General features: G+C 51.8%; 4 protein-coding genes across 15 annotated transcripts; 2 read left to right on the top strand and 2 right to left on the bottom strand.

The window, feature by feature from the left end:
* Window positions 1-234: 234 nt before the first annotated feature.
* HSD17B8 (hydroxysteroid 17-beta dehydrogenase 8) lies at window positions 235-2,453 on the bottom strand. Of its 2 annotated transcripts, XM_019738698.2 has the most exons (9): window positions 2,334-2,453; window positions 1,932-2,149; window positions 1,714-1,830; window positions 1,513-1,605; window positions 1,339-1,424; window positions 1,142-1,226; window positions 890-932; window positions 615-689; window positions 235-419 (listed from the first exon to the last, which is right to left on the bottom strand). In XM_019738698.2, the coding sequence occupies exons 1-9, from the start codon at window positions 2,377-2,379 to the stop codon at window positions 403-405; spliced, it is 780 nt and encodes a 259-aa protein (XP_019594257.1). In that variant the 5' UTR covers window positions 2,380-2,453; the 3' UTR covers window positions 235-402. The 2 variants fall into 2 exon arrangements, with proteins under 2 accessions (XP_019594257.1, XP_088651968.1); XM_088795842.1 differs by lacking the exon at window positions 890-932.
* A 148-nt stretch (window positions 2,454-2,601) lies between these two features.
* SLC39A7 (solute carrier family 39 member 7) lies at window positions 2,602-6,150 on the bottom strand. 2 transcript variants are annotated; one of them, XM_019738694.3, is made up of 8 exons: window positions 6,010-6,150; window positions 5,303-5,699; window positions 5,048-5,216; window positions 4,844-4,897; window positions 4,551-4,706; window positions 4,264-4,404; window positions 3,857-4,053; window positions 2,602-3,483 (listed from the first exon to the last, which is right to left on the bottom strand). In XM_019738694.3, exons 2-8 carry the CDS (start codon window positions 5,693-5,695, stop codon window positions 3,211-3,213), a joined length of 1,383 nt encoding a protein of 460 aa, XP_019594253.2. In that variant the 5' UTR covers window positions 5,696-5,699; window positions 6,010-6,150; the 3' UTR covers window positions 2,602-3,210. The 2 variants fall into 2 exon arrangements, with proteins under 2 accessions (XP_019594253.2, XP_019594252.2); XM_019738693.3 differs by having other exon boundaries at window positions 3,068-3,483; window positions 4,829-4,897.
* A 119-nt stretch (window positions 6,151-6,269) lies between these two features.
* On the top strand, window positions 6,270-12,878 carry RXRB (retinoid X receptor beta). Of its 4 annotated transcripts, none has more exons than XM_019738688.3 (10): window positions 6,270-6,689; window positions 7,359-7,606; window positions 8,106-8,262; window positions 8,591-8,770; window positions 9,860-10,032; window positions 10,412-10,541; window positions 10,732-10,864; window positions 10,968-11,071; window positions 11,396-11,501; window positions 11,635-12,878. In XM_019738688.3, exons 1-10 carry the CDS (start codon window positions 6,458-6,460, stop codon window positions 11,780-11,782), a joined length of 1,611 nt encoding a protein of 536 aa, XP_019594247.1. In that variant the 5' UTR covers window positions 6,270-6,457; the 3' UTR covers window positions 11,783-12,878. The 4 variants fall into 4 exon arrangements, with proteins under 4 accessions (XP_019594247.1, XP_019594248.1, XP_019594250.2 ...); XM_019738689.3 differs by having other exon boundaries at window positions 6,292-6,689; window positions 10,980-11,071; XM_019738692.3 differs by lacking the exon at window positions 6,270-6,689 and adding an exon at window positions 6,856-6,988.
* A 1,151-nt stretch (window positions 12,879-14,029) lies between these two features.
* On the top strand, window positions 14,030-42,323 carry COL11A2 (collagen type XI alpha 2 chain). 7 transcript variants are annotated; one of them, XM_019738667.3, is made up of 66 exons: window positions 14,030-14,352; window positions 17,025-17,174; window positions 17,296-17,506; window positions 17,942-18,104; window positions 19,600-19,791; window positions 20,687-20,764; window positions 21,401-21,463; window positions 22,124-22,303; window positions 24,441-24,500; window positions 24,601-24,642; window positions 24,874-24,936; window positions 25,253-25,327; window positions 25,792-25,878; window positions 26,143-26,199; window positions 26,364-26,417; window positions 26,505-26,558; window positions 26,656-26,709; window positions 26,894-26,947; window positions 27,106-27,159; window positions 27,236-27,280; window positions 27,409-27,462; window positions 27,901-27,945; window positions 28,142-28,195; window positions 28,362-28,406; window positions 28,540-28,593; window positions 28,837-28,881; window positions 29,077-29,130; window positions 29,259-29,303; window positions 29,505-29,558; window positions 29,878-29,985; window positions 30,995-31,048; window positions 31,342-31,395; window positions 31,488-31,532; window positions 31,619-31,672; window positions 31,790-31,834; window positions 31,978-32,031; window positions 32,133-32,186; window positions 32,393-32,446; window positions 32,838-32,945; window positions 33,096-33,185; window positions 33,372-33,425; window positions 33,660-33,767; window positions 33,899-34,006; window positions 34,144-34,197; window positions 34,301-34,354; window positions 34,550-34,657; window positions 34,843-34,896; window positions 35,123-35,176; window positions 35,402-35,455; window positions 35,612-35,665; window positions 35,995-36,102; window positions 36,486-36,539; window positions 36,728-36,781; window positions 36,917-36,970; window positions 37,403-37,456; window positions 37,697-37,804; window positions 37,908-37,961; window positions 38,092-38,145; window positions 38,392-38,499; window positions 38,650-38,703; window positions 39,012-39,047; window positions 39,241-39,294; window positions 39,409-39,676; window positions 40,225-40,337; window positions 40,701-40,907; window positions 41,608-42,323. In XM_019738667.3, the coding sequence occupies exons 1-66, from the start codon at window positions 14,271-14,273 to the stop codon at window positions 41,746-41,748; spliced, it is 5,211 nt and encodes a 1,736-aa protein (XP_019594226.2). In that variant the 5' UTR covers window positions 14,030-14,270; the 3' UTR covers window positions 41,749-42,323. The 7 variants fall into 7 exon arrangements, with proteins under 7 accessions (XP_019594226.2, XP_074188870.1, XP_074188869.1 ...); XM_074332769.2 differs by lacking the exon at window positions 22,124-22,303; XM_074332768.2 differs by lacking the exon at window positions 20,687-20,764.
* Window positions 42,324-62,543: the final 20,220 nt, after the last annotated feature.

Below are 62,543 nucleotides of genomic sequence, written 5' to 3' on the forward strand. Positions count from 1 at the left end.
GGGAGGGGACTGGGGCTGCAGGACTAGTGGAAGGGGATGGGGCAGACCCCTCCCTCCAAAAAGACCCAGAGTGTCATGCATACACAGTGACACACACTCTCTCCTCTCACACCCGGCGGCGGGGGTTGCCCTGGGAGACTAGGCAGTGAAAGGGAACAATCCTTTGGTAAAGGGAAAGGAGGGGGAGGTGGGGAAGGGTCTGAGGGCTTGGACACAAGAACTGGAGGTGGCAGGGAAGAGGATTTGGAATTTATTGGGGTCACAAGCACCCCTGCCTCCCATATTCAGCATTCCTGAGCCATATACTGCCACCCCTTTTGTAGCCTGGGAATTCAGAGTCCTCATCAGCAGGAGGCCGGGCAGAGTGATGGGGAGTGAGCAGATCCAGGGTCCTTGAGGCAGTTACATGAAAAGACCTCCTAGGAGGGGCAGAAACATTTGGACAGATGCGTAGGTGGAAACAAATGGGCTGTGGGGGTATCGGGTCGTCTTCTGTCCCTGGCCTTCAGGAACTTCTGCCCTAACCTCAGTGGCTCCAGATTCCCCTCACTTGTTTTCTCAAATCATCTGGATTCCATTTCTCTGCCCTCTCCCTCCCCACGATGGCCTCATACCAGTGACTTCCACTGAGGCACCCGTGATGTATCCACTGTCATCAGATGCCAAGAATGCGACCACATCTGCCACATCTATGGGAACAGTGAGGAGAGGGCAGAATCCTACTCACTCCCATAGACCCAAAGGAGCCATCATCTTCCACCAGAAACAGCCCCTCCCCGCAAAACACACACACCAACCACCAATCCTGGTGAGACCCTTTCAGATACCAGACTTTGGGATCTGTTCATCCAAGACCCTCCCCAGGGCCCACTCCCCACTCAGTGCTCACCCTCAGGGTCTCCCAAATGTCCCATTGGGATCTTTCCAGTCACCTGCAAGGAAACACTCATATGTGACTGCAAGTTTCTTTTTGAATTTTTTTTGTAGACTGAGTCTGTGACCCTTTGCTCTTGTCTTCATTCCTTGTGCACTTATTTAATACCTACTATGTGTCAGGCACTGTGCCCTGTACTCTCTCAAGCCCAGAGAGGCTGGGTCTCTGAACGGTTTTGCTCTCTGCCCTCCACCCATGGCCTCCTACCTTGTCCAGCACTTTCTGTGGCACTTTCTGCGTCATGGGTGTTGTAATGAACCCCGGGAGGACAGAGTTACAGCGGATCCCATGTCTGTGAAAGGGAGAGTGGCTGCCGACTCTGGAGAGGACTGCACACCGACCCCTCACTCAGAGCTCCCACATACTCCAGCAAAGCCCCCTGAACCCCCAGGTGTCTGACCAACCGTCCAAGCTCCAGGGCTACAGTCTGGGTCAGCCCAATTACTCCAGCCTTGGATGCTGCATAGTTTATCTGTCCCATGTTCCCCACCTATAGGCGAGTCAGAGATCTGAGATGTATTAGGGGTTCCAAGGAGAGGCTCTCCACGCTATGCCTTCTCAACCCAACTCAACCTGACCTTGCCTACGATGCTACTGATGTTGATGATGGAGCCATGACAACCATTGGACACCAGGGCTTGGGCTGCAGCCTGAGTGACTAGAAAGATGCCCTAGTGAGGACAGAGTAACAAGACAGAAAGGATCAGCTGGGGTGACTGTCATCCTCCAACACCCTTCCCAGGCTAGAGGGGCCAGCAGTCACAGGTTGAGGTCACCACCTTGAGGTTGACGGCTATGACTTTGTCCCAGTCATCCTCAGACATGTGAAGCAAAAACCCATCCCTGGTAACGCCTGCACAGGACACAACGACAGATGGCGGGCGAGAAAAGCAGGCCTATGGAAGAGGGAGGTTACACACCAAAAAACCATGAAAAGAGCCAGGGGTGGTGGAGGCAGTGTGAACACTTTAAAGGGGGAGAGGTCGCTCGCGTTCACCTGCACTTGTTCCAACAGGCGTCTAGCGGCTACGGCCTCAGACACGTCAGCCTGGAAAGCAGCGTGGGCCCCGCGGGGCACCCCCTCCACATTCCCTGGCCCGCCCAGCAGCCCCAACGTCTCCCGTGCCGCTGCCCCGTCCAAGTCGCAAGCGGCCACAGCGGCCCCCTCTCGGGCCAGGCGCACGCAGACTGCTCGGCCGATGCCGCTACCCGCACCTGCGGTGGAAGAAAACACGAGGTGGGGCGAGAGGAGGAGTGGGCAGAGGTCAGAGGTTAACAGGGCGCAAAGTTAGTAAAATTCGGCCCGGGTGACAGAGGTCACAGCAGCTGCAGAGTCCGAGGGCGCGCCCCCGATATAATTCCCGCACCCCAAACCGCCTTGGGAGAGCACCCCCTCGACCTGTGACCAGGGCCAGCGCGGAGCGGAGCCGGAGCTGTGTCGCCATGGCTGGCTGCGAGTGGGCGGGCACCCAACACGGAGCCAATCCGAGCACAGACGGGGCGTGGCGAAAGCAGAGCCAGGCCAATCATAGCCCCACTAGCTTTAGGCCATCCGCGGCCACCAGCACAGGCGGACCTCCCACCGCGGGGGCGTGGCCAGAAACAACCGCTTGGGGGTTTAGGGAATTGGGAGACAAGCCCCATTCCTCCAAAAAACACAGACTGCCTTTGGGGCGGAAGATCCGACGACTTTATTTCTGGTCACCACCCCACCCCCTCGATTCAAACAGTGATATAAAAAAATAAAAACAAAAAATCAGGCCACAAGATTAGCAACTGACGCCCTCCCCCCCAATCACGATACACGATTGATGTTAAATTGATGTTTATCCCTTGACTCCGGCTGCCCCTTCTGTCCAGGGCTTTGGTCTTCCCTGAAGCCTCCACCAACAAGTGGGAGGGAGGGAGGAGGACCTTGGAGAAGCCTGTGTGTGGCAGCTTGGTCCTCTGAGAACAGGTGGGGTAAGGGACATGGGGTAGGCTGCCATCACTGGTCTCTTCCAGCCTTCTTCACAGCCCCATTTAGCCCAAACCCAATAACGTGGTCAGCACACACGCAACACTGTAGTTCCTCTGGTCTCTCATTCTCATCTCTACAGCCCCTATAGGACTGCTAAACCTTAGCCCTCATGCTAAAGTCAACACTTCCCTAGGATGCGAAAACTCCTTCCTTTGGCAGATATCCCTGGCCAGGGCCCCAACCTCCACAGACCACAAACTCCGAAGACTTAGAGGCCAGAAGTTTGGGGCTGGGTGGGGGTGGCTTATCCCACCTCTCACTCGAGGTGGGCAATCAACACCATCATGACAACCCCCCCCAGTAGTCCCAGCACCTCCAGAAGTGACTGGAGTGGTGACGCTTCCCTCAACAACTCAGGCAACACAGACACAGTTGCTACGTAGATAAAGCCACCTGCAGTGAACGGCAGAATCCAGCCAGGACCTGTCCCACCTGCAACTTCACTACCCACTGCCCCTCCTTCAGTTAGGAGGGCACAGGCTGTGCCTGCCAGTGCCCCTACCGCCGTCAGTAGTTGCAGACGCATTGCCTGGTGGACAGAAAAGAGACAGAGGCATTTATCAATCTCTAAAGATTATCAGTGGTTTAGATGTGGCTGGGGAGGTGCAGGTATACATGGGTAGGGTGCATGTCTTTGTATGGCAAAAAGAGGGGAGTCTAGAATAGACACTTTCTGAAAAATCTTAAGATACCAAAACCATTCAGATGGTTTATGGACCACAGTTCAAGAAATACTAAGCTACAGGACAGTGAAACAGAACCCCTCCCTGATTTCTAGAAGATTTATTATCAATAACAGTATGACTTGTTTGGAAGCAAGGAGAGGCAGCCTTGGGTTTGGGGTGGGTGAGCAGGGGGTAAAGGATTGGAGGCAACCATGTTTGGTGCGTATCATCACCAACCTGCTTTTTGCTGCAGCCCGACTGGACCAAGATAGCAAAGTCTCCGACTTCATGTGGCACTTCATGTAGCAGAACAGTCATTGTGGTCAGGATCCCTAATCCTCGACCCCCTCGAAATGAAGCACCAATGGCCAGACCATCTGTGAAGTTGTGTGCCAGGTCAGCTGCCAGATTCAGGTACCCTGATACACGCAGGTCTTGTATAGGAGAAAAGGAAGACAAAACAATTAGAGGCTCCATCACGTCCATCCTAGCCCTGGTCCAGCCATTACCACATCTCCCCGCAGAGACCACTTCAAAGCTAGCCTCTCAGGGTTTTCCAGATACCTGCTACCACCCACAGCACACATCCTATGGGGCTCATGATGATGCCCCTTGTCCACGCTTCTTACCATCCCTGGCCTCACCTGAACCCGTTTTTCCCTCTTCAGAATTTTGAGGTCTCAATGGCCCATCTTTGGGTCCCGTACTGCGTCCTCTCCGCTTCCTAGACCCCCCTGCTTCCTTTTCTTCTTCATCTGAGCTCTGTTTCTCCTTTGAAGAACGCTCTGAGGGAAGAAAGGAGTTGATAAGAGTGGGGAACAGAGACCTGATACGTCCTCAAAAGGGAAGTCCCCTCCTATCTGATAGCCATAAGATGAGGGGATTCGGAGGCAAACAAGGTGGCTTTCAGGAAAGTTGTTCCTTGGCTCACCCTGTTTTCCAAGTCCATGTATGGGACCGTGAGCATGTCCGTGTCCATGACTGTGTCCATGTCCTCCTTTCACATGTCTCACAAATTTCTCCACCACAAGAAAGGCGACAATTCCACTAAGGACCCACAGTCCCACAGACAGAATGGGGCCCTGGCCTGGAAATGGAGGCATTGAGATATTAAGGGAAATGTGGATTCCAGACTTATCCTCCTCAAGTGCAGGAGGAGAAGAATTGGCAGGGGTAGACCTTCCCCAGCACCCCAATCCCTGTCTCTACCTGCCCCTTCCTCACCACTGTGGGAGTGTCCATGTCCGGGCTGCTCCTGAGGGTGGTGGGAATGAGGTTCTGGAATAAGGAGGAGAAAAGGCCAGATAAGCGAACACCCCAACATTTGGAAGAATATTGGAAGGTCAAAAATCATAAAACGGAAAGACCCCTTTTGCCCAAAGAATAAAATAATACTGAGATTTGAGGTAGATGTCTGAGATTACTTACCCAGGGCATGAGGGATGAGATGCAGGAAGGCATCTCCCAGGAGCCCACCAGAAGCAAAACTGAGTAAGACCTGGAGTAGAGACCGGTGCCGGGGACAGTTTGACTCCACAGGGATAAGGAAGAGGACAAAAAATGGAGCTGCTGAGATCAGCACTGTGGCCCCCAGTGCCTGGTGAGGGAGAGTCAGGGGTCAAGTGGTGTAGGTTTCCCAACAATCCAGAACCAACCCCTTTCCCTCATCCCCTGGGGACTCACATAGGCCCAGAGAGTGACAGTGTCCAGGTCCTGCTTGATGCCTGTAGACCTAGACTCCCCGTAGCCTCCATGGCTGTGCTCGTGGTCATGTCCATGTCCTCTGTGGTAGAGGCTCTCATGGGGGTGGCCGTGGCTATGGTCATGGTGCAAATCCTCATGTGAATGTCCGTGGTCGTGACCGTGGGTATGCCCATGCCATATGCTTTCATGAGTGTGGCCATGGCCATGGGCATGGCTGTGTCCATGGTGGAAATCCTCATGTGAGTGGCTGTGGCCATGGAAGTCCTCGTGCATGTCGTCATGACCCTCGTGTCCGGCCACGAGCAGCCCCACGGCCGCCCAGGTCAGCAGTCCCAAGGCCACCCAGTGGGAGGCCCCCAGGTAGCTGGTCATCACGCTGACCAGAGGAACAGAGACAGTGACTCCACTTAACCCTCAACTCTATACCTGTGCGGGTCCGCTTTACTCCGCTCGCGCCCTCCGTCCACTTCTATGGGCCTCTCCCCCATTCCATTCTGCCCCCACTCGCAGTGTTCCCCAAACTCGTTATTTTTATCCCGAACCGCCTCCCGGATGTAGGGCCCCCGGCACACTGCTCTAGGCTTTGTTCATCCACTTTACGGACTCTCTAAGTCCCCGTCTCTATGACCCACTAAGTGGGGGAAAAGGCCTGGAAAGGACGGGAGGGAAAAGTAGGAAATTCTCACCGGCTCCGGGATCCTCTTCTTTCCCGGTTTGCACGGACGTGGCACTCCCGCCTCTAGCTCCCGCGAGAACAGGAAGTTCCGTTCTACCTCCGTCCCAGGATCTTTACCAATATGGCGGCACTCCGGTAGCGACGAAGCGGCCATGCCCTGGCGCGCATGCGCGGGTGTGGAGGTTATTTGAGGGGAGCCTGGGCGAGGCCCGCAACAGGGACCGAGGAGACCGCCTCCTCCGTTTCCAACTAGATGAGGGGGCGGGAACGAGCGCGGAGACTTCCTGTCTATACCAAGATGGCTGGCACATCGGCGCTGTCATTTTGGTACAGAGCAGAGCGAAGCGCTTAATTCGACCCGGTTCAGGCCAGAGTCTTTCTCTGGGGCTTCCTCGTGCTCAGCTAGCCCCTCAATAAATCCCTGGGACTCTCTGGTACCCTACACTCAGCCAGGAATCATGTCTTGGACTGCTCGCCCGCCCTTCCTCCCCCAGCGGCATGCCGCAGGGCAGTGTGGGCCGGTGGGGGTGCGAAAAGAAATGCATTGTGGGGTCGCGTCCCGGTGGCGGCGGCGACGGCCCTGGCTGGATCCCGCAGCGACGGCGGCGGCGGCGGCAGCCGGAGAACAACAAACTACGGAGCCGGAGCCGGGGGAGGCTGGACGGGACGGGATGGGCGACAGCGGGCGGGGTGAGTGCCCTAGCGGACGGACCCGCGAGCCAGTGACCGCGTTATCTGCAACCCCTCCCCCCTCCCTTGGCGATCTTTCCCTGGCGCTCCCGCCCCCTTGTTTGTAAACACGCGTCCCCTCCCTCCCAAGGGCCTTAGCGCCCTCCCCCCGGGGCGGGGCGGGGAGGGAAGGGGAAGCTTCCGCCTTCCTAGTCATGGCCGCTTGGGTCCCTGCACACCGGAGCGCCTGGGCGTGGGACACGAGTCCTCGAGTTTGAGGATCTGGACGTTTGAAGACAGATCTTGCGTCCTAGGAGAAGGTCTCTTCCGCCTATCTCTCTTCCCTGCACGCTCTGGCTACAAGCTGGGAAGGAGGGTCCATCCCACGTGTTGCCCCACCCACACGAGACTGGCTTGGGCAGCTGGCTTCGGGTGACCACATACAGTGCTTGGAATTTTGCCTCGCCGGAGCTATACTCCTTTCTTTTGTCACCACTGCCTCCTGTCACCACTATTAGAAGTTAAACTGTTGTGTGACAACAGGGTGTCTCTGGACTTGGGGATGGGGTGGGTACGATGGGGTGCAGGGGGGATTAGAGAAAGTCTTCAGTTGGGTGATCGAAGACTCATTTTTCTCTTTTTGTCTCTCCTGTCTGTGTGTCTCTGTGCCTCTGTGTACCCCTCCCTCAGATTCCCGAAGCCCAGACAGTTCCTCCCCAAATCCCCTTCCCCAGGGGCCCCCTCCCCATTCTCCTCCTGGACCACCCCTACCCTCTTCAGCAGCCCCATCCCTTGGAGGCTCTGGGGCACCACCCCCACCCCCCATGCCACCACCCCCACTGGGCTCCCCCTTCCCAGTCATCAGCTCTTCCATGGGGTCCCCTGGTCTGCCCCCTCCAGCTCCCCCAGGATTCTCCGGGCCTGTCAGCAGTCCCCAGGTGAGAGGTTGTGACCCACTTACTGCCTCTCCACTTTCATTTCCTTGTTTTCCTTGTGACCCCAGATCTTTGTGTGAACTTCCCCATGGCCCACTGACCTTCCAGACCTCTAATCCTGGCAGGCCTGTGGTCCTTGTGAGACCCCCTTGCCCTTCTTGAGGTGACTGATCTTTCAGTGCATGCTTCCTCCCCAACCCTGTAAAAGAATCCTGATATTCCTGATGTCCCTTTCCTCTGTCAGTGATTCTTTGCCCTTTTGGTCCCATCTGCCCTTCTGAGATAACATGCCTTTCAGGGCTACTGTGTTGCATAATTTCAGGGGAAACTGTATGTCGAATCTCTGGGTTGTGCTGGCCCTTCACACAGACTACAGTGCAATGATGCCCCTGGGATGTGCAATGCAGGGCCCTGCCTAGGTGTTAGGGCATGATTTCCACCACCTCAGAGATTCTCTTTCCCAGTGAGTCTCCCCATGACCTCCCTATTTCCCCTATCTCAGATTAACTCAACAGTGTCGCTCCCTGGGGGTGGGTCTGGCCCCCCTGAAGATGTGAAGCCACCAGTCTTAGGGGTCCGGGGCCTGCACTGTCCACCCCCTCCAGGTGGCCCTGGGGCTGGCAAACGGCTATGTGCAATCTGCGGGGACCGAAGCTCAGGTATGGGGCTCAGAGGACCAGCAGAGAGGAAGGAAGAGTGCCATGTCCCATCCCCTGTGGAATTCTCAGGAGCTCATGGGGTTTTGTTGGAGCACGTGAGCTAGGGAGGCCCAATGAGAGCTAAAGAACCTGAAGTGCCGATGTGGGCGGGGGGGGGGGGGGTGATCAGAGGGAAGAGTGGGATCGGACCATCTCTTGGGTCCTGGTTCCCCAGCTCTATTTGGCAAACTCAAAGTAGACCAACTGTTTGCTGGAGGGAGGTTAGCAAGAGACCTAATGGTGAGGGGTTTATATGCAGCAATGTTCTTGCTCTCCCCCCCCCCCTTAGGCAAACACTATGGGGTTTACAGTTGTGAGGGCTGCAAAGGCTTCTTCAAACGCACCATTCGCAAGGACCTGACCTACTCGTGCCGGGACAACAAGGACTGCACAGTGGACAAGCGCCAGCGGAACCGCTGTCAGTACTGCCGCTATCAGAAGTGCCTGGCCACGGGCATGAAGCGGGAAGGTAAGTGCCTGCCCACCCAGGCTCCCCAGTCTACGCCATGGCACAGGAGGGAGGAGGAAGAGGGAGGATTGCAGGACACCACACACAGACCTCTCAGGAAGGCTGGGCTGTTCTCTCCTCCAGAGGGCGATATTTGATTTCTCTCTCCCCTCCTCATCAGCTCTTCTTCCTGGTGCCCTGCCGCTACCCTGGCAGGTCCCTTGAGTTTCCTTCTTAATGTTTCTGCCCCTGTGGCCTGCACCTGTGACCCCTCCCTAGTGTGCTGTGAGGGGAGGATAAGTCCCCTTATGCGTGGTGGGCTTCGCTGTGTCGTTCTCTAACCTGAACAGCTCTCCTGTCTCAATGCTCCCTCTCTGGTCTCCCCTCCAAGCTCTGGGATTCTACTCTCTTAAGCTACAGGCTTTATGAAGACCTCAGGGCTGCCTTCCCTCTTCTTTATCTGATTGTTTTCAGTCTGATTCTGGAATTCTGAGGCACGCTTTAGAGAGTATCATGATCAAATCTCTCATTTTAGAGAAGATGAGTCTGAGGCCTAGCTTTCCCAAGGTCATGCAATAAAAGGATGGCAGGGTTGGGGGCAGAACTCACATTTCTGAAGACCCAGGCCAGTGCTCCTTATACTGCCTCTTTGTTGAGTTAGAAAAGCACAAGATTTGCAGTCAGGTACACTTGGATTCAGATGTATGACTTACCGTGTATTGTGTGAACGTGGGCAGGCTATTAACTTCTTCAAGTCCCATATTCTTCATCTTTAAAAATGACAACGAGAACTCTCAGGGTCGTTATAGTAGAGTGAATGTTAAAATGTGCTTGGCACATTTCCTAGTGTGTAGTAGGCCCTCAGTTTCAATGTTAGCTTTCTCCCTAATTCCTTTACTCTCTCCTTCCCTTCTTGGCTTATTTACGTGCCCTTTTATAACCCTCGTTTCCTGACTGCCCTCAGTCCACTGTTACTTCTAGTGACTTCCCCAATTCCTAAAAATGTTTCCTAAGGGCCATGAAACCCTGATAAGGCCCTAAGGACATTTCAGAACTTCCTCATGGCTGGCTGCTGACTTGCCACTTTTTCTCCTCCCCTCTTTCCCCCAGCGGTACAGGAGGAGCGTCAGCGGGGGAAGGACAAGGACGGGGATGGGGAGGGGGCTGGGGGAGCCCCCGAGGAGATGCCTGTGGACAGGATCCTGGAGGCAGAACTTGCTGTGGAGCAGAAGAGTGACCAGGGCGTTGAGGGTCCTGGGGGAACCGGGGGTAGCGGCAGCAGCGTGAGTGATGGGGTCAACCCACTGTCCTTCCTGATGGGGGGTGGTTGCCAGGAGCCTAGGTCTGTTCTGTCTTCCCCTCCCCTTCCTTCCCGTCACAACCCTCCTAACACTCTGGCACTGGAAGTGCTGCCAAACAAGGTCTCTCAAACATCTGAGGTGGGTGTGATAGTTTTTCTCTGTCCCCACCCCCAGAACAACCCCCTGGTTGTCCCAAATAAATGTCGGAATGCTGGAAGGAAAGTCTGCTTTATAGGGATTGGTTCAGATGGGGTTTGAAGAGCGACTACGTAGTAAGAGGGGGTGTCAGAAACCTCTTATGGGGGGGGGCTCCCAGTGTTCCTCCAAACCTCCCATAACTCTTACCCCCCATCCCCTGCAGCCAAATGACCCTGTGACTAACATCTGTCAGGCAGCTGACAAACAGCTATTCACGCTTGTTGAGTGGGCGAAGAGGATCCCACACTTTTCCTCCTTGCCTCTGGATGACCAGGTCATATTGCTACGGGCAGGTCAGTGACCTTGGATCCCTTTGACCTCTTGACATTTGATCCCTCTTTGACCTGACCTTCAGTGATCCCCAGTGCACAGTTGCATACTCAGGGAGCCAAGCTCACTGACCTTGCCACCTCTTCTCTTCCCCTGGTGCTTTGCATCCCATGGCCTGATCTCTGGCTCCTGACCCTTGCTGCCCCCACCCAGGCTGGAACGAGCTTCTCATTGCCTCTTTCTCCCACCGATCCATTGATGTGCGAGATGGCATCCTCCTCGCCACAGGTCTTCATGTGCACCGCAACTCAGCCCACTCTGCAGGCGTGGGAGCCATCTTTGATAGGTCAGTGGCCCTCCGCTGGGCTGACCTGTAGGTAGAGGGGGTGGGGCTATAGGCTGGTCCGTGTCCAAGGCTGGCTGAGCTGTGACCTTTGAGTGACCTGCAGGTCCCTCTCCAGGGTGCTGACAGAACTAGTGTCCAAAATGCGTGACATGAGGATGGACAAGACAGAGCTTGGCTGCCTGAGGGCAATCATTCTGTTCAATCCAGGTAAGAGGAGGGTACCCCATCTCTCAAGACCAGGGCCACCTTGAGCCTCCTCTTCTCTGGAGACTCCTAAGTTACCCAGCTATCCCCTCAGTAAGACCCTCAGCCCGGAAATCTCCCAGCTGACCGAGCACAACCCACCTCCACTGATACATTCCCCTTCTGACCCCACCCCCCAAACCCAAGTGCCCTGCTTCCCTTGCCAGGTATCTGGAGAAGGGCAAGTAGATGGGGTCCGAAAAGGACATCATGTGGGCCCCATCTCCATGTCTGTCCTGATTGTATTTCTCTGCCTCCTTCTTCCTCCTCTCTTCCCTGCCATTCCAGATGCCAAGGGCCTCTCCAACCCCAGCGAGGTGGAGGTCCTGCGGGAGAAAGTGTACGCGTCACTGGAGACCTATTGCAAGCAGAAATACCCTGAGCAGCAGGGACGGTGAGAGGAGCTGTGGGGGTGAGGGGTTGTGGGGACCGAGGCCCCCACAGATGTGGAGGTAGGGGGGTGGGGCGAGTGTGTTCAGGGCCTGTGTGGTTCTGTTCTCACCGCACTTCTCCCTCCCCCCCCTCAGGTTTGCCAAGCTGCTGCTGCGTCTTCCTGCCCTCAGGTCCATCGGCCTTAAGTGTCTAGAGCATCTGTTTTTCTTCAAGCTCATTGGTGACACCCCCATCGACACCTTCCTCATGGAGATGCTGGAGGCACCCCACCAGCTGGCCTGAACCCATACCCAAACTTGGTGCTTCTCACACTGGATGAGTGCACATCCGAGAGGGACTCCAAGCCTTGGGCCGGGGGGGAGGGGCCGTGTTCTTAAGAATCTTGGTGGGGTGAGAACTATAGGACAGGACGGAGACCTCCAAGGGGGTCCATTAACCTCCAAGGGGTTTGCCTGATATCCCAAGTCAGAGGGGATCCCAGTCCCTGTGAGGGCTGGACCTCTCCCTTCAGTGGCCTTGAGTCTCTGAATTTGACTGGGTCGGCCATGATTGGGGTGAGTTCTCACCCTCTGCGTGGAACGATTTTCTTCTCCTAGCACAAAGCACTGGCCTTGCTCCCAGGACCTTGCTTCCTTCTCATCTTGCCTCACTTAGCTCCCTGTCTGAAGACTGGATATGGGAACTCCCCCAGAGATGGATATTGGGGGGCAGGCCCCCCAAACTGATAGACATGGGAGTAGGGCTCTGCCAGGCCTTCCTTTAACCAAGCAGATGGGGGTTACTCTGGAAGAGGGAGCTTCTGCCCAGAGTCCCTTCTCATACTTGACCTCCTCCTGCAGTCAGACTGAAAAATGAAAAGGTGGTGGTGGTTAAGGGGTGGGTGGAGATGTAGGAACCCATCTGCTATTTTTAATTTCCTCTGAGGATAGAGACTTGCAGTTAGACTCAAAGAAGTACTGTACTTTCCCAGGTTGACTAAGAAATGCCGGTGGTGGAGGTGGTATTTGGGAAAGGCAAGGCCCCAAGATGGTCTGTTCCTGGGGCTCTTCAAGCACTGGCCTTCTCACCCCCCTCCTCCCATCTCTCCCTGTCTAACTTGGGGGAAGGGACCTGGGCTCTGATGCAGGGTCTGGCAGGGGATGGTTTGGTGAGTAGTCCTCAGGCTGCCCCTTTCACAGTTCTCCCAGCCTTGGGCACACACAGTGTAGGCTGGAGACACAGGACCCTGGCCTGAGAATTGAGGGGGGATGGCCAGCCCGCAGAGATGGGGTGCTGGGGCTGCATGATTTTTGCCCTGCAACTCTTCTCTAGGGTTTCTTTTCCCCCTCTCTCACTCACATATAAAGTCGCTTTCAAATTAAAATCGATATTTTCTGGACTGAGGTGACTCTGTTAGGCGGTGGACAGCGCTGCATCAGGCTGGGGGTGGGGGGGTATCCGGTTGGGAGCTCCGGACGTGCTCCCTTGACGCTGACACCGCTGCGGAGGTTCCCTGGGGCCTGAGGGGCGGGCACAAGGTGGGGGACACAAGGCACGCTTTGTCGGGGAGGGGGAGAAGAGGGTGTGCCAGCCTGGGGGCGGGGCCGGCCGGAGGAGGAAGGGGGGGGCGCTGATTCTCAAAGGCGCCTTGTTCGCTTGCGCCCTCCTAGCGCCAGCGGGCGGCGGCGCCTCGCCACGCTGCCGTCTGCTCTCGGGCCGCCACGGGCTGCGAGCAGACCCGGCGCTGTGCCCGTTCGTGGGGCTCACTGGGCGCTGGGCGCCGCGGCCTTCTCAAGCGTTGCCCGCCTGGAGGCGGCCTCGTGTCCCTGGGTGACCTCGTTTCCCCGTACTTCCAACTAGCAACGACTGTCCTCTCGTCTCTCCACTGGGTCCTTTCCCACCTGGGTTCCTGGACTCCCTTACCTCCTATCCCCATTTTTACCTCCTGAGACCCGATTAGCCTGTTTGTCAGTGTCCCATCTGCCCCGACGCCGGCTCCCTCTGTCTCTCCTCTCCCCTCTCCCCGGCTCCCCCACCCCTCCCCTTGCGGCCGTCGAGTCGCAGGTCTCTAACCGCTATCTATAGCTCTGTCTATAAATACCCCTGCCCTGTCCCGCTCTGTAATTACACGGGGTGGGGCGGGGGAAGTAATTATGGAGACCTGATGGGGGGAGGTAGTGACCCCCCAGGCCCGCCTCTCCCCTCCCACTGTACCCTAAATCCCGCCCAGGACTCTGCTGAAAGGGGACTCTGGGCCCCCAAGGGGGAGGGAATTGGGAAGGGGGGCTGTGACTGGACGTCTGGGTCCTAAAAAAGAAGGGGTTGGGGAAAAGATATTGGGGTTTCCGAAAAGTGAATCAGGGTGTAAGCCATTGCGTCCCCGCAAGGAGCAGGGAAGAGCACTCGGAGGATCAGCGAGGGAGGGTTCTCACTCCCCCCACCCCGTTCAGGTGGAGGCTGAGGGTGGGGTTTCTTCTCTGTGGCTGTGGGCGGGCGGCTGGGGGCGGGGGCTGGGCCGGGGGCGGGGGCGGAGTGGGGGCTCTGGGCCGCCGGGGTGGCCGGGGACACACAGGACCGGCGGCCACCGAGGAGGGAGCAGCGTCGGAGCCCCGACGGCGCCTGTCTGCATGGAGCCGGGCCGTTGAGAGCTGTTGCCACCGTACAGCCTGTGATCTCCCCGGACCCCCGAGTCCGAGACTCACAGCCAGCTCGCTCTCTCCTGTCAGCCTCGGGACGTCCAGTGCCTCCGGCGCCCTTGGGTCCCTGGGACCCGGCGTTCTGGTCGCCAGCCATGGAGCGGTGTAGCCGCTGCCATCGCCTCCTCCTGCTCGTACCTCTGTTGCTGGGGCTGAGCTGGGCCCCGGCTCGGGCAGGTAAGAAGAGTCCCGACGCCTGAGTCCTCCGGAGTCAGGCTGGAACTCTTGGGTAGCTCCGGGCAGGGGACCGCTGATGCCTGGGGCGGAGCTTCTGAGTCCGACAAGGGGATTTTGGGGATCAAAGGTCCAGGCTAGGGGGCAGGATACCTGGGTCCCTTGGAGTCAGGTTAGGGATCTCTTTTCTTCCTCGAAGTGACTTGATGAGGGCGGCTAAAGCTGAATGTGGAGGGTCACCTTAGAGAGCCGTGAGTGCGGCCGGATCCTGGGGTCCTGGGGAGAACGGCAGCTGGCAGGGCTGCTGTGGCCCAGCCTGTAGTGGGGTGAGGGGTAAGTGACAGTGTGGATGGGTGACCGGTGTGTGTATGTCTTCTGGGCTTTCTGTCTCTGGGTTGAGAGGGAGCATCTGTGGGTCACAGCAGAGCCTCGTAAGTAGAGAAAGAAGGGATGCCTGGATTATTTGTCCCAGTGGCTTCCCCGACAGGATCCCCTTCCCCCTCCCTGTGCCCTCGATGCTGCCACGCGGCTGGCTCTGGGGAGCACTGGGGCTGGCTGCCAACAGGACGGCCGCTGGACAGGCCGGGATCAGGTGTCTGAGGTGGGAGCCAACTCTTTGCATTCCTGCCCCGCCCCTCCCCCTCTGGCCAGCCGGGCTCTCCTGGGACCCTGGTGTCCACAACCCCAATCTTTTCCTTCTTTTCCCAGGATCCAGAATTCCTGGCTCCTAGGAAAGGGGATTTGATGTCGGGGATGGGGGGTGGTGGTGGTGCTGAGAGCACCTGGGGCCTAGGCAGGCTGATGCAAGCCCCCACTCCTGGAAACACTGGAGGCTGATTTGCATATAACTTGACTATTCATTTCTTCTCTGCTCTGGAGAGAAAATGGTCAGAATAGCAGCATAAAGGATTTAGATTAGATTACAGGAGGAAGAACTTCCAAGTTATGAGGAGTATGACGCTCAGGGACAAGAAACAAGTGTGCAATGTCTGTAGACTCTAGGAGTCTTTCTTGGAGGAAAAGGGACCCTTTAGCATGGAGGCAGGGAGATGGCTGAGACGACAGCTTCTTATTTGGGGGCTGAGTGGGTAGAGGTGGGACTCTCTAGGGAAATGGGTTAATGTGGAATTCATAGGAGTAAGGAATGGGGCATTAGGGGGCCCAGAGGTGGTGGTGGGGGTGATGGGCTGCCAGTGGGACAGATTAAGGCCAGAGACAGTGGGGCACATATGTGGCCTGAGGTGGAATGATGGGTGGGCAGCTTGTGGGTGGGTCATCTATAGGATGGAACTGGACTCTCCTGGGGGCTGGTGGAGGGCAGGGTCTCTGAGGTCTCCTTGGCCTGGGGTCTCTGTGAGTCTCTGTGTCTCTGTCTCACTCACCTTCTGTCTCTCAAAGCGGCCCTTGTATGTTGGTGTTTGCGGAGCTGCCACATGCGGGGGCCAGGCTAGGGCGGGGGTGGGGGGGGCAAGGCCGTGGTTTCCCGGCTCCTGGACTCAAAGGGCCTTTTCTCTGCCTGCCCGCCTCACCTCACCCACCCCACCCAGCTCTGCTCTCCTGATCACTCTGGCCCCTGCCCTGCCCCATGCTTCTGTGAAAGTTTTGCAGAAACTTTCTTTGGGATTTTTCCAATCTGGAGCTGATGCTGTGAGGAGTGTGTATAGCAGGGAGCAAGAAAGGGAAAGTGACCTTTGTGTTCCTGGGAGTTTGAGCCCGAGGAAGCCAAGTTTTAGGTGGATGGGCTGGTGGCCTGGGTCTTGAATCTTTGGATCTGGAGCGGTGGGGGTGGTGGGGTAGGGTCGAAGTTCCAGGTGTGAGGAGCTTGCCTGGATTTTGGGCAAGGACTCTGATGGGATCCCCAGATGTGTGGCTCAGGGCCCTGGACCTGCTCCGGCTCCGCGTGGCAGCTTCAGTCTCCCCCCCAGCCCTGCCCCCAGCCCATCTCCCAAGCTAGGGGCCCAGGCTCCTGGGATGGCTCTTTCTTGTATCTCCTTCCACTGCATGGTCAGAATTGTCCCCACCTCCCCAAACTGGGAACTGCAGCAGCTGGAGCCCCCTCCCCGTAGAGCTGCCTCTCCGTTCCCTCCTTGGTGGCCCCCCTGCACCTCCCGTGCCCAGGATGATTGATTGCCCAGATGTTGTTTGTACTGGAGACATGGGACAGAGGCCAGAGACCCAGAGACCGAGAGATACGGAAAGGGAGTGAGAGCTGGAGAAAGACAGGGAAAGAAAAAGATGGAGAGTGTGAGGGAAATGGAGGAAGAGAGAAGAGACAGGGAGATAGAAAGACCAGCAGATACAGACAAAAAGAGGAAGATGGACAAAAGGAGAGAGAGAAGGAGAGAGAAGGTGGAGAGTTGAGAGAGATATTGAGAGAACAGAGAGAGATTCATAGGCTGAATTGTCGTTCAGAGACAGAGAGTGAGCATGACAGGCGCTGGGCGGGAGAGGGACAGGAGTGAGCACGGAGCTGAGTCCACGGTCAAGCCTGCTTTTTTCCAGGTGACTCTGGTTTCCCATCCATTCAGGCCCCATTCGGGAGCAAGTAAGGGAAAGGTGACCTTTGCCTTCCAGAGAGTTTGAGCCCCAGGAAGCTGAGTTCTAGAGCCCAGATGTGCTCCATCTTGGCCCTCCTGAGGGTGTGTCCCTCCTCTGACCCTCATGGACTCTCCCAGGTGCACCCCCTGTAGATGTGCTCCGGGCCCTGAGGCTCTCCTCCCTCCCTGATGGTGTCCGGAGGACAAGAGGCATCTGTCCAGCTGATGTGGCCTACCGAGTGTCCCGACCTGCTCAGCTCAGTGCACCTACCCGCCAGCTCTTCCCAGGTATGGGTAACATGGTGGAGTAGCTCATGGAGTGGGGTCTGGGATCAGACACCGGAAGGAAATGGCTTTATGGCTCTCGTTGCCTTTCACTCCACCTGTGTGTGTCTCTCTTGGGTCCCAGGAGGTTTCCCCAAAGATTTCTCTCTGTTGACTGTTGTCCGGACCCGCCCTGGCCTCCAGGCCCCCCTCCTGACTCTCTACAGTGCCCAGGGCGTCAGACAGCTGGGCTTGGAGCTTGGCCGACCTGTCCGCTTCCTGTATGAGGACCAGACTGGCCGGCCTCGGCCTCCAGCTCAGCCGGTCTTCCGAGGCCTCAACCTAGCAGATGGCAAGTAAGTTAGTTTGCTGTCTGGTCTGCTGGCCTGCACTTCCCCTCTGGCCACTGCCCCAGAACCCCCAGTCCCTAAACTAGGAAACCTTGCATACCCTTTGGCCACACCTCATCTTCCCACTGCTCAAACTTCAGTCACTTCTAGCCCAGAGTTTGGGCTTAAGAGTTTATGTAGTATTAGCCTGTACCTTGGGCAGGTTACTTAACTTTTTTGAACCTCCATTTCTATGTTCGTAAAATAGGGAGAATAGAATCATAAGAATCAAATGAGAAAATTATTGCATGGTGCCTGGTGCCTTATAAGCACGCAATACATGATCACTACTGCAATTATTTCTGTTACTATCATTGCCTTAACCCTCCCATCAACTGCTCCCCAGCTGTGTTGACTTTCCCTCTTTCAGTCAGTCACTTGAGCCTCTCCCCCTACAACCAGGTGGCACCGTGTGGGTGTGGCTGTGAAGGGCCAGTCTGTCACCCTCATTGTTGACTGCAAGAAGCGGGTCACCCGGCCCCTCCCCCGAAGTGCTCGTCCAGTGTTGGACACCCGTGGAGTGATAATCTTTGGTGCCCGTATCCTGGATGAAGAAGTTTTTGAGGTAACAGAGCAATCAGAGAACAGAGTGGTTTCTGGTCCCATATCTTGTGTCCACTCCCCTTCTGGCCCCAGCACACCATCTTCCCATGTCCTAGCCCTTCATTTATCCTCTCATGAATTTGTATTTCCGTTTCCTATCCTCAGGGCTAATATTCTCTGTTAGGAGATCTAGGTGTCCACTTATACCTAGGATGGTCGCAGGGTTGTCCGTAGCCACTCATTCTGTCACTCAGTCTTCATCACTCTGCCTATCCATCCATCTATCCCTTCAACCAATCTCTGTCTACCTACTCATCCATTCACCCACTCACCCATCCATTCAGTTACACACTTACCCACCTACTCAAGCATTCAGGTTTGTATCCATGCACCCATCCATCCTTCCCTTGCTCAGCCTCTCCCTCCTTCAAACCACCCATTTATCAATCTGTCCTTCCATCCATCCATCCTCTTTAACCCATCTGTCCATCTGTTTCCTCATCCATCCACCCACTACCCCATCTACCATGCATATGAGGATGCATGCATCCATTCATCCACCCATTCACACACCCATCTCCTCACCCACCCACTCTCCTCCATCCATTCATTTATCCCCATATTTACTTCCATCTACCTACCAACCTGTCAATCTGTTTCCATCTACTCTGTACCTCCCATTTACCTACCCACCAATCTACCCATACGTACATTCATTCATCATCCATCAACCCTCCCATTCAGTCATGCATTTGAGCTCCCATTCACCCACTCACCCACCCATCCATCCATCCATCCATCCACCCATCCATCCATCCATCCACATGGCCAGTTAACATTTCCTGAATACCTGTTTACCCAATGCCAAGGGGAACATAGAAGAATAAATATAAGTTCTCTGTCATCCCAAGGAGCTCCCCATTCTGCTCTGGAGATGAGACAGTATTCCCAAACTGCAATACCAGGCAGAGTGTGCTCACCACATGTGAGCACAAATAAAAGCCATTGGTATTCCAAAGCGAGTTCCCCTTCCCTCATTTCTAGAGGTCCTAAGAATTCTCATTATCACTGCCGGTGGAAGTTCAAAGCAACGATGTCTGAACCACTGTCTCCAGAAACCCCTGTGAAAATGCTCAAGCATTACCACAGGGGCAGGGGTAGGAGAGAGTGTTGAATTTAGAGTTGGATGGCTTGAGTTCCAGTCCTGATCCTTCCACTGCGATGACCTTGGGCCAGTCATTACCTCTTTGAGCTTTTCTGAATGGAATGTATCTGGAAAATGGGCATGAAGGTCCTTGTCCTACTGACTGTCCTACTGACTTTCCCAGTTGTTGTGAAGGCCCAATGGGATTATGAATGAGAAGGTCCGTTGGAAACTGAAGAGGGCTGTGCACATGGAGGGCTGGTGATGACCTCCCATTATACTGCTTTACCTAGGATCGGCCTCCTACCCTTTATCTCAGACTGAAGCCCTCTCTGCCTCCCTCCATTGGTGTTCCTTTCTCATGTCTTTGAAGGGTGATATCCAGGAGCTTGTCATTGTTCCGGGGGTGCAAGCTGCCTATGGATCCTGTGAACAGAAGGAGCTAGAATGTGAGGGGGATTGGAAGGCGAGACCTCAGAAACAACAGTTTCACAGAGCCCAGAGATCTCCAAAACAGCAACCATCAAGACTTCATAGGCCCCAAAACCAGGAACCCCAGCAACAGGTGAGGGAGCTGGGCGAACCCTAAACTGCAGCACACCCTGGGAGGGAAGACAGCCAGAAATCTCCCAGGGGAGTTCCTCCAATGTCCAGAGCTCCCCATCCTATTTTGGGCTCCTGTTCTCCCCTCTCTAGTGCCCCTTCCCAAACTTACCTTTCTATTCCCATCACTGCCCCTCCCCCAGTCCTCATTCATCAGCCTTTTTATTTTCATTTAAAAATAAAAAGAGTCATTACGAAGAATTTGTGGCTGGGAGCTGTGTCCCCTCCTTGTGTCTCCTCTGATAGTCCTCCTGGAACTGTGTCCTTGGGTTTCCCATCCCTTCCTTGAATTAAGAGATTGGGAGAGAGGGTGGGGGTGAGACTTGGGGACAGAGGATGGGAGACCAGAGTAGAGGGGAGACATAAACTGGGAGAAAGATGTTGAAATGGTAAGACCTAGAAGGAGAAATGGGGAAGGAGCAGGAGGTTGAGGGAATCCCAAAGGAGTGGTGGGTCAGTGGAAGTGTGTGGGTAGGGCCCTCTCTGGCCCCCTGCACATGGAGGTGCCCGATAAGGGGCTGTGGTGGGGAGAAGGGAAGGGAGACTCTGGATTGGGTGGAGTTTGAAAGGTTAGGGTGACAGATACGATCTAGGGTCAGTGGTCTGAAGATTGGAGAGTCAATCTCTTAATTGTGTCTGCTTCTGTCCCACATGCGGGACCCCTCCCTCCTTTCCTACCTCTTCCCATCTCTGTCCTGTCCCCCAACCTCTCCTTTCATCCCCAATTCTATTTCCCAACTCCATGCCTGTCCTGTTTCCCAATCCCACACCATCTCCTCACTTCTCTCCCTCCACCCTACCTCCCCCGACCTTCATCCTCTTTCTGCCTATTCCCACTGCCCCTTCCCTAACCCCAGCCCACTGAGTCTCTCTACTATGACTACGAGCCCCCCTATTACGATGTGATGACTGCGGGGACGACCCCTGATTACCAGGTAAACTTGAGGGACCCCCTTCCTTTCTCCTGTTCCTCCCACCATCTTGTGCAAACATCTCCTATGACACCAATTGCAGGGAGAGACACCATATATTTAAATTATGGGAGTTTCCTCACTGCCCCCTCCCATGTCTCTCTGCTACAGCGGCCTTGGAGCCCCAACCGCAGGTCTGCCCCTTCCCCCAGGGGGCGTCGGACCCCACCCCGAAAGCCTACCCCACCTGCCAAGAGGTCAGCAGCCCGGCAGGCATCCCCCTCACCAGGCCGGAGACCCTCTCGAATTGGAGGTTCTGGCCCAGCACGGGGCCAGCCTTCCCCCTCCCGACGCCCAGCTCGGCGGGCAGCTTCCCCCACTGCCCGGGGCCCCCCCAGGACCAGAGGCAGCGGTTACCGGCAGGTAGAGCCGGGGCATCCAGATCTCTGCCCCCAAACCTCTATGACATTGGAGATTCACTCTCCCCAAACTGTTCCCCCTCCAAAGGGGCTGCAAGATCTGAGATTTCCCCCACCCCCCAGCACAGACAGACACTGCCCTCAGGGAGGGGACAAGGTGCTGCTTTGCTGCCCTTCTTGCTAACTTCTCTCCTTCTTTCCCACCCCATGCTACTCTTCTCCCCCTCCCCCTTGGGGTTAGTACCCAACTCCAGGTGAAGAGGAAGGAATCCTGGAGTCAAGCCCCTTGCCACCCCCTGAGGAGGTAACTCCATCCCCCACCCTCACCCTAGCTGGGGGCAAGTGGGCATTGTGACCCACCCCTCAGGTCCCATGTCATCTTGATGAATCAGCCCTTCCTCTGGCCGGAGGACTCTTTGTCATATCCACTTCTGGTCTTCTGACTTCTGGTCACTCCAGACCTATGGGTCTGCTTGTCTTTTCAGTGTCCATGTCTCCGTCCATTATTCTTTGATTCTGGAGTAACTTCTTTTCCATATCGGTGTCAAATAGTTTTACTTCCTGTGTCATGTTTATGTTCTTTGAAGCCATTTTCTGTCCAACGCTATCATTTTTCTCTTCTCCCAGTCTTTCCATCCATGTCTTTGGTCATTCATTCCCTGGACTCTTTTGTCCACCATATGTCCATGGACTGTCCTGTGTCCAGCCCTCCGGCCACCCTTCTTGTTATCCACCATTCCTTCCCATGAAGCCCATTTTCTGGATGGCCTTCCTGATGTAGGGTCTTCGATGGCCATCACTTTCTATACAACTGCTCCCCTTGCTCTTTTTGGGAGAAAAATTCCAGTCACAATTACCATCAGAATCCTTTGGGCTGGAAGTTGTCATACCCTGGGGTCCAGGGAAAAACTCCTCTCAGCCCTAATGCCCCCGTCTACCCCTCTCCCTCCCCATCCCCGGGAAGGAGCAGACAGATCTCCAGGTCCCCTCCACAGCCGACAGGTTCCTGGCAGAGGAATATGGGGAGGGTGGCACAGACCCCCCAGCAGGGCCCTACGATTACACCTATGGCTATGGGGACGATTATCGTGAGGAGACGGAGCTTGGCCCTGCCCTCTCTGCGGAGACAGCCCACTCAGGAGCCGTAAGTTAAAGGAGCTCCTCTTCCATTCTTGACCTCCAGTGGGAGCTACAAGAATTGCTTCCTGTTGTTTTTGACTATTGTCTGTTGGCTGTGAGCTACTTCCCATCTGTCCACATAAGATGTATATGTTGCTTGAAATATTACTTCCTGCCTTCCCTTGACAAGAGTCTTACCCTGTGACTTCTTATGGATGCTTCTGCCCAAGGCAATGGAATTTTTTTTTTTTTTTTTAAATCTGATGGGACTTCCTGTCTTTCTTGGCCACTTCCTGTCTTAATCAAGCTGGATTTCATAAAGCTTTTGGTCAATAAGCCCTTACCTTGTGCCCATTTTCAATCTGTCTCCGTCATTTCTTCTTGATCAAAACAATTTCTTATCTATGTTGCTGCCAAATAATCTAGCTCCCTATGTCACACTTTCTAACCTACGGGCCACTTCCTGTCTGTCCTTTGCTGTCTTCTCCAGCTATGGCATCCATTTTGGTAATCGTGTCAGATTGGACTGAAAGGGACTTATTATTTTTATTTTGACTCTAGTTTTTCATGCTGTCTGTGACAATTTCCTTTGATAATAAGCTACTTCCTGTGTGTCTCAGGTCATCCAAAGCATAAAGTTTCTATTGTGGACCTAGATATTTATCACGGCCACTTTCTGTGTGTACTAGCCTTGATGTTTGTGTTTTCTGGAAGAATTAGCTTTCCTTGTCATAATCCCCTTTCCAGGAGTCGCTTTCTGTCGGTTTTGTGAATTTCTTATTTCTCTTGGTCGTGGTAGTCATGTTGCTGTTGAAGGTCCACTTCCTGGATTCTCTTTTTTGACTGCTTCCTGTCTGTCCAACCACTTCCTGTTTGTCCTGTTCATTTTCTAGCCATTTTGGCCATGTTTGATTTTTCTTGGCCTTGGCATCATCCTTGCTTCCGAGTGTTTGTTCCTTCATTCTGTCTCCCTTAAGTTATTCCCATATCTTCAACCACACCCTGTCAGGTGGGATATTTCCTGTCTTCTCCACTTCGTCTTTCGCCTGCCTTGCAGTTAGAGCTGCCGCCTCTGTCCTGCTGCCTCATCCCATAACTCCTTTCTCTAATATTGCCACCCTTGATCTTCAGCTGCCTTTCTTTTATGCTGCTTTCTGGAAATTTGGGGTTGATCTGCAATATGGGAGAGTTTGGAAATTGATCATTACTGTTTGGTTAGGGTGGAGGTGGAGGGGGACATTCTGAAGGTCTTTGTTGGAAGAGTTGGGGGGTGGCGGTGAATGTCTTCCATTCTCTCTGTTCTTATCTTGGTTCTGGCCCTAGAGTTGGGGGTGGGCATCTGAATGGAAGTATGGAAGAGAGGCAACTGGTGGGCTTGGAGTATAAATGGGGGCCAGAGGGAGAGTATAGCATCCTTATTGGCAAAAGAGCTGTAGTGGCTTGAGCGAATCTTGAGTAACTGAGCCCAAGAGCTGTACTTTTCCAAAAACCAATTATGGGGTGTGAATTTGGGATATCAGTGGGAACTGCCCTCCAAATCTACTTGAAGTATGGATGTTTAACCTCCAGGAAGTTTTTAACTTGTGAACCCCTTGAAATTCTAAGAAAAATTCTGTGCATAAGGGCATACATTTCTTTCTTCTCTGAAGATTCCATAGATTACGTCAGATTATCATATGGATCCATGCTCTCCTCCCAAACCCCAATAAAAATCTGTCCGCAATCTTGGAGAGATTCTTATTTGGTGGGTTGGAGTAAGGGTGAGGAAGTTGATGGTTTCTTAAGTTTCTAAGGATTCCTGGGGTCAGAAGAAGATTGGGGGATAGGGTGGGGTCTTCCAGAAGAGGCTTTGGGAGAGATTGGGGGGTTTGGAATCCCAGAAAGAGTATGGGGACCTTCCTGAAAGAGGTTATCCCGGAGGTGAGGAGGTTGTGTTTGCTGAGGTGGGGCTGGGATTTGGGGAGTGGGAGCCCTGAGGTCTCCTTGGCAGGCCAGGGAAATCTGTGAAGAGAGAGCCTTGGGGGAAGGGTGGGTGATTTGGGGGTAAGGTCAAGGAAGTCTCCAGAGGACCCGAGAATGAAAATAAGAGTGGGGATGGGGGCAGTCCTGGTGTCCTGGCTGCTCACAGGCCCCACTGGGGGTTACATGTGTGTCTCCCTCAGGCTGCCCGTGGACCCCGGGGGCTAAAGGGAGAGAAGGGGGAGCCTGCGGTGCTGGAACCTGTAAGTCACTCTGATCACTGAGCTGAGGGCAATGGGAAGAAGGAAAGGAGGGAGGAGTGCTAGGCCTGTAGCCTCTGACTTTTAACCTTTGACTCTGCAGGGTATGCTAGTGGAGGGGCCACCTGGCCCAGAAGGCCCTGCGGTAAGTCTAGCTATGATCCTTAAGCCTCCATGCTTTTGTCAGAATCCCTTCCCACACACTCATCTGTGCCTTCCCCACATATGCTCAAGCTTCCTTCTCGGAACTCCGGAGGAGCCTTCTAATCTAAGCTCCCAGATCTTCAGATCTCTTTCTGCAAAGACCACCCCTCAGCCACATACCCCTCTTCTCTTTGAATGCCCACACCAGACCCCCTCCTCTTTTGTTTCTCAGGGGTTGACTGGTCCCCCTGGCATCCAGGGCAACCCAGGCCCAGTTGGAGACCCTGGAGAGAGGGTAAGAGAGTGTCCTTATCTGGGGGTGAGGGCTGCAGAGGAGCCACTAGTATCCAATGGGGCATCATGCTCAGTAATTTCTCGTTATCTGGCTGATTAGTGAACAGGGGGCTGGTGTGCTCCTCAGCACTCAGAAAGCAGGGCAGACTGGTTGGGGAGGAGGACAGTCTTACCTTCATTTTTCTCCATGGCGGTGGGGGCGGAGCTTGGGAAAGATCTAGAGAAGTCTGCATTTATCCTGTTGAGTAAGGTTTCAACATGATGCCAGGACCCTAATATTCCCATCACCTATCTTTCTCATGTTATTCCCACTCCAGGGCCCCCCTGGCCGAGCAGGGCTCCCTGGATCTGATGGGGCCCCTGGCCCTCCCGGCACATCCCTCATGCTCCCGGTGAGTTATCTGGGCTTTGGGATGGGCTGATGGGGAGGACAGGGGAATTGCGTCGTGTCACCAAGAACCAGAAGTCCAGGAAAGCTGATGTGTCTCTAAAGACCATCAACCCAAAGAGACTGATCTTTGGGGCGGAGTGACTAGGGCCTCATTAGATGACCTAGAACAAAACATGGATCTTCTAGAATCAAACTGGGCAGAATGTCCTATATTTCAGGGGGTCTAGAAACAGAGGAGAGTCTTTTGGGAGGAAGAGGCTGAAGAGTGGGGGATGACAGGAATTGAGTTTCTGAAAACCTCTAAGTGATTATTTGAAAACCTCCCGTGGAAGACACTGGAGGAGGGCACAGGGAGGTGTCCCTGAGCCTGGGAGATGGGGCAGAAATGCTGGATGACACCTCTGGATGGGAAGGTCGTAAGGATTTCCTCAAAGAGAGCCTGGACCTTCTTTCCTTGCCCCTCAGTTCCGGTTTGGCAGTGGTGGGGGTGACAAGGGCCCTGTGGTGGCTGCTCAGGAGGCTCAAGCCCAGGCAATTCTGCAGCAGGCACGGGTGAGTAGGGCTGGAGGGGACCTCGGTGGGGGAGGGGTATGGTGTGGAAGGGAAGACTGTAGGAGGGATGGGAAGCGTTGGTTGGAGTGAATGCAGGGCAAGGGAAAGTCTGGGTTGGTACCACTGGGACTGAGAGGGAGGGTGGGGGGATATAGGGCAATGGAACAAGGATTGGGAGGGGAAGGGCAGATCTGGAGGGTACACTGGGGTTGGGAGTTCTCCAGCTGCCTCTTCTCAGCTCTGCTGTGTCCCCTGCTCCCCTAGCTGGCACTTCGTGGACCCCCTGGACCCATGGGATACACAGGCCGCCCCGGACCCTTGGTGAGTGAGTGAGGTGTTGGGGTAGGGGGTTCTTTAGTTGTATGTGGGGGTATGGATTGTTCTGGAAAGGAACCAAATCAGAAGTTATTTTGCTTCTGGGGAGGGCTTTGAGGTCACTTTTGGGTGTGTCCTTTAACATGGCCAACTTCTTGTCTCTCTCACAGGGACAACCTGGGAGCCCTGGCCTGAAAGGAGAATCTGGAGACCTAGGGCCTCAGGTTATACCCCGCACCATCTGATTCCAAACCCAGTGCCTCCCCCTCTGTCTATGCCCATTAACCTTGCCCCCGACTCTCCCTCTCCAGGGCCCCAGAGGACCTCAGGGCCTCACAGGCCCTCCTGGCAAGGCTGGGCGAAGGGTGAGTGACTGGGGGTGGGAGGGGTGATGGTGGGAGATGGGGCACAGAGCGGGAGGACTGTTCCCTGCTTGCTTTGACGCTTTCCCTGCATCTGCAGGGCCGAGCGGGTGCTGATGGAGCCCGAGGGATGCCCGGAGAACCTGGAGTGAAGGTGACAGGCTGGGCCCCTCTCAGACTCTTAGCTCCCAGCCCCATCTGAGCTTGTTTGTTTCCTGGGGATGTCTGAGTTCCCCAGGTTCCCTCACAAAGGAGCGCCTCCCACTCAGGACACAATAGGAAAGGGTGGGGTGGAAAATGGACTTGGACCTCATCTGGGCTGCTCATCTTTCTCCTAGGGTGACCGAGGCTTTGATGGACTCCCAGGGCTTCCTGGGGAGAAGGGACAGAGGGTGAGTATATTGGGGGGTAGGTATCTTAAGGCAAGGGAAGGGGCCGAGGGTCCCAGCAGGAGCTCAATGGATGAAATTGGTTGGTTAATTGAAGAGGGTTAGTGTCTGCTTGTGTTGGGGGCTCTGAGGCGCCTCTTACCTGTTTGCTCATTTTCCAGGGTGATACTGGTGGCCAGGGCCTTCCTGGGCCCTCTGGCGAGGATGGAGAGCGGGTAAGTGTTGCAGGCAGGGCAGGGGATTGGTATGGGAGAGGGCTGGAAGGCGAGACCACTTGTCCTCCTCCTCCAGGGAGACGATGGGGAGACTGGGCCTCGGGGGCTGCCTGGAGAGTCGGTGAGTGTCAGGGGTGTGGGCTGTGGGGCAGGGGAGGCCTCTGGGGATGCCAGGGGAGGGACGTGGGTATGAAAAGGACACTTTTCTCTTACCTGTGCATGCTGCATCTTCCCCTCACCTGAATGCAGGGACCTCGAGGTCTTCTTGGCCCTAAAGGCCCACCTGGTATTCCTGGACCCCCGGTATGTAACTGTCCCTCCCTGACTTCTGACCCTGATTTACCCCTGACCTCTCTAAGTCTCCACCTTCCTAACTCCCCCCACCTCCTCTTCAGTTCCCCCTCCCTGGCTCCCCACCTAGCCCTGCTTCAGCCTCCATCCCCAGGCATCCTTGCAGGGCCCTATGGTACAGGGCGCCGAAGGCTCTGAGCATAGCCAAAAAACACACAAAAAAGTCCTCAAGAAAAACAAAACAAAACCCCACAAACCCACAAGCCCACAGACCCACGCCCTGCGGATCTGGGCCAGCTGTGTTTGCGTAGGTCTGGGATGAACTGGAGGTCTGACCGATGTGCCTCTGCCCGTCCCACCCTCTGGAATGGCCAAGCCTCTCAGAAACCACAGGTCCCTCCAGGGCCCAGGCCTGCCTTTCAGCCTTCTCACACCCCTCTCATGTTTCAGGGAGTCCGAGGCATGGATGGTCCCCATGGTCCCAAAGGGAGCTTGGTGAGTAAAAGGCATGGAGACCCCACCCAACATTTAGCTCCTGAGTTCCCTGCCAAAGCCCTCCTCCCTTTGCCACCATTTTGACCTCCTGCCTGCTCTGGTTCTTGCCCTCTTGGCTGTCCCTGCTGGGACTCAGCTCTCCACCCTAAGTTTGTCACCATCTCCTTCTGACCCTGGCCTGGTTGCCTATTTCTAGGGACCCCAGGGAGAGCCAGGACCTCCTGGACAACAGGGCACTCCTGGGACCCAGGTGAGCTGTCCTGTCCATCCCCTCCCTAACTTTAGTGACTTCCCCTGACTGGGGACAGGAAATTAGGGTCTCAAGTCTTTCCTGCTCATGCTGTGAGTGGAGGATGCTGGCTGGAGGACAGCGCCCACCTGGTGGGCCCCTGTGACTTCTCTCTCCCTGTGTGTAGGGTCTCCCCGGGCCTCAGGGTGCCATTGGCCCTCATGGAGAGAAGGTAAGTGACTAAGTGACCTGGGGGCAGGAGATGTGCTGGGGGTGTGTGTCGGGAGGGCCCTGACATCTGGGTGGGGTGTTGGTCATATTCAGACCTGAGCTCTGCTGATGCAGAGTCTCCTCGCCTCCTGCAGGGTCCGCGAGGGAAACCAGGGCTCCCCGGCATGCCTGGCGCAGATGGGCTCCCGGTGAGTGGGCCCTACTTCTTGTTCCAAGCACTCCTTGAACCTCCACCCCACTGAATGACCTCCAAGCATCTTCAGTGACTAGCCATACTGTGTGTCCCTCACACTGGGAGGTCACTGATGGTGCCCGCCCATGGTCTTTCGGCTTCCTTAGGTCACAGGGGAATTGGGGTTGAAAAAGTATAGAGAGGGGTGCAGGGAAGGTGACAGGGGCCAGTGGTCACATTCTCCTTCCCCTACCCTCAGGGTCACCCTGGGAAGGAAGGTCCTCCTGGAACCAAAGGAAACCAGGTGAGATCTGCCACACCTCCTTTCACTCCCAGAAGGGGTCTCCATCCAGATCCTGGGACCTCTAAGTCCTTGGGATTTCCTTGTCTCACCATACACGTATTTTCTGATGTTGTCACTTCCATTTATCCCAGCCCCTGAGGCCCCCACAGTGAAACCCTGTGACCCCTTTATAGATACCTTCCTTTCTTCTTCCAGGGTCCATCTGGACCTCAGGGTCCTCTAGGATACCCAGGACCTCGAGGTGTCAAGGTAAGAGACCACCAGGCTGGGAGGTAAAGGCCTGTGGTTGGGGGAACCAGTTGGGGTTGTAGGAGCTCGGTCCTTCCAACACAGCCTCCATCCCTGCTCTGTGTCTCTATCCTCCTCTCTAATTCTAGGGTGTGGATGGAATTCGGGGTCTAAAGGGTCATAAGGGTGAAAAGGTGAGCAATGTGCCCCTAACCTCCCAATACCTCCACCCTGCCCCCACCAACCTCTCTGTTGATCTCTTCCTCACTTCCTGTCCTCCTGCCTGCCTTTCAGCTCCTGAAATCCACCTTTCCATCCATATTATCCCAAATCCTCCATTTTAACCTCCTGACCCTTTGTCATCTGTGGTATTTTCTTACTCCCATCTTTCTCAGGGCGACGATGGCTTTCCTGGCTTCAAAGGTGACATGGGAGTGAAAGGTGACAGGGTGAGTAGAAGCACCCCCACAGGCCCCCCAGATTTAAGTCCAATGATCCGCCACTTTGGTGCCCTCAATTACCAGCCTATCCCCTGATACCCCGGAGTCCCCATCTCCAGTGCTGAGTACCCGTTAGGGCCTGATCCTAGAAGGATGACAACTCCACGGTCGATGTCCCTCCAGTCACAACACTCTCCCTGCCCCTGTCTGCAGTAACTTCTGGGATCCCAGCCAATCCCACTCAGCCGCACCAGGGCCTGCCTCTCCTCTTGGGGCCCAGCCCCGACCCCCAGTCCCCAACACTCACCTCTCCAACCCTCTCACTCAGGGCGAGTTTGGAGTCCCTGGTTCCAGGGGAGAGGACGGTCCTGAGGGGCCGAAGGGACGCACTGGACCCACTGGAGACCCTGGGCCTCCCGGGCTCATGGGCGAGAAGGTGACGGGATGAGTGATCTCTCTAGGGATGTGGAGGGGATGAGGGCCTGGCCCTGGGATCAGGGTCGGCATGAGGTGCCCACAGCTGGAGTCAGCTTGGCAGCTGAAGATGAATGTGCATTAATTATGCTCTTCTCTGTATAAGGCGTCTCCCAGGCACTGAAGGGTGGAGGGGCAATGGATAAGAAGTCAAGGCAAGGTCCCTGTCAGGGACAGTGTACAGCAGATTAATGGGCATGAGGCTTAGAGGCTGTCACAAGGTAACTGGAGGTGTAAGGCAGAGTGGAAATGTGTCACTCAAAGCAGTAGGAGTTCCGAGAAGGGAGAGAGTCAGGAGCTGGTGAGTTCCGAGACCTTCCCAGCTCATTTTCACTGAGCACTTACTGTGTGCCGGCCCTGTGCAAACTTGTCACATCCATCTTGCACTATTACAGCCCTGTGTCACAGACGCACCGGAAGGTTGACATGCTTGCTTGTCACACAGCCAGTGAGGGGCAGAGCCAGGGTTTGAGCCCAGGCAGTCAGGCTGCAGAATCCCGGCTCCCAGCTTCCACTCCACAGCTGCCTCGGGAGGACAGGCCATGGAGCACTGGGAGGCGGGCTGTGTGTGGGGGAGGGGGAGTAGTGTGGAGGTGGCCCAGGCTGTGTGGACGCATGTCAGGGGACTGGCCTGGGAGGATGAGTGTGCGCTGGGGAAGACGGAGCTGAGGTTGACAGCTGGGCAGGACTAGATCACAGCCCCAAAGGCTGATGGAGCCGCAGACTAGTCTCCAGACACAGGGAAGGCAACATCCCAGCCCTAGCGTTGGGGAAAATCTACTCTCAGGAAGGAGAGCTTAGAAAAGCCAAGCAGCCTGTGAGGCAGATGAGGGGCCAGGGGCTGGAGGTTTGGGGGGGTGGGGGGGTGTTGCTAGGTGGGGCTGGCTCCCATCTCTGAGGGTTGGGGTCTCCAGGGATGGAGTGGTATCTGTGGCTCCTCTCGCTCCTAATTGCTCCCTGACTCTCCACAGGGCAAGCTGGGTGTTCCTGGTCTGCCTGGCTATCCTGGACGCCAGGGTCCCAAGGTGATGTGACGCCTCATTTGTACTCCCTTCCCCCTGGCCCTTCCCTGATGCCTGATTTCAGGAAGCACGATTGACAGAGCAGGGGGCCCCTAAGAGAATTTTGCCCACCCTGTTCCACAGAGGAGGGGGCAGAGGCCCAGAGAGCAGAGGGGCTTGTCCAAGGCCACCTAGTCTGACGGGCAGAGCCCACGTCTCCCACACTGCTGCCGCTGTCACCTCTTCTAACCATGTTGGCCCTTCCTAGGCCCTTCCCTTTCCTGACTTCTCAATTTTTCTTTCTCCCTCTTCACCAGGGGTCCCTGGGATTTCCTGGTTTTCCTGGAGCCAGTGGAGAGAAGGGAGCCCGGGTAAGCTGGGGGAAGAGAGAGGGTGTGGAGGGAAGGGTGGCTCTGCGGGGAGCCATGCCCTGGTGACATGTTGTCTGCTTCGTTCCCACCAGGGCCTGTCTGGGAAGTCAGGGCCTCGGGGAGAGCGGGGCCCCACGGTGAGTGCAGGGGTGGGAGAGGCCTGTGGCTCAAGACCCAAAGGGGTGTGTTGGGTTTTTCTGACAACTCCTCTCTCCTCTTCTAGGGTCCGCGGGGTCAGCGGGGTCCCCGAGGTGCCACTGGGAAGTCTGGAGCTAAGGTGAGTGGTCCTGGCAGTGCTCCATCGGCCGTCTGCCCCTTAGCCCAGCAGCCCCGCGACTCCGCTTACCTCGGGGAAAGCTAGAAAGCAGATGCTCTGACTCTGTTTCCCCCACAGGGAACGTCAGGTGGTGATGGCCCCCACGGGCCTCCTGGAGAAAGGGTGAGTGTGGCTGGAGTCTCCCGGTCCCCAGCGCTCCCCAGGGAGCCTGAGCGGAGCAGCTCCCTCTCTCTCCAGGCAGGAAGCTGCTTTCCCTGCCCAGCATCCCACCCCATTCTCCTGACTTAACCCAGCTCTGTCTCTAGGGTCTACCTGGACCTCAGGGCCCCAACGGATTTCCTGGTCCCAAAGGACCTCCGGTAAGCTCACCTCTAGCCTCTGGCCTCCCTTGGTTCTCTGAGTCCTTCTTCCCCATTCCTTTCCCTGCCTAGAATGCACCTGATCTCTGAACCCCTTCTAGGGGCCCCCTGGGAAGGATGGGCTGCCAGGACACCCAGGCCAGAGAGGAGAAGTGGTAAGTGATGCCCTGACACCCGCAGACCCTCAGACCCCAGAGCTGTCTGGAAGGCCCGCCAGTGGTGGGGAGCATCCTGGTGCTTCCTGCCCAGCCCCCCGGTGACAGACTTGACCGTGCGCTTCCGCCGGGAGCCTGGGCTCCGTCCCCCAGTGTCCATGCCTGCCTGTGTGCTCTGACTGCTCTCTCCTCTCCTTCTTTCTCAGGGTTTCCAAGGGAAGACCGGCCCTCCTGGCCCGCCAGGGGTGGTGGGACCTCAGGTACGCCTGCCCTCTGGAGAGAGTGGACCCCAGACCTTGGAGTCAGTCTACCTGCCCTTCTTCTCCTTTTTCCCATCACAAGCCCCTGCCCTGGATCCCTGGGGCTGCAGTAAATGGTGGGGCTGGGATTTGGAGCACAGGTGTGGACCTTCCGTCTGTTTCCTGGGCCAGTTCTCATCTTCTCAGGTCTCGGAGAAGAGGCAGTTCCCCAACGGGGACACATGGCGGAATAGTTATACTGAAACGCAAACCCAGAGCAGCCACCTAAGAGCCCACAGGAACTTGCCAGTAGCTTTGGGCAGGGAGAAAAGGGCTCTAGAGGGGTGTTTCAGGGTGGCCAGGGTGGCTGCTTTGGGGGTCTGAGATTGGAGTCCCTCTGGCTCTTTCCCAGGGAGCAGCAGGAGAAAGTGGGCCCATGGGGGAGAGAGGTCATCCAGGCCCCCCTGGGCCCCCTGGAGAGCAGGGACTGACTGGAACAGCCGGAAAAGAAGGAACAAAGGTCAGTAAGGGGCCGGGCAGAGGGAACTTGGGGGACCAGGGTTGGTTGGGGTGCTGAAGTGTACAGGCAGTTGGGAATTTGAGGGGGCTCAGAGATGGCTGCATAACTCGGGAGCATGGCTGTGGTTCATCACCTTTCCCTTGTTTTTAGGGTGACCCCGGTCCCCCTGGGGCCCCAGGGAAGGATGGTCCTGCAGGGCTAAGGGGCTTTCCAGGAGAGAGAGGCCTCCCGGGTACTGCTGTGAGTACGACCCCCCCCAGACCACCTGTAACAAGTCACCGCGAATCCCGGCGCCCCTCAGAGTCACCCCACTCCCACATCTCTGAGCCTGAGCCCCACCCCCGACCCTGAATGCCTCTGACCCCCATTTCTGTGATGTCCCACCTTCCTGTCTCACATCTCTTGTTCTAAATCTCTGGTTCATAGGGTGGACCCGGTCTGAAGGGAAACGAAGGTCCGGCTGGTCCCCCCGGCCCTGCAGTGAGTCTGGGGTCCTATGGGGCAGCGGGGAGGGAGCAGGAAACAGGGTGGGTGCAGAAGGGTGAAGAGCGGCGTCGGGATCTAGGTGGGGCCGTGGACTAGGCCACGGAGTCTAGGGTCAGCCATAATGCATCTGATTTGGGGCTACTCTCCTGGGAACCATGGTCAGGGGTCCTCTGGTGTGGGTGGGCTGTGGTCTCCTCCATAGGGGTCTGACTCCATTTCCTTTCTCAGGGCTCCCCTGGAGAACGAGGTGCAGCGGGATCAGGGGGACCCATTGGCCCCCCAGGGCGCCCAGGACCTCAGGGTCCCCCTGGGGTAGCAGGAGAGAAAGGCGTCCCGGTGAGTATGGGGGCACTGAGTAGAGATACTGGGTGGGTTGGTGAGCTGCTGGGCTACGGAGGGTTTCCTGTGCGGGTGTTTGAGGGCGGGGCTCACCTCCACCTCACGCCTCCTTTCTTCTCTCCCTGCAGGGTGAGAAGGGCCCCATTGGTCCTACTGGCCGCGATGGGGTGCAGGGTCCTGTGGGGCTTCCTGGCCCTGCTGGACCCCCGGGCGTGGCAGGAGAGGATGGAGATAAGGTGAGGGAGCCCACAGCCCCTGGACCAACTTCTTTCTAGATTGCAGATATGGGCATGGCCCCGATCCGTCTTATTCTTGCTCTTTTCCCCTCTCCCTGTCTCCTTTCTCTAATATCTCATCCGCCTTCTCCTCCCAGGGTGAGGTGGGAGACCCTGGACAGAAGGGCACTAAAGGGAACAAGGGTGAACATGTAAGTGTCTGTGACCTTTGACTTTTGCCATCTGGCCTTCAACCTCATTCCCCCCTGGTCTCTCTCACTGTCTTGGTGTCTCTGACACTCTTTTCTTCCCCAGGGCCCTCCTGGACCCCCTGGGCCCATCGGTCCTGTGGGGCAGCCTGGGACAGCGGTGAGTGACTGACGCCCGGCCCCTCTCGCCGGAGCCCTGGCAGTCCCGTCTGCCTTCGGCTCTCCTCTCCCCTTGGGGTTGGGGATGGGAGTAGGGGCCCTGGGCCTGGTGCCCAGCTCTGTGTGGGGTTTGCGGACAGAAAACAACGGACCCATGACCATCTCTGTGTCCTTGTCCCTGCTCCCCCCACCTCAGGGAGTAGATGGGGAACCTGGAGCTCGGGGACCCCAGGGACACTTTGGAGCCAAAGGTGATGAAGGAACAAGAGGATTCAATGGGCCCCCAGGACCCATTGGTCTACAGGTGAATTTGGGGGCTGGAGACAGGGGCTGAGAGTTGGGGTCAAGATGGAGCTGATATCTGCCCCACATCCCTGCCGGTCCCCTTCTGACGAGGACTGGGGAGGGCAGGCATGTGTGATCTGGGGGAGGAACTGGGGGGGCCTAGGGTGGGTGGTCACCTGGGTCTGTACTGTGTTTCCTGCACAGGGTTTGCCAGGCCCCTCAGGGGAGAAGGGAGAAACAGGAGATGTGGGCCCTATGGTGAGTGTGACCCCACTGATGCTGTGTGACCCCTACTGACCTCAGCCTGACCTAGTCACCACCCCCACCCAGCCCCACCCCAGCACCCCACTGCCACTACTGTCCCCCTGCTCCCTGGCCTGCCTGCCCCTCCTCCTCTGCCGCGCCCAACCCTTCGTAATTCATGTGCATCCATCACCGTGTCTCCCTTTTCCCTCCCCATCCTGGTGTATCTGTTTCTCCGCAGGGACCACCTGGCCCCCCAGGACCTCGAGGCCCAGCTGGACCCAATGGAGCTGATGTGAGTCCTCCTGGCTTCTCGTCCCTGAGATTAATGTGGCCAGTCCTCTGCCTCCCTTTCCCCAGCCTGTGAAGCCCACGCTCATGTCTGGTGCCCTGAGAAGCCACTGGCCCCTCGGGAGGCTCCCACTGCCTCACCACTCTGACCTGGGGCCCTCAGCCAGGCTCCTCCCCTGGAATGGCACCTCCTCCCCTGAGCGGATCCCTATTTCTGTTCCTCTTCCAGGGTCCACAAGGTCCCCCCGGAGGTGTTGGGAACCTGGGTCCCCCTGGAGAGAAGGTAACTAGGAAGGGGGTGAATGGCCTGGTCTTGGGGGGAACAAGGGTTGGACTTCTGCCAATTTTGGTTGGGGGGTTGAAAAGAAAATGAACTGTGGGGAATATCAGGATTTTTTTGGGGGGGAGAGGAGGATTTTTGACCCGAATCTCCTTGCAGGGGGAGCCAGGAGAGTCAGGATCTCCAGGAGTCCAGGGTGAGCCAGGTGTCAAGGTGAGTGACGAGAGCTCTGGGGCACCCTCCCCATGCCTTTCACCCTGTCCCCCGCTTTTCCTGTGACCTCCTGGAGCTGGAAGTCCTCTGCAGCCCGGGGGTCTGTGCCCCGGCCGTTCTCTACGGGCCTGGTCCCTGGGTCTGCGTGAGCCCTGCCACCCTTTCCTCAAAGGGAAGAGGGGCCAGGGACCCCCTTATGGGCTTGCCTTTCTGTGTGCATCCCACTGTCACTGAGGGCACTGGGGGAGGCTGGAGGTGTCTTGGAGGCAGGGCTGCATCCTTGATCTTCAAGACCCCCTTGGGATCTGTACCCTTCACTCATCCTCCAGGGTCCACGCGGAGAGCGTGGGGAGAAAGGAGAGTCTGGGCAGCAGGGAGAGGCGGGACCACCAGGGCCCAAAGGCCCCACCGGGGATGATGGCCCCAAAGGGAACCCTGTGAGTCTGGGGGGAGGGGCCGAGAGGAGGGTCCTATGAATGGGAGACCTGGGAATATGTGTGTGAGGATCTTGGAGCGTGGGAAGCCCACGAGTGGGGAATATCTGGGAGGAAGGCTCTGGGAATGGGGTCTCCTGGGAGGTTATGGGGGCTGGGATCCAGAGAGAGGACATGACAGATGGCCTCTAGTTAACACCCTGCAAGCACTAGAAGGCATGTAGTGCACGAGGGGGGAAAAGGGTGCAGGAGACCCTCTTCCCAGGGTGCTGCAGGTAAGCAATGCCTCTAGAGATGGGAGTGTGGTGTGTGCCCCGGGGGGTCCTGTTGGCTCTGGGTGGGTTTAGGCGGCTATGAGCCTGACCTTTGTTCTCCCTGTGGATTAGGGCCCTGTTGGTTTTCCTGGTGACCCTGGCCCTCCTGGAGAAGGTGGCCCTCGGGTGAGTCTTCCCCAGGGAGGGGAAGGGGCACAGGTGGTGGGCTTCCGTAGAGGCTCACTATGTGGCCGATGGGCTTGGCTGTGGGAAGCTGGGCGCGTGGCAGGGCAGGTGCAGGGGTGGGAGGATCACCAATTGGGGTGATAGCAGCCAGATGGGGGCTCCCCTCTGACCTTGCTTCCTCCCTGCAGGGCCAGGATGGCGCGAAGGGTGACCGCGGAGAGGATGGCGAGCCAGGGCAGCCTGTGAGTGACCAGTGACCCCTGTCCCCCCACCGAGCCCAAGCCTTCAGATCCACGTCCCCTCTTCTTTGCCCCACTCCTGAGAGGCTCCTTGGCCGGAGGCTAAACACTCACCCACCCTTATTCACCCATCCTCAGGGATCCCCTGGTCCCACTGGGGAGAATGGACCCCCTGGACCACTTGGAAAGCGGGTAAGTGAGGCGGACACCTGGCATCTTGCGGGGCAGTCAGTGGGCAGGGCAGACTGGATGGGGCAATGGCAGGTGGGACGGGCAGGGAGATGCCGGGCATCTGGGTGGGTGCATATATACTTCAGCAGCGTTTGTAGGGTGCTGTGTATATTTGGGTGTTTGTTCCTGGGGTTTGGTATGTAAGTCCTTGCCAGGCTAGGTGGTGTGTACCAGCCAGTCAGAATGGACACTGGAGGAAGGGGCTGGCTTTCTGGAGGGCACTTGCCAGGCCAGGAATTAACTCTTTAGTTAGGAGGTGGGTAAGTGGCTCTTCGCCAAACGCTCAGAACTACTCAGCATTTTAGCAACTGACCCAGTTGCCCGGCTTCTCACCGTCTGTGAATCGGCCTGTGCGCTGCCTCCTTCACTCTTCCTTCCCATCTCCATCTGCAGGGTCCTGCTGGCACACCTGGTCCTGAGGGGCGACAAGGAGAGAAGGGAGCCAAGGTGAGGGGAGGCTGCCCTGGGTGCTGGTATTCCCTCCGTTGGCCCCCCCATGCTACCCCACGTCCCCCTCCCCCTCGCTGAGCCCCTTGTGGGGACGGGCTTCCCTAGACTCTTCCTGCTCCAAGGGCTGTTGGGGTTCGGCCCCTCCTCCCTGCTTCACCCTGTCTCCCTTGGACTCCCTGCCCCCACCCGCACCCACATCCTCTGCCTCTTAGGACACATTCCTTATGTGTGTTTCAGGGCGATGCTGGTGCTGTGGGTGCCCCGGGAAAGACAGGCCCTGTGGGTCCTGCAGGCCCAGCAGGAAAACCTGGTCCTGATGGTCTGAGGGGGCTCCCAGGCTCAGTGGTGAGTCTTGGTGTGGAGAGGCTGGGTTGGGAGGGTGAGAAGCCAGGGAGGAGTAAGGGATGGGGACACTCCTCCTGACCTCTGTGGTCCCTCCAATCTGCAGGGCGAGCAAGGTCGTCCTGGAGCCACAGGCCAGGCTGGGCCTCCAGGACCTGTGGTGAGTGGTTATGGATTGGTGGGGTGGCCTGGGGCAGGGGGCATCCAGCTGAAGCTCTGAGGAAGTGGGAAGTGGTGGGGAAGAGCTTGGGTTCACCCCCTGGAAAGAGTGACTTTCTGTCTCCCTACAGGGACCTCCAGGGCTTCCTGGCCTCCGGGGTGATGCTGGGGCCAAGGGAGAGAAGGTGAGTGACAGACAGAGTGGCCAGGTGTCTCTCCCCTCCCCCTCCCCCCGAAGCCTATAAGACCCTGAGTGCCCACTGCTCTGCGTCAGGCCTCCAGCACCAAGTCTTTGGGGGTCATTACTCAGAGGGCTGCTCACAGCCTCTGTTCTTTCCTCAGACCCTGTGCCTCAGGCTCTTCTGCCTTCTGGGCTCTGACCCCCATGGTGTCCTCTCTGTACCCCCTTGACCACCTGTCCCCTTCTTCAGGGTCACCCAGGTCTCATCGGACTGATTGGGCCCCCTGGGGAGCAGGGCGAAAAGGGTGATCGGGGACTTCCTGGCCCTCAGGGCTCCTCTGGACAGAAGGGAGAGACAGTGAGTAGAGGGCGTGGTCCTGGAAGGTGTGGGGGATGAGGTTGTAGATTCACGTTGGGAGTGGGAGAGATTGGGGATGAAAACTCTGTGGTGGGGTGAGGGAGGGGGAAGGGAGGATGAGCCAGTTGAACCAGGCCCTCCCTTTCCTAGGGTATCCCAGGAGCATCTGGCCCCATCGGTCCTGGAGGGCCCCCTGGCCACCCTGTGAGTATCCCATCTGTTCTTCCACTAAATCCCTTACACCCCACTGCTTCCTCCTCTGTAATCTCCCAGGGGCTTCCATGGCGACTGCCAGCCTAACAAGTACAGGCCCCAGTTTCCCCCATATCTCCTTACACCTGCAGTGTCTCCCCCATCCTTCCAGGGTCTCCTGAATGTCCCCATGTCTCCTTATGCCTGCCCCTCCTGTGGTCATCCCACTGTCCTGTGGACTCATGACCTTGCCGCTCCATTTCTCTATGTCCTGACCTTCCCCTGTGGTGACCATCTCTTTCTTGTTTTTCATTTCACAGGGACCTGCTGGCCCCAAGGGAGCCAAAGGAGCCACAGTGAGTGAACCCCAGCCAGCTCTGACCTTTGCCCTTCCCCCCAAGCTGGACTTGACTCTATCTCTGCAGAGCAAACATACTCCCCGCAGTGGAGCCCTTCATTCCCAGCCTGGATACTGATTTGACCTTTCTGTGACCTTGCTTGCATGCTTGACCTCTTGACCCTTCCACACCTCATTTACTCCTTTGACAGGGCCCAGCCGGACCTAAGGGAGAGAAGGGTCTCCAGGGCCCTCCAGGACACCCGGTGAGTTACGAGTCAGGGCCTACTTCTCCGACTGTCCCTCTCAGTCCCAAGTTTCTCTGCTTCACCCTCATACCCACCTTGTCTTTCACCTTCTGCATCTGCCCCTCCATCCAGGGACCCCCGGGTGAGGTGATCCAGCCCCTGCCCATCCAGATGCCCAAGAAGGCTCGGCGTTCAGTGGATGGAAGTCGTCTGATGCAGGAAGAGGAGGCCATGCCAACCGGGGGGGCCCCTGGCAGTCCTGGGGGACTAGAGGAGATCTTTGGCTCACTTGACTCCCTGCGGGAGGAGATCGAGCAGATGAGGCGGCCGACAGGGACCCAGGACAGCCCTGCTCGCACCTGCCAGGACCTGAAGCTCTGCCACCCAGAGCTGCCAGATGGTCAGTGCCAGCCTCAGGGGACACAAAACTATTAATAGCAGTGTGGGTGTGGACACGCAGAAGGATGTTGGGGAGTCTTGGGGAAGGTGTTGGGGTAGGGGTAAGTGTTGAGGGGGTAGGAATAGCAGTTACTTACCAACCAGGTCAGAAGTATTTCAATGTTTAGTAACTGATACGGCCCTACCAGTGTGTACCAGCTCATGCAAGTGTGTACATGCATGCTTGCATTTACATAGATGGACATGTGTGCGAACCAACAGCCACATTCATTGTACCAGCATGAGGGTGTCATTGTTCCTACCCCCTCCAATCAGGAGGCTGGGGGTGCTGCTGGAGTCAGGGGTGTCAGAGGTGGGGCAAGGGTACAGGTGATGAGGGAAACTGAAGCATGGTGGGCTGTGTTCTGGGGTTCTGGTGGGAGAACAGGACTGGGAGACTGAGCATTGTGGGGCAGGCTGCGGGGGTGGGGCAGTGGGAATGTGGGGGCAAAGAACACCGTGGGTCTGAGCCCTCAGGGCCCTGACCCTCGCCTCTCCCTCACCCAACAGGAGAATACTGGGTCGACCCCAACCAGGGCTGTGCTCGGGATGCCTTCCGGGTGTTCTGCAACTTTACAGCAGGAGGGGAAACCTGTGTGATGCCCAGGGATGATGTTACGCGGGTGAGAGCTGGCCCCAGCCCCATAGAGTGCCCCTATCAGGGTGCAGTAGTTTCTGGGTCTATGCGACAAGTTCCCTGGCCATTGCCCTTGCAGAGACTACTGGCCCTTCTCCACTCCTGCACCTTCTTCCTTTCCTTCTTACCAGCCCTCCCACTCTCACTTTGTCTCCTTCCCTTGGCAACCCAAGACAGATGTTTGCCTTCTGTTTACCCCCAGTCTCCTGGCGCCCACTCAGTCCCCTCATTTGTCCCCAGCCCTTTCCTCCCACCCATTCCCTGCTCACGTCCCTGGCCTAGCCGCGCTGCTTCTGTACAGGCTTGGCAGGCTGCCCTGTGCCCCTGACTGCAGCCCTCTCTCTGCCAGTTCTCCTACGTGGACTCAGAAGGCTCCCTGGTGGGCGTGGTCCAGCTCACCTTCCTGCGGCTGCTCAGCGTCTCTGCCCACCAGGACATCTCCTATCCATGCTCCGGGGTGGTCCGGGAAGGGCCCCTGAGGCTCAGGGGGGCCAATGAGGACGAGCTGAGCCCGGACACCAGCCCCTATGTCAAGGAATTCAGAGACGGCTGTCAGGTGGGAAGCAGGAAGAGCTGGCTAGGGGCAGATCCCAGGCTCAGGCTGCAGGAAGACCCTCTGGGCGGGGCCACCAGACAGAGCAGGAGTCCAGTGCCCTGGTGTCAGATAGGCCTGAGGGGGCTCAGATGGGGGTGAGGAGGGTGAGACGATGGAAGTGGAGCTCACCTGTGTGCACATAGCGGTGTCATCCCGAGTGAATCATGCAGGCTCATACACACATTTACACAGGTTGCCCCGAGGCATGGGGCGAGGGTAACCCATCATGGAGGTGCAGGGGCACAGATGCCCCCAATCTATACACACGCCCCCAGTCGCTTGGGCAGGGTCACACAGGTACACACATGTGGAATTATGTCGGCTATCATCATACAGACACACTCACAGACACCTGGGCACACATCCCCGCGAGTCACACAGACTCACACAACCACGGCAGACAAACCCAAAGCCTCACAGACTGGCTCACGAGCACACCTGTGCACACACGTACACACACATGCGCATACAACTTCCTAGCTTTCCCAATCCTGACTTGCTGGAAGAAAATGTAGCAAGTCTGAACATGTGACACGGTTGGGGGAATAGCTTCTCAGGATGCTGAGGGAGAGGCAAGCCTGGGCCTGGGGGGGGGTGGGTGTCCCATGGGGTGTGTGTGCCTCCACCAAACTCACGCCCCCTCTCCTGTCTCCTCTTCAAGACACTGCAAGGCCGGACGGTGCTGGAAGTGCGAACACCTGTGCTGGAGCAGCTGCCAGTGCTGGACGCCTCCTTTTCAGACCTGGGGGCCCCCCCGAGGCGGGGAGGGGTGCTGCTGGGGCCTGTCTGTTTTATGGGCTAGGACCTTCTTCTCTGTTTGACCCTGTCAGTTGAAACCAGGCCCACCTGGAATCCCACAGCATCAACTCTGTGCCACCTCCTAAGAGGGCTCCTCACCATCTAGGGGGCCTTGGGCCAGGGCACCGAGAGCCCCCAGTCAGGGGCAGACCAAGGGAGGGGTGAAGTGGCTACCTGGACACCCCAGGGGAGGGCTGGCATCTGGGGCTCTTGGCCTTCCCACCTGGAGCCTGTGACCTGATACACAGCTGACATACTTATTTAAAACTCACCTCCCAACCGCCCCAAACAAGAGGAAGAGAAGAGAAAGGACACTGTGTATTTTGTATTTAAAAGTAATTATATTAATTATTTAAAGAGTGGAAAACCAAATACAAAAAAGATAAAGAGAGAAATGCCAACCCAAATCAGCGGACTCTGGAGACAGGGCTCTCCAGGGGTGAGCCCGTGCCCTCGTCCTTGCCTCAGGGCTTCCCTCAGTGACTGTGTGGGGGTTTTCGGGCCGAACCCCAGCTCCCTCACACCCCACCTGTAGCACCCACTGTGAACGTTGGAATATATGCTCTCCTTTGCCTCAGGGCTCTGACTCTCTCTGCCCAGGTGGGACTCTCATCACCTACCGGGTGTTTGGCTCCCTCATCCACATACCTGCTGTCTTTCACTTGGTCTGGGGCTTGCGGGGACTTCCTGATATTTGGGGACCAGGCCACTCCCCTGGGAGAGAAATGGATTAGTGAGGGGTGTGTGCAGGACCTGTATTCAGTGGACTGTTGAAATACCAAAAACTTCCATATTAGCTGGGAAGTCACCATGGCCCTGAGCCCCGAGTATCCCATTGCCATCCTGGCCACCCACTCGCTCCCCTGGACACCCCCTCAGCTTTCCTAATCCTGCAATTGAAGGGTTAATGTGTGGCATATGAATGGAAGGGACATCCAGGACCTTGTCTAGCCCTATGACCAGTGTCCTTTCTGACTGATGGTTAAAACATGTGATTGTCTCCTAGGGTATATGTGTGTGGTCCCTGTGTTGTTATTTCAATCCCCACCCAACTGCCATCCAACACCCCTTCTTCCGGCTGAGCTGTAGCCAGAAATGGATGGCTTAACCCCTGTTCCCTGGAGGACCTGTCCAGCTGGGGTGTCATAATGCCTGGCTGACATGTGCAGAATCACAAATGGGTCCCCCAGTTCTGCCTGACAGTGGTGCTGGATTGGTTCTGGAGGAGGGTGTGCCTCAAACACAACCTCCCCCCATCCTCTGCCCAGCTTTAGGGACTTCAGGCCTGGAAGGAGCCTTAGATGGCCTGAACTCTGCAAGTGCGGAGACTGTGGCTCACTTCCATAACAGTTTCCTGCACCTGTAGCTCTGGTCACCTCTTCCCTCCTCCTCAGGCTTGTGATGTCCTGTCATAAAAAGCCAGGGCTGCGGCCGGCCCCCATGCTGGACGACTGTGTGTATTCGTGTCTACATCATTCCAGGCTTTGCCTTTGTGTCAAGATGCACAGCCCTTGCCCCATCTCCTCCCACTCTGTGCCGCCCCCACTCCCTCCTTCCTCAGCGGCCCCCCTCAGGGCTTATTCTGCATGCAGCTCTGTGCGGTCGGTCAGGGTTCCTGTCAGTCCCTTCTGCTCAGGCAGCCGCCGTCAGGCATCCCTAGCTGGCCTCCCCGCCTCTCCTGGGGCTTCCCATCCTTCCATGGCACTTCCTGGCTCCCGCCCGTCCTGGCAATAGATTAAAATTTATTCCAGGGCCTCATCCAGTAGGGACGCCCCTTTCCTTGCTGGACGCCTGGCTGCGGGGGCCAGGAGGGGGATGGGTGTGTGCAAGTGTGTGTGTCCCGGTTCGTGTCCGCAAACCCTGGGGGTAGGGGACCGGAAAAGGGTTGTCTTGCACCGCGACCCGGAGTCCGGGCAGGCACCCCCTTCTCCGTACTGCTGCTTCTCGTGGATCCCGGATGGCACCGCCTCGCTCGTCCCTGTCCCAAGGACAAAATCCCAATCTCTGAAACCCTGGAGTGTTGGAGTCAACTCCTTCTCTATCCAGGAAGCTCTCCTATGGGGGCGTCTAGAAGCTCAGCCTGGGCAGGAAAACCGGTCGCAGGTGGAAAACCCCTCCTCCGCGCGTCCGCGCTCGGGCTCCGCGCCTCGGGCTCCGCGCTTCTCTCCGCGTCTGCTGCCCCCTGGTGCCCACGCCAAGACCATAGCTCTTTAAAGGGCCAACGAAAACACTCCGGCCGCTAAAACGTCCCGAATCCGCTACACTTCCTTCACCCACTGAATCCTCACTCCTACTCCGCCCAACCCAGGAGGAGGCCAAATGGAGCGACAGTCCCCGATCTCGTCTATTTGGGATCAGGCGATGGACAGGATTTCTGGGATCGCCCACGCCCTCCGTCTCCCATCTTCTATCCCCGAGGGCTTCAGACAATCCACCTTCTATCCCTCCCTCCCAGGCCTCAGCTGAAGAGATAATCAGACCTAAATAAATACTCCCCACGCTCCTCGCCCGCACCCACTCCCAGCCAAGCTGATCCAGAGCTGAGGTTTCTCAGCGCCTTCTGCTATGGAGCCAAACCCACAGAGGTCGCCCCCGGAGCACAAAGGGGAATGTCTACAAAGGTCACTTTTGGAGAGGCGCTCTGAGCTCAGAGGGCTTTTCTCCATGGAAACAATGCCATACTGTCACTCAAATAACATTTATACATGGCGGTTAGGTCGCTAGGTCAGTCCACAAAAGCCTATTTAACTAGCATGCCAACTAACCCCACATAACACTTTTATGAGCGATTCTGTGCCAAGTTGCTGTTGAGGATGCCAGGACCACAGCCCTCTCTTTGCATCGGGACTTCTCCCTTTCCCGGGGCAAGCTGGGGCCTGGCTCTAAGGGAAGATAGGAGGGGTTTAAGGCAAGGCTCCAGAGCTGGGGGTTTGGGGAGGGACTGGGGGTTTTGTGCAGGTGCCTTGGCATTTTGGCATGGGGGTGCTGGTAGTGGGCAGTGGAGGCTTCTGGATGGGGTAGGGAGGATATAAAAGAGAAAGAAGCAGAGACTTTGGGGGGGTTACTTTGGGTTTGATTGGGTCAGAACATAAACTCTTGTGGGAGGAGCTGGGTTCTGAAACATCTTGACTGCCTCTCAAAGGAGTTTCTTGAACCCAATAAGGAAGAGGGAGTCATTGATGGTGTTTGAAAAGGTAAGTGATATGATGGAGGTGTGTGCTAGCAAGGTCCCACCCAGGTGAAGGAACTGGAGGAAGGCACACAGCCAACAGCCTTGGAGGTTTAGGAGAGGAGGGCTTGGAGGGGGAGACAGGAAGATTACAGCAGGAAAGCTGTGAGGATGGGGCCTCTAGCCTGTCACACCCTTGGAGCTGCTTCTCAGACTTGGGCTGATCTTTTTGGCCTCTGTGACTTATGGTCAAAAAGCAATTTGTAAAATTTGGACTACTTAGATCATGTACCTGGGAGCACTATATATCCCAGAAGGCATGAGCTACATATCTCAGTCATCCCTTGGCCATGTTGCATGCTGGGATTTGTAGTTTCTGTATGATGGGGCAGGTGTGGGGTGGAGATGAGATAGGGGAGGAATTGGGTCAAAGTAAGGCTCTAGCTGCCTCAGAAAGAAGTTCCTGTATAATAGGAGGTGGTGACTCAGTTTTGTGACTTATAGCCCCTATTCCTGCAAGTTTGATATGGTCAGCAGGGAAAGTCAGGGCCACATTCCAGCTTTTTCCTGGCCAGCTGTGCAGTTCACAGGGCATGATCATGTTTCCCTGTTGAGGTGAGAAGTCACTCCTGGGTGCTTGCAATTGGCTTTCTGTTGTCTTTTCTCTCATCTCTAGGGTAGTTTCATAGGAACTGGCACTGCCAGCAGAGTGCCATCTCAGTAGGGAAGACCTGTTCTGCTTGAATGAAGACCAGCGACATCTACAGGGGCGTCTCCTTTAGCGCTACCCCCAAACAGCCAGGATGGTAGCATCAGCCTCAGTGGGAGTCAGCACACCACACCACTTTCCCTCAGTTGGTGGGAGCGTAGCAATCCGTTTTGTTTACTTTGATCTGGCCTCCCTTTCTATTAATGACATCTTGCTTTCAGGCTGAAGTCTTTTGATTCTCAAGAAATAGATGGGTGGTTTTCCAAAGTATAACAGGTAAAAGCCATGTTGGATACCATGGCAGCTCATGATCCATGAGGTGTGAAGCTCATGATCCAGGTCTCCCCACTTCATCTCTAAGGGCCTGGATTCCACAGAGTCAGGTCATGGCTCTGTATTCCTGTTGTGTTCATGTCTCCCCAGGTCTGGGCTATACTGCTGCATCAGATGGTGGGGCAATTCTTCTCACTAAATATGGTATACCTATGTTACTAGTGCTGGTAGAAAGTTCTTAATAACTCTGCAACTTTCCACTTGTGGTTATTTTCATTAATACCTCAAGATTTTTCTTATTTTTCAAAATTGAAAATAGAAACAAATAAAAACTACAAACTAAGAAACGTGTTTCAGAGATATGAGGGTTAGGGAGAAGATGGGTAATGGCACCGTGTTTCATTGGAGCCCAGGTAGTCAGACAGAAAAGTCTGTAGTGGCAGATGGCCTAGGCGGAGCAGACTTGGGGCCGAGGGTGACACTGCTGTTGGCTGGCAGGAGACCTCTGTATATCCCTAATAAGAGGTTCCCCTTCATTTATCTTGCCAGGGGTGCTTTACTTCTAACTGGGCTGCTTATTTAGTATGAGCATCAGTTTTCTCATCTGCAAAATGGAATAATACTTGCTCTGTAAGGCAATAAGTCCCCCTTTAATTACGCCTTTGCCTTGGAAAGAGAAGGGAGGGGAACTGGCCATGCTGCCTTGGTGCTATCTCTTTGCCTTGGTTACTGCTGCCACACTGGTGTCTGGGGCACACTGCTCCCCTTTACACTTCCGGATCTTCGTGCTGTCAAGACCCCATACATCTTAAGTTTCTTTTTGTTACAAACAGCTGTTTGTTTTGTTTCAAACAGATTTTGTTACAAAATGTGATTCAGAACAGTTTAAGCCCCAAAGACAATTTATTATAAAAATATTGGGATACTCAGGATTGGAAAGAAGGGTTGACTCAGTTGGGAATAGCAAGGGCAGTTCAGTTCTGGGACCTCACAGGTTCATGGACTTTGTCCCTGGAGCATGGCCACAAACACCACCTGGCTGATCTGCTCTCTGTCTGTGTCTCTGGGCTGCAGGGCTCAGATTCCTAGAGTGCTGATCTGGTTGGTCTAGATTTTGGGTCACCTGTCTCCCTGAAAACCCACTTTCTATGGCTGGGGGCCCAGTGAAATTACATATATATATATATATATATATATATATATATATATATATATATATATAGCACTGGGGGTGGGGGTAGAGGAGTGTTGGGGGCCCTTTTCCCACATAAAGTGAGATTACTGAGACACCCCAAGAGGTGTCTGTTGCCTTTTCCCTTTGTATACATTTGACCAGCCTGATGGAACCAGTCTCTTCATGACCATACTTGCCCTCCCTGTCCACTCAGTGTGGCAACCCAAAGTCATGTTCAGCTGTTGTAGCCACAATGTCACGAGCTCTCTATCCTTGGAGTCCAGCATCTCTGCTCGTTTGTATTTTGCTATTTTGTTCTTTGGTACATAAATGTTCATGACCATTACATACAAGGCTGCATTACGACTTCTGTGGGCCTGACGCACTTTTGCCTTTTCTGGACCCTTTCCTCAAAAAAAGAAGAAAAAAATCAAAATTATATCTTATGACTGTGTTGGTATACAGATAAATATCTTAATATTACATATTAAGATATTTTCTTCAACTAAAAGTTTATTTTGTATTTTAAGAGAAATGTAAACATTTTCATGGATCCCCCAAAAGTATTGTGTCTATTGTACTGTGTCGACTGTACCTAATGGATATAAGTGGGCCTTGATTGTGTCTTCATTGCAGATTTTATACTTTATTAATAAAAAATTCCTTTTCCTGTTTACTGAATTTGTCTTGACTAATATATTTTGTCTATGTTTTAAAAAAACCCTTGCTTTTTCTCATTTGCTTTATCTGGTTTATATATACCTATTATCTATTTTTAAAACTTTTTGTCATGGAAAATTTCAAACATACATGCAGAGAATAGTAACATGTATCTTCTGATAGCCATCAGCCATAAATTGATAAAAATTTTCAACTCATGGCTAATCTTGTTTCACTTCTACCTCACCTACTCCTTCCTTATCATCTGGATGATTTTGAAGCAATCACAGATATCATATAATTTCATCTGTAAACCAGTATGTAGCACTGAGAAATAAAGTCTCTTAAAATTTATTAACAATTGTATTATCACATCTAAAAATTAATTATTCCTATTATCATCAAATATCCACTCAGTGTTCAGATTTCCTAGATTGTGTGTGTGTGTTTGTTTGAATCATGATACAAATTAAAGTTGATAAATCTTTAAAGTTTTTAAAAAGTCTCTTTGTTTATCTAAATAGTTTTGTTTGCATTTTATTATGGAAAAATTTAAACACATACAAAAGTGACATTATTTTTAAAAAGAATTAATAAATATTTTGTTTTAATTTTGAATATTGTAAATATCAATAATATAACACATACTATTACACATAAGTAAACCTTTTAGGGTCTGCCATAATTTTTTAAGAGTACAAAGGGGGCCTGAGAAAAAAAATTGAGAATCACTAATCTAGAGGAACTCTTAAAAATACTCATGCCCTGTCCCAACCCTCAGATGTGAATTCAATTCATCTTGTGTGGGGTCTGTGCAAAGGTATTTTTGTAAAAGTTTCCCAGGTGATTCCAAAGTGCAGCCTGGGTTGAGAACTTCTGCTCTGAACTAGAGACCTGTAAGAAAGAAGCAACGGAGAAACAGTAGCCTTAAATGACACATTAGACCAGATGGATTTAATTGATATTTTTAGAGCATCTCACCCCAAAGCAGCAGAATATACATTCTTTTCAAATGTACATGGAACATTTGCCAATTTAAAGCACATGTTAGGCCACAAAACAAGTCTCAATAAATTCAAGAAGATTGAAATCATATCAAGCATTTTCTCCAACCATAATGGTATGAAACTAGAAATCAATTACAAGAAAAAGACTGAAAAACAACACAAACACATGGAGGCTAAATAATATGCTATTAAAAAATGAATGGGTTAACAATGAGATCAATGAAGAAATCAAAACATACCTGGAGACAAACGAAATGAAAACACAATGACCCAAAATCTATGTGACACAGCGAAAGCAGTCCTAAGAGGGAAATTCACAGCAATACAGGCCTATCTACCTCCAGAAACAAGAAAAATCTCAACCAATCTAACTCTACACCTAAAGGAACTAGAAAAAGAACAGTTAACAATGCCCAAAGTAGGTAGGAGGAAGAAAATAATAAAGATCAGAGCAGAAATAAACAAACAGTCTAAAAAAACAACAACAATAAAAAAGATCAATGAAACCAAGAGCTGGTTCTTTGAAAAGATAAACAAAATTGATAAACCTTTAACAAGACTAATCAAGAAAAAAAGAGAGAGAACACAAATAACTAAAATCTGAAATGAAAGAGGGTAAGTGACATAAATATAAAGGATTATAAGAAAATACTACAAATAATTATATGCCAACAAATTGGACAATCTAGAAGAAATGGATAAATTCCTAGAAACATACAATCTTCCAAGACTGAATCAAGAAGGAACAGAAAATCTGAACCGATTAATGACTACTAATAGTAATGAATCAGTAATCAAAAAACTCCCCACAAACAAAAGTCCTGGATCATATGGCTTCACAGGTGAATTTTACCAAACATTCAAAGGAGAATTAACACCTACACTTCTCAAGCTATTGCAAAAATTCAAGAGAATGGGAGGATCCCACCTCATTTTACGAAGCTAGCATTACCCTGATTCCAAAACCAGAGAAAGATGTTACAAAAAAAGAAAATTACAGGCTGGTATTCCTGATGAACATAAATGCAAAAATTCTCAACAAAATATTAGTAAACTGAATTCAGCAATACATTAAAAAGATCATACACCATAATTAAATGGGATTTATTCTTGGGATGCAAGTTTGCTTCAATATCCACAAATCAATTAATGTGATATACCACATAAACAAAATTAAGGATAAAAACAATCCCATTTACAATGCATTAAATAAAAATACCTAGGAATAAATTTAACCAAAGGGGTAAAAACCTGTGAAAATTATAAAACATTCAAGAGAGAAACTGAAGAAGATAAAAATAAATGGAAGCATATACCATGCTCATGGATAGGAAGAATTAATATAGTTAAAATGTCCATACTACCCAAATAAATCTAAAGATTCAGTGCAATCCTTATGAAAATGCCAATGACATACTTCACAGAACTAGAAAAAATAATCCTAAAATTTATATGGAACCATAAAAGACCCTGAATAGGTACAGCAATCTTGAGGAAGAAGAACAAAATTAGAGGTATCATAATACCTGATACCATACTATACTACAAAGCTGCAGTAATCAATACAGCATGGTACTGGCATAAAAACAGATATATAGATCAATGGAACAGAATAGATGGCACAGAAATAAACCCACACCTAGATGGTCAATTAATCTATGACAAAAGAGGCAAAAATACACAACGGGGTAAAGACAGTCTATTCAATAAACGGTGCTGGGAAAGGACAGTTAGATATGTGCAAAAAATGAAACTAGACCACCTTCTTACACCATATACAAGAATAAACTTAAAGTGGATTAAAGACTTAAATGTAAGATCTGAAACTATAAAACTCCTAGAAGAAAACATAGGCAGTAAACTCTCTGACATTACTCTTAGTAATATTTTTTTCTGATATGTTGCCTCAGGCATGGGAAACAAAATTTAAAATAAACAAATGGGACTACAAGGTTTTGCTCAGCAAAGGAAACAATCAACAAAATGGAAAGACAACCTACTGAATGGGAGAAGATATTTGCCAATGATATACCTGATAAGGGGTTAATATCCAAAATTTACAAAGAACTCACTCAACACCAAAAAATTTAACAATCCAATTAAAAAAATTGGCAGAGAACCTGAATAGACATTTCTCCAAAGAGGACATACATGTGGTCAATAGACATATGAAAAGATGCTCAATTTTACTAATCATCAGAGAAATGCAAATAAAAAACGCAATGAGATACCACCTCACACCTGTCAAAATGGCTATCATCAATAAATCTACAAACACCAAGTGTTTGCGAAGATGTGGAGAAAAGGGAATCCTTGTGCACTGTTGGTGGGATTGTAAATTGGTGCAGCCACCATAGAAAACAGTATGGAGACTCCTCAAAAATTAAAAATGAAACTGTCTTATGACCTAGCAATCACAGTTCTGGGTACTTATCTGAAAAAATTTAAAACACTAATTTGAAAAGCTATACACACCCCTATGTTCATTGCAGCTCTATTTATAATAGCCAAGATATGGAAGCAACCTATCTTGGAAGCAACGTCCTTTAGCCAATGGACGATTGGATAAAGAAGAGGTTGTACACATATACAATGGAATATTACTCGGACAAAAAAATGAAATCTTAACATTTGAGACAACACGGATGGACCAAGAAGGTATTGTGCTAAGTGAAATAAGTCAAACAGATAAAGACAAACACCATATGATCTCACTTACATGTGGAAGCTAAAGAACAAAATAAACATACAAACAAAACAGAAACAGACTCATAGATACAGGAAACAAATTGATAATTGCCAGATGGGAGAGGATTTAGGGGACTGGGTGAAAAAGGTGAAGGCATTAAGAAGTACAAATTTGTAGTTATGAAACAGTCACGGGGATTGATACAAAGTACAGCATAGAGAATATAGTCAATGATATTGTAATAACTACCGATATGTATAGTGCCATGTGGGTATTAAACTAATCAAGGGATGACTTTGTAAATTATATAAATGTCTTACCACTATGCTGTACACCTGAAACTAATATAAAATAATATCAAATGTCAACTATAATTACAAAAATTAAAAAAGGTGGGGGCAACGGTGAAGGAGAATAAGAGATTCAAATTTCCGGTTATAAAATAAATGTCATGGGGATGTAACGTACAGCATAGGGAATATAGTCAATAATATTGTAAAACGTTGTACGATGTCAGATAGTTACTATACTTATCATGGTGATCGCTTCTTTAGGTATATAAATGTTGAATAACTATGGTGTACACCTGAAACTAATATAATATTGTATGATAGCTATATTTTAATAAAATATTTTTAAAAGAAAAAAAATAAGCAAAGGAACACAGCGAGAAAGGCAACGAAATGCCCCAGGTCTGAAAGAACCTCCTGGGACCTGCTGTATCCAGTAGAAATGCTTGCAAGAGCAGGAGACTCAAATAACAGTGGCTAAAACAAATAGGAATTTATTTTTCTCATATAACAAGAAATCCGAGGAACACAGCTGCTGGTGTTGGTATGACCATTCACTGATGCTGTCGAGGCCCCAGACTCTACATCTTACATTGTCACCCTTCCTTTCTCACGCTTGTCACCTCATGTCCTTAAAGTGGCTGCTACAATTCTAGACATCACTTCAACAGTCAAGACAGAAGAGGTAAGTAATTATGGTAGCCACATCTGGGCCTTCAACAAACTTCTGCTTCTGGGTCACACAGCCACCCCTAATTGCAAGGAAGGTTGGGGAGGGGAAAGGGGGGTCCGAATGGGTGTGGGGTCAGCCAAACAACAATGTCTTCCACATACTAGTTGAACCAGTATGTGGAAAGTCAATGTCCAACGTCCTTCCCTGGGCAGGACCTGCCAAGCTGAAGAATGGTATTCATTAATTAATTAATTGATTATTTTTCACCCCCCCTCCCACCCTCTTCAGCTCTGCCAACCGCAAGCTTGTTCTCTATATCTATTAGTCTATTTCTGTTTTGCTTTATTTATTCATTTTTTTGGTTTGTTTTTTAGAGTCCACATATGAGAGAAATCATACGGTATTTGTCTTTCTCTGTCTGACTTATTTCACTTGGCAAAATCCCCTTTGGTATCCACATTGTTCCAGATGGCAAGAGTTCATTCTTTATTATGTTAATTTTAGACTGAATTGGCCATCAAGTCAGTAAAATACCACACCACTGGGTGAATGCTTATGTATTTTCTTTGGCTAAACTATAAGCACATTTTACTGCTGCTCTGTTTATGTCACTGTCAAACATGACATTCACCACAAAGAAAAGATGCATCAGGGTACCTGACATGACTTCGCTGTAGAAATGCCCAACAGAACTTTGCTGTGTCTTTACAGAGCAATTTTATGGTTCCTGCAAATGCTTTAAAGATTCCAAGTTTTGTACCCAGGAGATACAGATGCAACACAGGAAACTTGGAAGTATAACCACCATAGAATTTTGTTAGTGATTAATACTGCAAATAAATCCATGCCATGTCATTTCTGAAATCAGTAGTGATGGCCTCAAACTCAGCACATGCCTACTGGCACACGCTGCAGTGTCTGGTAGTCACATCCCATCAGCCGCAGCTCCTGGGGCTCACAGAACTGCTCTTGCTCCTTCCTAACGAGCACCATGGAGGTGTATGACGTTGGACAAGGCACCATGGAACGTGTGATCACCAAGAAGATAAATAGCTTGCGAGAGAGCTGCCAGTGAGGGACCTGTGTCAGAAGTGGAGGAAGCCATTCTATCATTTTACTGTATCTGAAGCTTGAGGGTGAAATGCACATGACAGCTCGATTTTATATTTCCCTGAGTCTACTCTTGTTATAATTTGTGAACCAGAGATGCTGCTAGGATGAGGTTGAGCTGCGAGAAACAGAAAACTCTGAAAACAATAGTGGCTTAACCAAGGTAGACGTTTATTTCTCTCTCACGTAGAACCCCAGCCCTATGTGGTGTTTAACAGTCAGGGATTCAGGCTCCTACCTTGTTTTCCCACCAGCCTCAACACGGCTCTTCCCTCTCACGTCCAACATGACTCCTTGAGGTCCAGCTCTCACGTTTGCATTCCAATCAGCAGGAAGGAGGAAGGGAAAGAAAGGCCCACGTCCCTCTTTATGAGGCCACTTTCTAGAAGTTGCACACAGCAGGCCTGCTTCCAGCTCTTTGAAAAGAGCTTGTGTGTGGCCACATGTAACTGGAAAGGAGGATGGGAAGCTAATACTTATTCTGGAAGTCCATGTGCCCAAGTAAAATGGAAAATTCTATTAGGGAATCGTGGAATTATGGATATCAGGGTACAACCAGCATTCTCCGCTATGCTGCGTCTGTAAACAATTTCTTGAGTAAGACCTGGAAACGGGGATTCTGCAGTGGCTGCCTTTACCAATAAATCAGTCCCATAATTTCCAAAAAAGTTGATTGTTTAAGAACATATTTTTTGCTCTGGTGGGAGAGGATTCTAATGTAATCTACCGTCTAGTGGTGACCCGAAGTCCAATAGCTCTAGGCAAAGCATTACAGCAGGCATTTAGAAACAAACAGGCTATTTGTTTTATTTCACCAGTAAGCCTCTCACAAGGGATTTCTTGAAGTATTTGGAGGCTGTTACGGGCACCTGGAGCTTGTGCCTGTGTCACAGCAGCATGCTTTCCTCCATGACTCCAACATGGGTTACCGTGAGTGATGTGCCTGCCTCTGAGTGTCAGGGTGCGAAGGTCACCGACCTTCTTAGAGCTACAGTCTATATCACCTCAAGATGATTTTAATGGGTTAGACATGTCAGCCTATTGAATTTTTAAAAGGGCATGTCACATTCAGTACTCAAATCATTCCACTCCAGTGGTCTATATACCTGTTTGACCTCTTAACAGTGCTGTCCAATCTAACCCTCTATGATGGTGAAACATTCTACAGCTGTGCAATCCAACCCTAGCCGCACGTGGTTACTGAGCACGTGAAACGTCGTTAGTGCACCTAGGGAACTTTATTTTGAATTTAAAAGAATCCAACCCCATGTGGCCAGTGGCTACTGTGTTGGCACAGCTCTAAGGCATCTTGTTTAAGGACTCATGTGAATTTGGATCCATTTTTAGTTATTTGATGAAGAGATCCAAGTTTAAGACAGATGAGGGATATGCAGTCTTCAGAATTCCAACATGCCAGATAATTTCCGTTTTTCTTTTTTGTGTTGGGAGTTTTAAGGGCAAAGTCTTTTGCTTGATGTTGGTCAGAACTTTTTCTCCCCAAAATGTTATTGAAACTTTTGCAGTTTTATGATCTATTCCTTTTTAATCATAAAATCAATAAAGGGAGACAGTTTTTGGGTGCAACTGCTTTTTAAAAAATCAGGCTTGCTGAGGTAAAATTTCCATGCAGTAAAATCCATCCTCTCCTTGGCTGTATCATTCTATGAGTTTTGACCAATTCATGTGTAATCACCACCATAATCACCATAAAGGATATTCCCCCCTCAAAAAAAAATTTTCCTTGTGGGACAATTGTTGTCAAGTCATCTATGGTTAATGTGTCATTAATGCAATGAACAATTGTAACACGTGAATTGGATTTTAGGTCATCTGTTTAAATTCTGCTTTATTGGATTATGCCTCAAGGCAATATAGTAAATGTGACTTGTTGGGGAAGCCAAGGGCAAGCAAACTGCTGGTAGGGACATAATTTATTGGTATTGAAAATAATACATCGGAGGCGTCATCAAAATGGCGGCGTGAGGTGAGCCTCCTGAAATCTCCCCTGGAATTTACAACAGATTGAACAGCTATAACTCCACAAAGGACTCCCTGCACAGCAGACAGGCAAGACGAAGAGGCCCACCTAAAGGTGGGCAAATCGCGCAAGTGGGGGAGGAGGGAAGGGAGGAGTGAGGAGACGGAGCCGCGCGGGCGCAGGACGCAGACCTCGCTCGGTGCTCCGAGCTCGCTGCTTCCCGGAACTACCGCAGCTGCGGGAGAGGGAAAAACTCGGACTGCTAGGGCTCCGCTTGTGGCCCACAGGGCTGAGGGGACAGCATATAACACGGCTGAACCCAATGCTCACGGCAGAGACCGCCGAGAAAAGACTGAGTTAAGAAGGCTGAAAATGGTGGTTTAAGCCCTCACTGCCAAGCAGAGAACAGAAGCCTTAGGCATTGAGACCAGCCGCCCCCTCCCACCCCTCCCAGAGCTCGCCCCGCCCCCACCTGCCCAGTGCTAGAAGTGGAAGAGTAGCAGTGTCAGATCAAATGAACAGAATATTTGTAGTTCTGAGAACTGTGGTCCCCGAGACACAGACTCGCAGCCCAACTAGTTCCGGCAAAGGGGAGGGAGCTGTGGAAGCAGGACGGGCTGTGGTGGTGGTCGCCACCATTGCTCTGGGCCACCTCTCACAACTCACCTCGCCCCTGGCCCCACCTATCTGGGCAGATCCCTGCAGGAGTAAACAGAACTGCTGAAACACACACGGGCTCTGAATCTAGTGCAGGAAGAGCTTTGGAACTTCAAAAGCTCTCCGCATACCCACACGGACACTGCGCTCTGTGACCTAGCGAACTATTAACAGAGGAAAACCCTGTGTCCAAGGGAATCCCCCCATTGTGTGAGAAGCTGGAATAGTGCAGAGAAAACATAGCACTACAGTGTGAGAGAGAAAAAAAGGCTGCAGTCGGAGAGAAAATAAAACATTCTACCAACAAGTACTGGAAAACAAAAGAAAGACCTCTTCCTATCAACCTGTTGCAGAAGCCACTCCTGTAGATGTCTAGGAAGAGAAATAAAAAATCAGTAATTGCCATGAATAACCAAGGCAACAAGACAGCTCAGAAAGAAAGTGAAAAGTCTCCAGAAAAAGAACTAAAAGATATGGAAATATGTGACTTAAATGACAGAGAATTCAAGATTGCAGTTCTTAAAAAACTCAACAAGATGCAAGAAAGCACAGAAAGGCAGTTTAATGAACTCAGAAACACAATCAAAGAACAACATGAACATTTTACGAAAGAGATTGAAATTTTAAAAAAGAACCAAATAGACTTTCTGGAGATTAAGAACTCAATAGAAGAAATTAAGAATGAAACAGCCAGCTTAGATAGTAGAGTTGACCAGAAGGAGGAAAGAATCAGTGACATCGAAGATAGAAACCTGGAAATGACACGGATGGAAGAAGAAAGAGACTTGAGACTTAAAAGAAATGAAAGAACTCTACAAGAACTTTCTGACTCCATCAGAAAGAGCAATATAAGAATAATGGGCATACCAGAAGGAGAAGAAAGAGAGAAGGGAACAGAGAATATATTCAAATAAATCGTCGATGAGAACTTCCCAAACTTGTGGAAAGAACTGGATCCTCGAATCCAAGTAGCAAATAGAACACCTAATTACCTCAACCCTAGCAGGCCTTCTCCAAGGCACATTGTATTGCACAAGGGGCTAATATCCAAAATATACAAGGAACTCATGCAACTCAACAACAAAGAAACAAACAACCCAATTGAAAAATGGGCAGACGACCTGAAGAGACATTTCTGCAAAGAAGACATACAAATGGCAAATAGACATATGAAAAATGCTCAACATCACTAATCATCAGAGAAATGCAAATAAAAACCACAATGAGATATCACCTCATCCCAGTCAGAATGGCTATCATCAACAAGACAAATAGTAACAAGTGTTAGAGAGGCTGTGGAGAAAAAGGAACCCTCATACACTGTTGGTGGGAATGCAGACTGGTGCAGCTGCTATGGAAGGCAGTGTGGAGGTTCCTCAAAAAATTATGAATAGAATTACCATATGACCCAGCAATCCCTCTCCTGGGTATCTACCCAAAAAATCTGAAAACATTTATCCATAAAGACACGTGTGCTCCAATGTTCATTGCAGCTTTGTTTACGGTGGCCAAGACATGGAAACAACCAAAATATCCTTCGATAGGTGAATGGATAAAGAAGTTGTGATATATATATACACAATGGAATACTATTCTACGGTAAGAAAAGATGAAATAGGACCATTTGTGACAACATGGATGGATCTTGAGAGTATAATACTAAGCAAAATAAGTCAGACAGAAAAAGCAGAGAACCATATGAGTTCACTGATATGGGGTATATAAACAAAAAACAACAAAAGAACAAGACAAATGAGAAACAAAAACTGATAGACAGACAATAGTTTAGTGGTTACCAGAGGGTAAGGGGGGAGAGGGGTGGGAGATGAGGGTAAGGGGGATCAAATATATCGTGATGGAAGGAGAACTGACCCTGGGTGGTGAACACACAATGGGATTTATAGATGATGTAATACAGAATTGTACACTTGAAATCTATGTAATTTTACTAAAAATTGTCACCCTAATAAACTTAAAAAAAAAATTAGGAAAATAATACATCAGCCAGAGGGATGCATGCATGCTCATTAAGATAGGTTTAACAGCATCATTTACTAAGGAAATGATATCATGTATAGTGCTAACCACATTTTATCTGTTTATTTTTTATAATTAGATGAGGTAAATATATATAAAGTACTTACAACTGTCCCTGGGACTTAGTAAGTACTACAAGAGTTCTATTGGTGAGATGGATTATCTCACGTTCCTCCAACTGTTTCTATCACAATTGTTATTTTACACACTATCCTAGAAACTTGTCACTGTTTCATATTTACGTTTTTTTTGGTGGTGAAGTGGAATTCCAGAGGTTCAGAGTGGGAGCTTTTCTATTTCCCAGAATTATAGTAGTACACTCAAATAACATACCTGGGGTAAGTAAAATCACCATAGAAAGTTCTTTCAGTTTTCTGTAACCTCCTTTAATGTTATCACAACCTATCACCCTAGATACTTTGTCCTCTACACACCCATTCAATATTCAAAATCACCCTTCTTATTAGGTTTTCATAATTAAAATTTGCTATTGATCCTGTATCCCAAATTTCCTAGAATTCTTCAATATTGTCCATTGTCCTCAGTGTTTTAATGGAGCCTTGAGTGTCTCCAGACAGGTCCAATGTGGAGGGAAGGACACTGGGGCTACGTGTGCTCTCCTACTGGAGGATCTGGCTTGATCTTTAGGGCAAAGCTCTAAAGTCAGGGGGAATTAAAGAGGAGGTGTGTTGAAGTGCCCCCTTTCTGTGTACACGGACAGAAATGTCCCGTTCACATTTACAAGCTCTTTGTCTTGGTGGTTCCCTTTGGTTTGGTTCCCAGCACTTTAAAACTGCACGAGTTGAGGGTTTGCCCAATTATGTCCATAGCTGTAGCTTCTGCATCTGCTTCTGCTAGAATTGAACTGTTTTGGATGCTTCCTTCACTTCTTTTGTAACTTTATTAACTTGCTAGCAGGACTATTATGTTTTCGGGATTCTGATACCCCCAAATCTAATGAGCCATGATCAGACAAGACACTGTATCTCCATCCTCCCTGGCTTTTTCACTTTTCAATTCTCTAGCAGTTTCCCCTGCAGGTGGTTCTGCCTCCATGAAAACCTGCTAAGACAGGGCCTACATTTTTTCAGAGAAAAGGTGTAAACTCTACTCTGCCTGTCCACTATGGCAGCCACTAGTCACATGTGGCTATAATAATTTAAATTTAAATAATTTATAATTAAATGAAAATTTCAGCCCCTTAGATGCACTAGCCACTAGTGTTTTCAGTCCTCAAGAGTCACATGTGGCTACTCTACTGGACAGCTAAGATGTAGAACGTGTCCATCACAGCAGGAAGTCCTACTGGACCGCCCTCCTGCAGTTGTTCTCCGATGAAAAAAATGGTGTTCTTTAAAGCTGGAAAATTTTACAGCTACTCGGATTCTCTGCTTCTGTAGACCTTCTTCTTTCCAAGGCTGATGATGCTGAAGGGTTGTCTTCTGTGAGGAGGCTTTCTTTTATTCAATTATTTAAAAATATAGTTAGGGCTCGTTTGGCCACAGAGCAATGATTAGCATATTTTCATGGCTGCTGTTAAAGGCATAGCCAAACCACAGAAGCACTGCTGCTGCCAAAGCCTCTACATTGGGCCATATTTATTTTGACTCATGTCTTTTTTTGTATGCCTAACTTTTACTCTAACTTTTTCATTAAGAATGTTGGAGTATTCCCAGATTTTTGACAAATTGCCTTATTTCTTCTTCCAAGTCTAGATTCCACTGTTGGCCTCTAGGTGGAGATAGGACCCTATTTAATATTCTCCAGCTTTAAAGAACACCGTTTTTTTCTAGTGATATATATATAAAATTAAATTTGTTGGGGTGACATTGGTTAGTAAAATCATATAGGTTTCAAGTGTGCATTCCTATAATACATCATCTATATATTGCATTGTGTGTTCACCACCCAGAGTCAGTTTTCCTTCAATCACTGTATATTTGATCCCCTTTACCCTCTTCTACCACCCCCTCCCTCCTTTACTCTCTGGTAACCACTAAACTATTGTGTGTAAAGGACACCATTTTAAATTCAGATTCTTTGCAATGGGCAATATGGCTTTTTCCTCAAAACCTCAGAACACTTCTCATGAGAATTAAAACACCTCACAATTTTAATTCTTCACAGTTGTCCAGTAAAAACGGGAAAGGAAATAAGTACCAGATCATTTCCCTACTGTGTTTCCATATGACAATCCTTCACCCTCAAGAGGGCAAGCTTCAAAAAGCGATTCAGTGGTTAGATTTCTGAGTTAACACACAGCAGGTACTCTGATGACAGCATGTTAGGAGGAATCTTGGCCAAAGAGAAAATCAGGGAGACCGCTTTCTCCTTATCAAACCTTAAATTAATCCACTGGTTCTGCTTTATAAGCAGAGGGTGAAATGTTCAAGACTCCAAGATAACTGTAAAAATGTTTTTTTTAACTAAGTTCCTTTTAATTATTACTCAAGAAAATATTAACTATCAGGCATTATAAACACTAGTTTCTCAGTCCTCTGCTGACAAGGTCTGTTTGTTTCTTCTCAAAATCCCAAATACTGAAGCCTCTATCATCTTAGGCAGTGTAGGCAACGAGAGGTCCATTTGTAATCAAAGTCCATGGATGGGAAATTCTTTGGGCACAAAGTAGACTGCCTCTTTCTTTTTACCATGATGATTGACAGTAGACATATCGAATTACAACTTCTCTTTCTCATTTGGGGCCCTGAGAGATGGGCTACCTCTATTCTCAACTAGAAATATCAGAATAGAAAGCATATGTAATTTCTCATGGCAGTGAGCAAAAAACAAAAATTTCATAGAACAGAATACTTTCATCTGCATCCTTGGTTTGTAACTTCAGCTTTTCAAAAACTGCTTAAATGCTAATAGGATTCATACAACATTTGTAATACTAATTTCATGATAATGAAAAATAATTACATGAATTTAGCTCTGTCTTCTGTCAATGTTTCCAGAAAACTAGGATTTAAGAGTGTTTTCTGTATCAATATATAACTTTCATTGATAAAAATGGATACTTATGTTATCTTGAAAATTGTCAACAAAATGGATGGTTTGTCCCTGTGCAGGAAAGCACTTACATAGCAGGCCTGACTGCTATCCTTTGAAAGGCCTGCTTACAAGATGGCCCCTGGCTGGCATCCAGGAACTTGGATTTTGGGAGGGTTCCCACCATTCCCAGAACTGATAAGAATGTGCCTAAACTGTACAAACAATATGGCTTGTGCTGACACCTGCTTTCCTTCCAGCAGTCCAGAATTTTGGTACGTGCTAGGCAGAGGGTGCCTACGTGACCAGCCGCCAATAAAAACCCTCAGTGCTGAGTCTCCTCTGAGCTTTCCAGGAAGACAGTATTTCATGTGCATTGTCACAGCTTGTTGCTGGAGGAGTTAAGTGTGTCCTCTGGTGCCAATGGAGAAAACCTTGGGCTGCACCGGGTTTCTCTGGGCTTCGTCCCATGTGCCTCTTCTCTTTGCTGACTTCATCTCATGTCCTTTTTCTCTAATAAATCACAACCATGAGTACATACAACTATATGACGGGATCTGTGAGTCTTTTTTTTTTTTTTAAGATTTTTTTTTTTATTGGGGAAAGGGAACAGGACTTTATTTGGGAACAGTGTGTAATTTCAGGAGTTTTTCCAAGTCAAGTTGTTGTCCTTTTAATCTTAGTTGTGGAGGGTGCCGTTCAGCTTCAAGTTGTCCTTTCAGTCTTAGTTGTGGAGGGCGCAGCTCAGCTCCAGGTCCAGTTGTCGTTGCTAGTTGCAGGGGGCGCTGCCCACCATCCCTTGTGGGAGTCGAGGAATCGAACTGGCAGCCTTGTGGTTGAGAACCCACTGGCCCATGTGGAAATTGAACCGGCAGCCTTTGGCATTAGGAGCATGGAGCTCCAATAGCCTGAGCCACTGGGCCAGCCCCGGGATCTGTGAGTCTTAGTGAATCATGTAACCTGGGGTGGTCTTGGAGAACCCCGACAACCCCTTATTTGGGACTGGTATCTCACAATAGTTAAAATCACCAAAAACCTACTCTTAGTTGTAATTTATAAACATATTTCATTAAAATGGTTTCCCATTCCCATGTAAGAAGGTCAGTTAAGAAAGGAAAACTCTTTAAGCTTGGTTAAGGCCTTGCTGTTTTTGACAACTGATATTAATCTCTGAGTTATAGAAATCAGAAGTTTTTCTGATCACTGTTATATAGAATTTGGACTTAGATGGCACACCGTACCATGAAATAACTGAAGCAAATATGACTTCTGTCTTGGTCTTAAACATCAATTAAAATGATTTACAAAAACCATAATAAGCTGTATTCTAAAAGCAGGCCTTTTTCAGGACTATGTCTGAAAAAACTGGTATGTACGTA

This window comes from Rhinolophus sinicus, chromosome 2, assembly GCF_057876585.1.
Source record: "Rhinolophus sinicus isolate RSI-liver-muscle chromosome 2, RSI-T2T, whole genome shotgun sequence".
In the NCBI taxonomy this organism is placed as follows: Eukaryota; Metazoa; Chordata; class Mammalia; order Chiroptera; family Rhinolophidae; genus Rhinolophus; species Rhinolophus sinicus.

Bases quoted from the DNA above. Each gene is read 5' to 3' on its own strand.
- COL11A2 (XM_019738667.3), top strand. From the start codon at position 14,271: ATGGAGCGGTGTAGCCGCTGCCATCGCCTCCTCCTGCTCGTACCTCTG. The intron at 27,281-27,408 runs GTGAGTGTCAGG...ACCTGAATGCAG, and splicing joins GGGGGCTGCCTGGAGAGTCG to GGACCTCGAGGTCTTCTTGG. The intron at 38,146-38,391 runs GTGAGTGACAGA...CCCCTTCTTCAG, and splicing joins CTGGGGCCAAGGGAGAGAAG to GGTCACCCAGGTCTCATCGG.
- HSD17B8 (XM_088795842.1), bottom strand. From the start codon at position 2,379: ATGGCGACACAGCTCCGGCTCCGCTCCGCGCTGGCCCTGGTCACAG. The intron at 1,831-1,931 runs GTGAACGCGAGC...CCTCTTCCATAG, and splicing joins GCCTGTTGGAACAAGTGCAG to GCCTGCTTTTCTCGCCCGCC. The intron at 1,425-1,512 runs GTCAGGTTGAGT...ACTCGCCTATAG, and splicing joins TCAGTAGCATCGTAGGCAAG to GTGGGGAACATGGGACAGAT.
- SLC39A7 (XM_019738693.3), bottom strand. From the start codon at position 5,695: ATGACCAGCTACCTGGGGGCCTCCCACTGGGTGGCCTTGGGACTGCTG. The intron at 4,405-4,550 runs GTGAGCCAAGGA...TTCTTCCCTCAG, and splicing joins ACATGGACTTGGAAAACAGG to AGCGTTCTTCAAAGGAGAAA. The intron at 4,054-4,263 runs GTGAGGCCAGGG...CTCCTATACAAG, and splicing joins AGAGGGAAAAACGGGTTCAG to ACCTGCGTGTATCAGGGTAC.
- RXRB (XM_019738688.3), top strand. From the start codon at position 6,458: ATGTCTTGGACTGCTCGCCCGCCCTTCCTCCCCCAGCGGCATGCCGCA. The intron at 7,607-8,105 runs GTGAGAGGTTGT...CCCCTATCTCAG, and splicing joins GGCCTGTCAGCAGTCCCCAG to ATTAACTCAACAGTGTCGCT. The intron at 8,771-9,859 runs GTAAGTGCCTGC...TCTTTCCCCCAG, and splicing joins CACGGGCATGAAGCGGGAAG to CGGTACAGGAGGAGCGTCAG.